The sequence below is a fragment of the Phaseolus vulgaris genome, chromosome 9 (assembly GCF_051622355.1).
Source record: "Phaseolus vulgaris cultivar YP4 chromosome 9, ASM5162235v1, whole genome shotgun sequence".
Taxonomy (NCBI): Eukaryota; Viridiplantae; Streptophyta; class Magnoliopsida; order Fabales; family Fabaceae; genus Phaseolus; species Phaseolus vulgaris.
In genome coordinates, this window is record NC_143506.1 from 23,696,570 (window position 1) to 23,767,799 (window position 71,230).

Consider the following 71,230-nt stretch of genomic DNA (forward strand, 5'->3'; position numbering starts at 1 on the left):
CTTACAAATACGGTAGCGGTGAAAGCATCTTTCACCGGGGTGGAGGACCCTAAGGCTCACCTCACGGCGTTTCACACTTAGATGATGCTCTCAGGAGGGTCAGACACGGTCTACTGCAAGGTGTTCATGAGCACTCTCAGTGGAACAGCGCTGGACTGGTTCATCAGTTTACCTATTGGCCACATTACCACGTTTCAGCAGTTTTTCGAGATGTTTGTTGAACAGTACATAGTGAACAAGGCACCGCCGTTGGTGTCTTACGATCTGTTCGACGTGAGGCAGTACCAAGGGGAGTCCCTGAAGAATTTCTTGAACAGATTCGGAGCTCAGATAGTCCGCTTGCCAGGAAAGGATGAAGAAATGTTTGTACATGCCTTCAAAAAGGGCGTGTTGCCTGGGCCTTTTAGTGAATTGCTTATCAGGAGTCACCCCGCCACGTTCGCTGAAATCCGGCGACGTGCCGTGGCTCACATTGCCACTGAGAGCGAAGTCTCCGAGAAAAGGGGAAATGTGGTCCCAGCTAAGCCACGCGCTCAGACGAGGATCCAGCCGCAGAGGGTGATGGAGGCGGCGGCGGGGAAGAGGGATCAAAGGATGCGTCATCCTTATGACCCAAAGAAGAGTAAGGGGAAGGGGCCGGGGCGGCCCAGAGAGACTAATCGCCCGTTGAGGTACGAGTTTGTGATGGGATTGGCTGACCTGATCGCCATCCCGAATATTGCCGCCAGGCTCAAAGTGCCTGAGAAGACCACAGATAAGGTGTTGGGACCAAAACCATATGCGTGGTGTGAGTTCCACAAGAGCTTTGGCCACTCTCTCAATTCGTGTCTGGCTTTGGGATACCAACTCGCCGAGTTGGTCAAGTGTGGGTTCTTGAAGGATTACTTGCTAGAGAAGCATGCGGGGCAATCATCAGGTTCCCAACCGGCGGGCAGTGAGGGACAGCAGCACGAGGTACCCATTCACGGCGAGATCCACACCATAGCTGGTGGATTCTCGGGTGGTGGGTGTACTGCATCGCAGCGAAAGAAGTATGCAAGGTCTGTGATGTCAGTGGAGGTTTTTGAGGATCACTCACCCGACGTGGACATCACGTTCACCAAAGGAGACCTTAGGGATGTTGTGCCTCATGACAATGACCCTATTGTGATCTCGCTTGTTACGGCGGGAAGGACTATCCATCGGGTGCTGGTCGATCAAGGAAGCTCGGCAGATGTGATGTTTTGGCCGACTTTTGAAAAGTTACAATTATCCCCTGACCAGCTGAGGCCAAATGGGGGCTGCTTGTACGGTTTTGCCGGTGATCAAGTGGAGGTCAGGGGGTACATTGAGTTAAGGACGACGCTCACATATGGGTCGGCCTCGCGCACAGAAAAGATCAGGTACCTCGTTGTGAACGCTCCGTCGGAATACAACATCCTGGTGGGAAGGCCAACACTCAACAGGACAGGAGTTGTGCCTTCAACGAGGCACATGAAGGTCAAATTACCATTAATGGAAGGGGTGGTTATCACCATCCGCTCTGACCAAAAGGAGGCGAAGAAGTGTTACGAAAACAGCTTCAAGAACAAGAGATCGGTATGCCATGTGACCACAACGTCGCCCCCTGGTGTGGAGCCTGAGCAGGACAACCGGCGAGTTGTGGATACAGCGTTGGAGGTGGCCGCCGAGGGCGATGTGGCAATGGAGGATGTCGAGGCGAGGTCCGAGAGCGCCGCTTGGGTGGAAGAAGAGAAAAACTGCCCGGAGACCGCCAGGGAGTCAGAGATTGCGAGAGCGCTAATCGCCAGTGAGAAGAGGCCTCAGTCGGTCGAGGAGTGGCTTGAGAAGAAGATCAACGTCAAGACGTTTAAGCTAGAGAAAACCTTAGATGGCGAGACACAAGACCAGATCGCCAAGGTAATAAGTAGACACCTGGACGCGTTTGCATGGTCTGCTTCAGACATGCCGGGGATTGACCCCGATTTTTTTGTGTCATCGTTTAGCAATGGATCCCCAGGTCAGGCCAATCCGCCAGAGAAGGAGAAAGTTCAACGAAGAAAAGAGACAGGCGATCAAGAACGAGACGCAGAAACTCCTTGCAGCAGGCCATATAAGGGAGATCCAATATCCAGAATGGCTCGCCAACGTCGTTCTGGTCAAGAAGAGCAGTGGGAAATGGCGGATGTGTGTTGACTTCACGGATCTGAATAAAGCCTGTCCAAAGGATTCTTATCCTTTGCCAAGTATAGATGCCCTGGTAGACAGTGCGTCAGGGTGTAAGTTGCTCAGCTTCTTGGATGCCTTCTCAGGATACAACCAGATTAAAATGCATCCCATGGATGAGGAAAAGATCGCTTTCATGACGGAAAGGTCGTGCTATTGCTACAAGGTGATGCCCTCCGGGTTGAAGAATGTGGGGGACACGTACCAGAGGCTAATGGACAAGGTGCTCGCCCCTATGCTCGGGAGGAATGTGCAAGCATATGTTGACGACATAGTCGTAACATCTCTGGAAAAGAGCAGGCATGTCACTGATCTGGAAGAGTTGTTTGTTACAATAGCCAAGTACAAGCTGAAACTGAATCCTGAGAAGTGTATTTTCGGAGTGGAGGCAGGAAAATTTTTGGGATTTCTCTTGTCGGAGAGGGGAATCAAGGCAAATCCCGAGAAATGTGCCGCCATGCTGGCGATGAGGAGTCCTGCCACGGTAAAGGAGGTGCAGCAGCTTATGGGCCGGATGGCCGCCCTGTCTCGATTCGTATCCGCCAGTGGAGAGAAGGGCCACCCGTACTTCCAATGCTTGAAGAGGAATAACAGGTTTGTCTGGACGAAGGAGTGTGAAGAAGCTTTTGTGAAGCTCAAAGAGTACTTGGCAAGCCTACCGGTTCTGTGCAAACCTCAAGTGGCAACGCCTCTCAGGTTATATTTTGCCATAACTGAGAGGGCGATAAGTGCGGTGCTCGTCCAGGATCAAGATCAAGTCCAGAAACCCATCTATTTTGTTAGCAAGGTGTTGCAGGGCCCAAAAGTGAGATATCAGGCCTTAGAGAAAGCGGCGCTGGCGGTTGTATTTTCGGCGAGGAGGCTGCGCCATTACTTCCAGAGGTTTACAGTGTTGGTAATGACTGACTTACCCATCCAGAAGGTTTTGAAAAAATCGGATGTGGCTGGAAGGATGGTAAAATGGGCGGTGGAGTTATCGGAATTCGACATCAAGTATGAGCCCCGAGGATCGATCAAAGGGCAAATCTTCGCTGACTTTGTGGTCGAGCTATCTTTTGAAACAGTGCAGAGCGCCGGGGATGATTTTCGTTGGGTCGTCTAACCAGCTGGGCAGCGGGGCTGAAGTCATTTTGGAGGGACCCAACGGTGTGTTGATAGAGCAATCTCTGAGGTTCGCCTTTAAAGCCAGCAACAATCAAGCGGAGTATGAGGCTTTGATCGCCGGTATTTTGTTGGCAAAGGAAATGGGAGCAAAGGTGCTGTTGGCCAAGAGTGATTCGTTGTTGGTCACTGGGCAGGTAACCGACGAGTTTCAGGCCAAAGATCCGCAGATGGCGGCCTACCTGGAGTATGTGCAAGAGTTAAAGAGGTCATTTGTTTTGTTTAAAGTGGTGCACGTGCCAAGAGAGCAGAATGCCCGAGCTGACTTGCTAGCCAAGCTCGACATCTATCCGTCTCTATCTATCTGTCTCTATCTATCCTCTCTCCTATCTCTCTTTCTCTCTCTCTCCTCTCTCTCTCTCTTTCTCTCTTCGTTCGTTCTCTCTCCTCTCTCTACTCTCTATCTCTCTTTTTCTCTCTCCTCTCTTTCTCTCTCTCACTCTCTTTTTCTCTCTATCTCTATCAAGTTGCAGGTAGCAGGTAGCAGGTAGCAGGTAGCTGGTTGTAGGTAGCAGGTTGTAGATAATAGGTAGTATGTGACAGATACAAGGATGCAGGTTGCAGGTATAAGGTTGCATATAGCAGGTAGCCAGTTGCAAGTAGTAAGTAGCAGGTTACAAGTAGTAGGTTGCATGTAGCAGGTGGCAGATAGCAGGTTGCGCGTAGCAGCTTTCAGGTAGTAGGTTGCAAATAGCAGGTTGCAAGTAGCAGGTAGTAGATAGCAGGTAGCAGGTGGCAGATAGCAGGTTGCAGGTAGCAGGTAGCAGGTTGCAGGTAGCAGGTAGTAGGTGACAGGTTGTAGGTAGCGGGTAGTAGGTAGTAGGTAGCAGGTAGCAGGTGGCAGGTGGCAGGTGGCAGGTTGCAGGTAGCAGGTAACAGGTGGCAGGTGGCAGGTTGCAGGTAGCAGATTGCTAGTAGCAGGTTGCAAATAGCAGGTTGCAAATAGCAGTTGGCAGATAGCAAGTAGCAGGTCTCAGGTAACAGGTTGAAGGTAGCAGGTTGCAGGTAGCAGGTTGCAGGTAGCAGGTTGCAGGTAGCAGGTTGCAAGTAGTACGTAGCAGGTAGCAGGTGGCAGATAACAGGTAGCAGGTAGCAGGTAGAAGGTTGCAGGTACCAGATAGCAGGTTAAAAGTAACAAGTTGCATGTAGTACCCTTTCTCTCTCCTCTCTCTCTCTCTATCTCTCTCCTCTCTTTCTCTCTCTGCTCTTTCTCTCTCCTTTCTTTCTCTTTCTCTCCTCGCTCTTACTCTCTCTCTTAACCTCTACTCTCTCTCTCTTCTCTCTCCCTCTCTTTCTCCCTGTTGTCTTTCTCTCTCCTCTCTTTCTCTCTGTTCCCGCTCTTTCTCTCCTCTCTTCCTCTGTCTCCTCTCTCTCTCTCTATATCTCTCTCTCTCTCTCTCTCTCCCTCTCTCTCTCTCTCTCTCTCTCTCTCTCTCTCTCTCTCTATATATATATATATATATATATATATATATCTCTATCTATTCGTTTCTATCTATCTTTCCGTCTCTATCTATCAATCCGTCTCTATCTAGCTTTTCGTCTCTATCTATCTATCCTCTCTCTCCTCTCTCTCTCTTTCTCTCTCTCTCTCTCTCTCTCTCTCTCTCTCTCTTTCTCTCTTCGTTCGTTCTCTCTCCTCTCTCTACTCTCTATCTCTCTCTCCTATCTCTCTCTTTCTCTCTACTCTCTTTCTCTCTGTCACTCTCTTTTTCTCTCTATCTCTATCAAGTTGCAGGTAGCAGGTAACAGGTTGCAGGTAGCAGGTAGCTGGTTCTAGGTATCAGGTTGTAGATAACAGGTAGTATGTGGCAGATACAAGGATGCAGGTTGCAGGTAGAAGGTTGCATATAGCAGGTTGCATGTAGCAGGTAGTCAGTTGCAAGTAGTAAGTAGCAGGTTACAGGAAGTAGGTTGCAGGTTGCAGGTAGCAGGTGGCAGATAGCAGGTTGCGCGTAGCAGCTTTTAGGTAGTAGGTTGCAAATAGCAGGTTGCAGGTAGCTGGTAGTAGATAGCAGGTGGCAGATAGCAGGTTGCAAGTAGCAGGTAGCAGGTTGAAGGTTGCAGGTAACAGGAAGTAGGTAGCAGGTGGCAGGTAGCAGGTTGCTGATAGTAGGTTGCAAATAGCAGTTGGTAGATAACAAGTAGCAGGTCTCAGGTAACAGGTTGAAGGTAGCAGGTTGTAGGTAGCAAGTTGCAGGTAGCAGGTTGTAGGTAGCAGGTTGCAGGTAGTACGTAGCAGGTGGCAGAGAGCAGGTTGCAGGTAGCAGGTGGAAGGTTGCATGTACCAGAAAGCAGGTTAAAAGTAGCAAGTTGCAGGTAGCAGGTTGCAGGTAGTACCATTTCTCTCTCCTCTCTATCTTTCTCCACTCTTTCTCTCTATCTCTCTCCTCTCTTTCTCTCTCTGCTCTTTCTCTTTCTCTCCTCGCTCTAACTCTCTCTCTCTCTCTCTTTCTCTCTCTCTTTCTCCCTGCTGTCTTTCTCTATGTTCCCTCTCTCTCTCTTTCTCTCCCTCTCTCCTCTCCTCTCCTTTCTTTCTCTCTCTCTCTCTTCCTCTCTCTCTCTCTCTCTCTCTCTCTATATATATATATATATATATATATAAGTTTCTCTCTATCTATCTGTCTCTATCTATTTTTCCGTCTCTATCTAGCTTTCCGTCTCTATCTATCAATCCGTCTCTATCTAGCTTTCCGTCTCTATCTATCTGTCTCTATCTATTTATCCGCCTCTATCTATCATCTCTCTCTCCTATCTCTCTTTCTCTCTCTCTCCCCCCTCTCTCTCTCTTTCTCTCTTCGTTCGTTCTCTCTCCTCTCTGTACTCTCTATCTCTCTCTTTCTCTCTCCTCTCTTTCTCTCTGTCACTCTCTTATTCTCTCTATCTCTATCAAGTTGCAGGTAGCAGGTAACAGGTTGCAGGTAGCAGGTAGCTGTTTTTAGGTAGCAGGTTGTAGATAACAGGTAGTATGTGGCAGATAAAGGATGCAGGTTGAAGGTAGAAGGTTTCATATAGCAGGTTGCAGGTAGAAGGTTGCATATAGCAGGTTGCAGGTAGCAGGTAGCCAGTTGCAAGTAGTAAGTAGCAGGTTACTGGTAGTAGGTTGCAGGTGGTAGATAGTAGGTTGCATGAAGCAGCTTTCAGGTAGTAGGTTGCAAATAACAGGTTGAAGGTAGCTGGTAGTAGATAGCAAGTAGCAGGTGGCAGATAGCAGGTTGCAGGTAGCAGGTTGCAGGTTACAGGTAGCAGGTAACAGGTAGCAGGTAAAAGGTAGCAGGTAGCAGGTGGCAGGTTGCAAGTAGCGGGTAGCAGGTAGAAGGTAGCAGGTAGCAGGTGGCAGGTTGCAGGTTGCAGGTAGCAGGTGGGAGGTGGCAGGTAGCAGGTTGCTGGTAGCAGGTTGCAAATAGCAGTTGGTAGATAGCAAGTAGCAGGTCTCAGTTAACAGGTAGCAAGTTGGTAGCTGGTAGCTGGTTGCAGGTAGCAAGTTGTAGGTTGCAGGTAGCAGGTTGCAGGTAGTAGGTTGCAGGTAGTACGTAGCAGGTACCAGTGGCAAATAGCAGGTTGCAGGTAGCAGGTAGCAGGTAGAAGGTTGCAGGTACCAGATAACAGGTTAAAAGTAGAAGGTTGCAGGTTGCTGGTAGTACCCTTTCTCTCTCCTCTCTTTCTCTCTCTGCTCTTTCTCTCTCCTTTCTTTCTCTTTCTCTCCTCGCTCTTGAGCGAGTGTAGGCGAGAAAGAGATTTAAAAAGACCTCCTCGCCTCGAGCGAGCACAAGCAAGAACAAATTAAAAGACCTCTTTGCGTGAGCAAATTGAGGCAAGATGAAAGCCCTCAGTGCATCCGGGGAGGAGGAGATGTAGTCCCTAGGCAAGTTGAGGCATCAGGGAAAGTCCTTCTCACCCTTGAGTGAGTTCAGGCAAGATGAAACTGAAAAGCCAGGGGTGTTAACGATCTCAAGTACGGGAAATGAGGATTGGAGAAAGACTCTTTCCCTTTGAGTGAGGCACCATTATTGGCCTAGTAAGAACAGTTAAGTCAGAAGTTAAAGGGTGGTAGGAGAGGTCCGCAGAGGACACCCCACCACCCAAATCATTGTTCTAAAACTCAGGGAGGTAGAGAAGGATCCGAAAGGCACCTCTACCCCCAGATGAGGGGACGGTGATGCGAGTTATTTCAGGGTAAAGACTCGGGGAAGGCAGAGGGAGATCCGAAAGGCATCTCTCCTCCCAATCGAGCAGGGATGACATCGGGAGGTGGTCCCGCAGGGAACATTCTCAGTTAAGGGGAAGGTGATGTCGCCAGAAGCCCAGTGCGCGAGAATGAAATAGAAGAGAATTGCATGACAAGGGCCGCGTCGGCAAAGTTCTAGGCGACGACGTAGAAATGCCTTTGGCCCTTGGTAGATCGGGCGAGAAAGGGTTCAGATATTAAGATCGACCTAATCCCTTTTTGCCGGGTAAGTGATGTTGTGTTAAACGTTATTGTTTCGAGTTAACCGTTTGTTTAAGTTAAGAAGGTTTGCAGAAAGTTAAGTACCAGTTGGTACAAGGCACGTTGAGTTGAGAAAAACCACACAGCTAAACAAGTTAATTGCACGACAGATAAGTTAGAAGATTATACACACACACACACACACACACACACACACACACACACATATATATATATATATATATATGCGTGCACATGAGTATCAAACAGAATGAAAATTGTTACATATAGACCAAAGTTAAGTACAAAAGTTTTCAAGGCGATAAATCGATTGGGGGGACGATCTTGCCATCCACAACCTCATTGTACACGGAAAACTCTAAAAGGTCAAGATCGGGAAATTTACAAGAAAACTGCTCCAAAGCTGGAAATGAGAACTTGGACAGCGTCGAGCTGAAGCTCATCGATCTTCGTCTTCAACCCGCGGTTCTCTTCATCGAGCTCGTCGGCTCTCTTGGCCTTCTTGAGGGGTAGTTTCTTGCGTTGGGGGGCTGGAAGAGCGGCGACTGCGGGTGGATTGGCTGGCAAAGATTGGCCTTGGTGCAGCGGCGATCTCCGCGACAGAGTTCGGAACTGTTTGGGAGCCCGCCGCCACCTAGCTATGGCACGTGGCTCAGCCATCTTATCCTTTCCCAGCATCATATCTGCATTAGTGGCCCATAATCAGTCTAGCGGTTAACAATGCATAGAAAGATAAGAAATGCAAGACAATACATAGAGAAAGCTAAAATTACACACAAGTCAGAACAACGTCGTCAAGGCAAAGGCCAGATGATACTAGTATAAGCTAAGGGAGCCCAAGGACTAACCTATATGAACGTCTAGCTGGCTTTCGAGAAACTCGAAAGAAATGATGGAGGAAGTGGGGAGAACCACGTTGGAGGAGGCGACTCTTTTCCAAAAATCGCACAAGTCCTTGTCGAGCACCCCCATTTTTTCTGGCCCCCTGGCCTTCCTGAAGCTTGACTCCTTCTTCCCTTTGTTCACCCAGTACAAGGGGAACCCGTCGAGAAGAGAAGGGTCTTGAGCGCTGCAGCACACGCGCACGAACTTCCCCTTCCAATCCTTGTAGGATTGCTGGAAGATAGAAAGAATGGACCTCCCGGCGATCGCCGGGGTTCTTCGCCTCGAACAAGTACAAGAAGACGTCCATAGAGGCCGGTAGCCTCAAGTGTGCGCAGAGAATCTGATAAGTTCGTACGAACGCCCAGCTGTTGGGATGGAGCTGGGCGGGGGCTATATCGAGCTCGGTCAGGAGCTCCCTCTCAAAGCGTGTGAAGGGAAACCGGAGTTTGACCTTCTTGAACATGGTGGTGTATATGAAGCAGAAGGGGGTGTCGTCGCTCCCCAGATCATCAGTGCAGATTGGCTCACCAGGAGGACAAGGCCGCACAACCACTTTGTCATCATGCTCTTTACTGAAAGAGAGGTTTTCCTTGTCACCTTTCTTGAGGCGAAAGATGTGAAGGTCGGAGTTGACCGATGAGGTTTCACCCAACAAGGTTGCGGAGGCCCACGGGTATAGCCGCTTGTAATCTGGGAGAGGTTTTACCACCGCGCTGGTTTGTGGTGGGTTTGGTTGCGGTTGGCTACGATGAGAGGGCGCGGGTCTCGCGACTCGGTCAGAGGGAACGTTGGGACCCCTTGGGGGGTCGCGAGAAGAAGAGGGGTTGGCCCTACGGGTTTTCGCCGGAGGGTTGCAAGGAGATGGAGGAGGGTTTGGTGTGGTTTTTGGACGAGTCATCGAGAAAGCTGCAAGAAGATGAAAAGGTATGAGTGTTCGTAAACAGAAAGACTCGACAGAAGAAGAGAAGAGGGAAGAACAAGGGGGGCTCGCAGAGAAAGGTTCAGAAACCCTAAACGCAGAAAAGAGAAAAACAAAGCAGAGAAACATCCCACAACGTATGCTCCAGACAAGTATTGGATGATGCAACCGATTAAAATGCAACAAGTATTAGTAGAAGTGATAAAAAGGTTACCTTTAGATGATCAGAAGAGTGGTCAGAAGGATGGAGATTGGGAGAATCGGAGCGTTCACTGGAGCGTTTTGAGGGTTCGAAGAGAAGTAGAAGATAATGAAACAGTGAAATGGCGCGAAGTGTTTAAGAATTTCGAAGAATGTCGAACGTTGCGGGAAGCGCAAACGACAGTGAGCAATGGCCGTTGATGAGTCCACGTGTCTAACGATCGAAGGAGTTGGTGAAATGTCAAGTCAGTGAACAGTTTTAGCGCCAATGCGCAAAGCCACGCAAGCCGCCGGATTTAAACCTCTTTAGTCTCCTCGCTGAGCAAGTCGCAGCTCGAGACTGGGGGGCTTGTGTACCGACCAGGTCGTCAGGCGTGATGACGTGTCTTGCACGTGACTATGAGGGGCGTGTTCAGCGGAGCACGTGAGCAAGGGAAAGATGGGCGGTTCAGAGGTGAATGTAGTCGCCGGTCATGGAGCTGGCGTTCTGCAATGAACATGGCCGGTTGTCGCCAGGTTTGCCTGTCATCGACGTGTTTGGCGATTGGCGATCAGGTAGCTTGATGTCGTCGCAGGAAGCACGTTGCCAGAATTCCCAACAAGCTCAGATTGAAGCTGATGAAGGCCCAGAAGTGTAAGTTTAAGTGTACAACTCCAGTGAGGCGATTGTTGCGCCAACATAGGGTGTTTGGGTTGAGGGGGCAGCTTGCCTATCAGCGACAGGATTCCCAGAGTGGACATTCGTTGAAGGCAAGGTTTCCTCAGCCAAAATATTCATGGCGCTGTGATAAGGAGGGATCACCAAGCGACAAGCGATATCACAGAGATGGTGCACTTTGCTGCACCCGATACTCGCTTGTCAGGTGGTGTTCTAGAGCATGTCGCGTGCTAGTTTACTCCTTGAGTAGAGAACTTAGCCGCGCGAGTAGTTACTACGTAGAAATGACGTTCAAGTTGCCCCAACCCAAATGACGACACGTGTAGGGTTGGATACTATCAGTTACTCCAACCCAGGTGATGACACGTGTAGGGCTTGGAGCAACCAAGAAATGACGCTTGAGTTATCCTAGCTCAGATGATGACACGTGTAGGGCTGGGCACAACCTACGACCCCAGCCCATATGGTGACACGTGCAAGGTTGGATGCGAGCCACGCGTCCAAAAGCATAACGGCCTGGAGAGAGAAGAAACCTAGCTATAAAGGTAAACTTAACAGAATTTGCAGAGGTACGTTTTCATTACGGCTCATTCTGCTAGGGTTGTGTGCTTTTAGTACGGTCCTGCAAAGCATATTTTCTCTCAGTTTCTTGGGTGTTCTTGTCACTGACTTGAGCGTCGGAGCGCCACCGGCCGCAGAGGCGCCATCTTGTGTTTTTCAGGTTCTCAGAGAGGCTATCTGTGGTGTGAACTTGAAGGGCACGTGGTGTCAGGCTGGTGAGGAAGATTGTGACGAGGCAACGCTCTTGCGCTAGGTCAACCGGCAGGATCACGAAGTTTATCGAAGTTTCCCAGTTATTAAGTTTGCATGCTGTTTGTTTTTCAAGCTTGTGGGGAGAGATTTTATTGCCCTTGTGTAGTTTTAAACAATGGTAAATCCAAATCACATGCATCCAGTAAAAAATTTTCGAAACATGATGTTTTAAACCCTCATCGCCACCCGGCGATCGGAGGTGCAAGTTTAATTTTAAGTCCTCACCGCCACCCGGCGATCGTAGGCACAAGTATTAAATTTTCTGACCGCCACCAGGCAAGAAAAAGATTTAAAAGACCTCCTCGCCTTGAGCGAGTGTAGGCGAGAAAGAGATTTAAAAGACCTCCTCGCCTTGAGCGAGTGTAGGCGAGAAAGAGATTTAAAAAGACCTCCTCGCCTCGAGCGAGTGTAGGCGAGAAAAAGATTAAAAAGACCTCCTCGCTTCGAGAGAGTGTAGGCAAGAAAGAGATAAAAAAGACCTCCTCGCTTCGAGCGAGTGTGGGCGAGAAAGAGATCAAAAAGACCTCCTCGCCTCGAGCGAGTGTAGGCGAGAAAAGATTAAAGCCTTCCTCGCCCTGAGCGAGTACAGGCAAGAGCAGATCACAAGACCTCTTTGCGTAAGCAAATTGAGGCAAGTTGAAAGCCCTCAACGCACCCAAGGGGGGAGGAGATGTAACCCCTGGGCAAGTCGAGGCATCTGAAAAAGTCCTTCTCACCCTCGAGTGAGTTCAGGCAAGATGAAGCTGAAAAGTCAGGGGTGTTAATAATCTTAAGTATGGGAAAGGAGGGTTGGAGAAAAAGTCCTTTCCCCTTGAGTGAAACACCAATATTGACCTAGTAAGACCAGCTAAATTAGAAGTTAAAGGGTGGTTGGGGGAAGTTCGTAGAGGACACCTCACCACCTAAATCATTGTTCTAAAACTCAGGGAGGTAGAGAAGGATCCGAAAGGCGGCTCTACCCCCAGATGAGGGAACAATGATTTAAGCTATCTCAGGTTAAGAACTCGGGGGAGGTAGAGGGAGATCCGGAAGGTAGCTCTCCTTCCAAATGAGCAAAGGTGGAGTCATGTGATGGCCCCGCAGGGGACATTTGCAGTTAAAGGAAAACGGCATTGCCGAAAACCCATGGCTTGGGATTGAAATAGAAAGAAAATTACGCGGCGAGAGCCAGATCAGCGAAGTTTTGAGCGATAACGTAGAAATACGCTTGTCCTTCGGCAGATCGGGCGAATGAGATTGCAGATATTAAGATCGACCCACGCCCTTATTGCCAAGTAAGTGGTTTCGCGTTAAACGTTATTGCTACAGACTAACCGTTTTGTTTAAGTTAAGTTGATTTCCAGAGAATTAAACGCCAGTTTGTGTTAAGTTAATCGGGCTGAGTAAAAGCCAGCCAGTCAAGCTAGTTGATCGCACAACAGATAAACTAGAAGACCATAGATATATATATACACATGAATATCAGACAGTTTGAGCATAACGAAAGTCATTACATAGAAATCAAAGTTAACTACAAGAGGTTTCAAGGTGATAGAATTGAAGTGGCAGATGGGGGCAATTAAGTTGGAGGCATGATTTTGCCATCCACCACTTCATTGTACACTGAAAACTCAGAGAGGTCGAGATCGGGGAATTTGCAAGCAAACTGCTCCAAAGCCGCTCCAAAGCCGGAAGTAAGAACTTGGGCAGCCTCAAGCTGAAGCTCGTCGATCTTTGTCTTGAACCCGTTGTTCTCTTCACGAACCCCGGTGATTTCAAGTTGAAGCTCGTCGATCTTTTGCGTGAACCCGCTGTTCTCCTCACGAACTCGGGCAAGCTCGGTAACTGTCTCACTCAAATCTTTGGCTGCCTTATCCCGATCTTGCTCGACCTTGCCCAAAAGAGTTTCCCGCTCGGTCGACCTTTTCTCCAGTTTGGACATTTGCTCCGCGTCGGACCTTCAGGCCTCCTCCAGCTCCGCGATTCGCTTCCTCATAGGAACGATTTTGCTCTCCAGCTCAACGGCGTCCTGAAGCTTGTCGTGCAGCTTCTTGTGCAGTTCTTTCTTGTCCTTACGTAAGCTTCGGAGCTCTTCGTTGAGAGCGTTCTCGACCCGCGAGAACTCTAGGCCTTGCATCATCATGTCACACTTGACTTTCTCGGCCTCGGCTCGTGCGGTGCTTGCCACCTCCTGATGGATGCGGCAATCGAGCTCAAGTTTCTCCAAGGAGCCCTTCAGCCCTTCGACGACGATTTGAGGGAGGCATTCGTCAGCCATGGCGTGTAGGCGCACGTTGAAAGTTCTCAAGGCTTCTTGGAGGGAAACTGGGAGGCTCGGTGTTGGAGGAGGAGGTGGGGGTTGGTGCTCACCACCACCCTCGCAAGGTTGGATGGCAAGGGGAGTCTCGAGGCGTGGTGGTGAGGCTTGAGAAGAGGCTTGCGTATCGACAAGTTGTTCAGGCACAGCTTCAGCAACTGAGGCGTTTGAAGCAAGAACGTTCCCAGCGGACTCGAACGGCGTGGAGGCACTGGGGGGGTTCTCGACGAAGTCTGGGGCGGCGCTCTCAGTTGCTGGGGTCTCGATCGCAGCTCTCCTCTTCCTCTTGCAGACTAGCCCGTCCTCGGTGCTTTCGTCTGCCTCTTCGTCCGACACCACCCTGGGGGCTTTCCTCTTAGCCTTTTTGAGTGGTAGTTTCTTACGCTGGGGGGCTGGAAGAGCAGCGACAACGGGTGGGCCGACTGGCGGAGATTGGCCTTGGGCAGCGGCGATCTCTGCAACAGAGTTCAGAACAGTTTGGGAGCCCGCCGCAAGGTTGTGTAGCTTGGCTATAGAGCGTAGCTCAGCCATCCTATCCTTCCCCAGCAACATATTTGCATAAAGAGGCCAACAGTTACCAACCAGCACAAAAATTCGGCAGTTAACAATGCACAGGAAGATAACCAGTGTAAGACAATGCATGGGGAAAGTTAAAACCATACGCAAATCAGAACAACAACATCAAAGTAAAGACAGGGCGATGCAAGTGTAAACTAGGGGAACTCAAAGACTTAAGGACAAACCTATGTGAACATCCAGCTGGCCTTCGAGAAACTCGTAGGCGATGATGGAGGAAGTAGGCAGAGTCACGTTGGAAGAGGCAACTCTTTTCCAGAAGTTGCACAAGTCCTTGTCGAGCTCCCCCATTTTTTCTGGATCCCTGGCCTTCCTGAAGCTTGACTCTTTCTTTCCCTTGTTCACCCAGTACAAGGGAAACCTGTCGAGGAGGGAGGGGTCTCGGTCGTTGCAGCGAACGCGAGCGAATTTTCCCTTCCAGTCCTTATAAGATTGCTGGAAGATGGAAAGGATAGACCTCCCGGCGACCTCGTTGAGGCTAACCCATAAGCGATCGCCCGGGTTCTTGGCCTCGAACAGATAGAGGAACACGTCCACTGAGGTCGGATGTCCCAAGTGCGCGCAAGTGATTTGGTAGGCCCGGACGAACGCCCAGCTGTTGGGATGAAGCTGAGCGGGGGCTATGTCGAGTTCAGTCAGGAGCTCCCTCTCGAAGCGGGTGAACGGGAATCGGAGCTTGACTTTCTTGAACATTGTTGCGTAGATGAAGCAGAAGGGGCCGCCGTCGCTCCCCTAGTATTCAGTGCAGATAGGCTCACCAGGAAGACAAGGATGCACAGATACCTTGTCATCATGTTTCTTGCTGAAAGAAAGGTGAGTGTGGTCACCTTTCTTGAGACGGAAGATATCGCGGTCAGAGTTGATGGATGAAGTCTCTCTCTCTCTCTCTCCCTCTCTAGTCCCTCTCCTCTCCTCATCCTTTCTCTCTCCTCTCCTCACCCTTTCTCTCTCATCTCTTTCTCTTTCTCTCTCCTCTCTATCTCTCTCTTTCTCTCTCCTTTCTTTCTCTCTCTCCTCGCTCTCTCTTTAACTCTCCTCTCTCTCTCTTTCTTTCTGCTGTCTTTCTCTCTCCTCTCTATCTCTCTCTTTTCTCTCTCCTTTCTTTCTCTCTGTCTCCTCTCTCTCTTCTCTCTCATTCTCTCTCTTTCTCTCTTTTTCTCTCTCTTTAACTCTCCTCTCTCTCTCTCTCTTTCTTTCTACTGTCTTTCTCTCTCCTATCTGTTCTCTCTCTTTCTCTCTCTCTCTCCAGTTGCAGGTAGTAGGTTGCAGGTAGAACGTAGCAGGTAGCAGGTGGCAAATTGCAGGTGGCAGGTAGAAGGTTGCAGGTACCAGATAGTAGGTTAAAAGTAGCCAGTTGCAGGTAGCAGGTTGCAGGTAGTACGCTTTCTCTCTCCTCTATCTCTCTCTATCTCTCTCCTCTCTTTCTCTCTCTGCTCATTCTCTCTCCTTTCTTTCTCTTTCTCTCCTCGCTCTTACTCTCTCTCTCTTCAACTTTACTCTCTCTCTCTTCAACTCTACTCTCTCTCTCTTTCTCTTTCTCTCGCCTATCTCTCCTCTCTTTCTCTCTCCTCTCTCTCTCTCTTTCTCTCTCTTCACCCTTTCTCTCTCCTCTCTATCTCTCTCTTTCTCTCTCCTCTCTATCTCTCCTTTCTTTCTCTTTCTCTCCTCGCTCTTACTCTCTCTCTCTCTTTCTCTCTTTTGTCTTTCTCTTTCCTCTCTCTCTTTCTCTCTCTTCACCCTTTCTCTCTCCTCTCTTTCTCTCTGTCTCCTTTGTCTCCCCTCTCTCTCTTTCTCTCTCTTTCTCTCTATCTCTATCTATTCGTTTCTATCTATTTATCTGTCTTTATCTATCTTTCCGTCTCTATGTAGCTTTCCATCTCTATCTATCAATCCGTCTCTAACTAGCTTTCCGTCTCTATCTATCTATCTGTCTCTATCTATCAATCTATCTCTATCTATCTATTAATCCGTCTCTATCTAGTTTTCCGTCACTATCTATCTATCCGTCTCTATCCATCTATCCGTCTCTATCTATCTTTCCATCTCTATTTATCTCTCTTTCTCTATCTATCAATCTGTCTCTATCTAGCTTTCCGTCTTTATCTATCCGTCTCTATCTATATATATTTCTTTATCTATCTATATGTCTCTATCTATCTAACTGTCTCTATTTATCTATTTGTCTGTATCTATCTATCTGTCTCTATATATCTCTTTATATTTCTCTATATATCTATCTATCTATCTGACTCTATCTCTTACTCTCTCCTCTCTATCTCTCTTTCTCTCCCTCTCTACTCCCTCTCTACTCCCTCTCCTCTCCTCACCCTTTATCTCTACTCCCTCTCCTCTCCTCACCCTTTATCTCTCCTCCCTCTCCTCTCCCTATCCTTTCTCTCTCCTCTCCTCACCCTTTCTCTCTCCTCTCTTTCTCTTTCTCTCTCCTCTCTTTCTCTTTCTCTCTCCTCTCTATCTCTCTCTTCGCTCTTACTCGCTCTCTCTTTAACTCTCTCTCTCTCTCTCTCTCTTTCTGCTGCCTTTCTCTCTCCCCTCTTTAACTCTCCTCTCTATCTCTCTCTCTTTCTTTCTCCTCTCTCTCTCTCTCTCTGGTTGCAGGTAGCAGATGGCAAATAGCAGGTTGTAGGTAGCAGGTAGAAGATTGCAGGTACCAGATAGTAGGTTAAAAGTAGCAAGTTCTAGGTAGCAGGTTGCAGGTAGTACCCTTTCTCTCACCTCTATCTCTCTCATCTCTTTCTCTCTCTGCTCTTTCTCTCTCCTTTTTTTCTCTTTCTCTCCTCGCTCTTACTCTCTCTCTCTTCAACTCTACTCTCTCTCTCTCTTTCTCTCTGCTGTCTTTCTCTCTCCTCTCTTTCTCTCTCCTCTCTCTCTCTTAACCCTTTCTCTCCCCTCTTTTTCTCTCTCCTCTCTTTCTCTTTGTCTCCTTTGTCTCCTCTCTCTCTCTTTCTCTCTCTTTCTCTCTATCTCTATCTATTTGTTTCTATCTATTTATCTGTCATTACCTATCTTTCCGTCTCTATGTAGCTTTCCATCTCTATCTATCAATTCGTCTCTAACTAGCTTTCCGTCTCTATCTATCTATCTGTCTTTATCTATCAATTTATCTCTATCTATCTATTAATCTGTCTCTATCTAGGTTTCCTTCACTGTCTATCTATCCGTCTCTATCCATCATTCCGTCTCTATCTATCTTTCCATCTCTATTTATCTATCTGTCTCTATCTATCAATCTTTCTCTATCTAGCTTTCCGTCTTTATCTATCCGTCTCTATCTATATATATTTCTTTATCTATCTATATGTCTCTATCTATCTAACTGTCTCTATTTATCTATTTGTCTATATCTATCTATCTGTCTCTATATATCTCTTTATATTTCTCTATATATCTATCTATCTATCTGACTCTATCTCTTACTCTCTCCTCACTATCTCTCTTTCTCTCCCTCTCTACTCCCTCTCCTCTCCTCACCCTTTATCTCTCCTCCCTCTCCTCTCTCCATCCTTTCTCTCTCCTCTCCTCACCCTTTCTCTCTCCTCTGTATCTCTCTCTCCTATCTCTCTCTTTCTCTCTCCTTTCTTTCTCTCTCTCCTTGCTCTTACTCGCTCTCTCTTTCTCTCACCTTTCTTTCTCTCTCTCACCTCGCTCTTACTCGCTCTCTCTTTAACTCTCCTTTCTCTCTCTCTTTCTTTCTGCTGTCTTTCTCTCTCCTCTCTATCTCTCTTTTTCTCTCTCCTTTCTTTCTCTCTCTCTTTCTCTCTGTCTCCTCTCTCTCTCTCTCTCTCTTTTTCTCTCTCCTCTCTCTCTTTAACTCTCCTCTCTCTTTCTTTCTTTCTGCTGTCTTTCTCTCTCCTCTCTTTCTCTCTGTTGTCTCTCTCTCTCTCTGGTTGCAGGTAGTACGTAGCAGGTAGCAGGTGGCAAATAGCAGGTTGCAGGTAACAGGTAGCAGGTAGAAGGGTACAGGTACCAGATAGTACGTTAAAACTGGCAAGTTGCAGGTAGCAGGTTGCAGGTAGTACCCGTTCTCTCTCCTTTATCTCTGTCCTCTCTTTCTCTCTCCTTTCTTTCTCTTTCTCTCCTCGCTCTTACTCTCTCCCTCTTCAACTTTACTCTCTCTCTCTTTCTCTGTGTTGTCTTTCTCTCTCCTTTCTTTCTCTCTGCTCTCTTCACCATTTCTCTCTCCTCTCTTTCTCTCTCCTCTCAATCTCTCTCTTCTATCTCTCTCTTTCTCTCTGTCTCCTTTGTCTCCTCTCTCTCTCTCTCTCTTTCTCTCTCTTTCTCTCTATCTCTATCTATTCGTTTCTATCTATTTATCTGTCTTTATCTATCTTTCCGTCTCTATGTAGCTTTCCATCTCTATCTATCAATCCATCTCTAACTAGCTTTTCGTCTCTATCTATCTATCTGTCTCTATCTATCAATCTATCTCTATCGATCTATGAATCTGTCTCTATCTAGTTTTCCGTACTATCTATCTATCCGTGTCTATCCATCTATCCGTCTCTATCTATCTTTCCATCTCTATTTATCTATCTGTCTCTATCTATCAATCTGTCTCTATCTAGCTTTCCGTCTTTATCTATCCATCTCTATCTATATATCTTTCTTTATCTCTCTATATGTCTCTATCTATCTAACTGTCTCTATTTATCTATTTGTCTGTATCTATCTATCTCTCTTTATATATCTCTTTATATTTCTCTATATATCTATCTATCTATCTGACTCTATCTCCTACTCTCTCCTCTCTCTCTCTTTCTCTCTTTTTCTCTCTCCTCTCTCTCTTTAACTCTCCTCTCTCGCTCTCTCTTTCTTTCTGCTGTCTTTCTCTCTCCTCTCCTTCTCTCTGTTCTCTCTCTCTCTCTCTGGTTGCAAGTTGTACGTAGCAGGTAGCAGGAGGCAAATAGCAGGTTGCAGGTAGCAGTTTGCAGGTAGCAGGTAGCAGGTAGAAAGTTGTAGGTACCAGATAGTAGGTTAAAAGTAGCAAGTTGCAGGTAGCAGGTTGCAGGTAGTACCCTTTCTCTCTCCTCTATCTCTCTCTATCTCTCTCCTCTCTTTTTCTCTCTGCTCTTTCTCTCTCCTTTCTTTCTCTTTCTCTCCTCGCTCTTACTCTCTCTCTTCGACTTTACTCTCTCTCTCTTCAACTCTACTCTCTCTCTCTCTCTTTCTCTCTGTAGTCATTCTCTCTCCTCTCTCTCTCTCCTCTCTTTCTCTTTCTCTCTCCTCTCTCTCTGTCTTCACCTTTTCTCTCTTCTCTCTTTCTCTCTCCTCTCTATCTCTCTCTTCTATCTCTCTCTTTCTCTCTGTCTCCTTTGTCTCCTCTCTCTCTCTTTCTCTCTCTTTCTCTATATCTATCTATTCGTTTCTATCTATTTATCTGTCTTTATCTATCTTTCCGTCTCTATTTAGCTTTCCATCCCTATCTATCAATCAGTCTCTAACTAGCTTTCTGTGTTTATCTATCTATCTGTCTCTATCTATCAATCTATCTTTATCTATCTATTAATCTGTCTCTATCTAGTTTTCCGTCACTATCTATCTATCCGTGTCTATCCATCTATCCGTCTCTATCTATCTTTCCATCTCTATTTATCTATCTGTCTCTATCTAGCTTTTCGTCTCTATCTAGCTTTTCGTCTTTATCTATCCGTCTCTATCTATATATCGTTCTTTATCTATCTATATGTGTCTATCTATCTAACTGTCTCTATTTATCTATTTGTCTGTATCTATCTATCTGTCTCTATATATCTCTTTATATTTCTCTATATATCTATCTATCTATCTAACTCTATCTCTTACTCTCTCGTCTCTCTCTTTCTCTCTCCTCTCTCTCTTTAACTCTCCTCTCTCTCTTTCTTTCTGCTGTCTTTCTATCTCCTTTCCCTCTCTCTGTTCTCTCTCTCTCTCTCTGGTTGCAAGTAGTACGTAGCAGGTAGCAGGTGCCAAATAGCAGGTTCCAGGTAGCAGTTTGCAGGTAGCAGGTAGAAGGTAGAAGGTTGCAGGTACCAGATAGTAAGTTAAAAGTAGCAAGTTGCAGGTAACAGGTTGCAGGTAGCAGGTAGCAGGTTGCAGGTAGAACCTTTTCTCTCCTCTATCTCTCTCTATCTCTCTCCTCTCTTTCTCTCTCTGCTCTTTCTCTCTCCTTTCTTTCTCTTTCTCTCCTCGCTCTTACTCTCTCTCTCTTCAACTTTACTCTCTCTCTCTTCAACTCTACTCTCTCTTTCTCTGTGTTGTCTTTGTCCCTCTTTTCTCTCTCCTCTCTTTCTCTTTCTCTCTCCTCTCTCTCTTTCTCACTCTTCTCTCTTTCTCACTCTTCTCCCTTTCTCTCTCCTCTCTTTCTCTCTCCTCTCTATCTCTCTCTTCTATCTCCCTCTTTCTCTCTCCTCTCTATCTCTCTCTTCTATCTCTCTCCTTCTCTCTCCTCTCTTTCTCTCTGTCTCCTTTGTCTCCTCTCTCTCTCTTTCTCTCTATCTCTATCTATTCGTTTCTATCTTTTTATCTGTCTTTATCTATCTTTCCGTCTCTATGTAGCTTTCCATCTCTATCTATCAATCCGTCTCTAACTAGCTTTCCGTTTCTATCAATTTATCTGTCTCTATCTATCAATCTATCTCTATCTATCTATTAATCCGTCTCTATCTAGTTTTCCGTCACTATCTATCTATCCGTCTCTATCCATCAACCCTTCTCTATCTATCTTTCCATCTCTATTTATCTATCTGTCTCTATCTATCAATTTGTCTCTATCTAGCTTTCCGTCTTTATCTATCCGTCTCTATCTATATATCTTTCTTTATCTATCTATATGTCTCTATATATCTAACTGTCTCTATTTATCTATTTGTCTGTATCTATCTATCTGTCTCTATATATCTCTTTATATTTCTCTATATATCTATCTATCTATCTGACTCTATCTCTTACTCTCTCCTCACTATCTCTCTTTCTCTGCCTCTCTACTCCCTCTCCTCTCCGAACCATTTCTCTATCCTCTCTCTCCTCTCCTCACCCTTTCTCTCTCTTTTCTTTCTCTTTCTCTCTCCTCTCTATCTCTCTCTTTCTCTCTCCTTTCTTTCTCTCTCTTTAACTCTCCTCTCTCTCTCTCTCTCTCTCTCTCTCTCTCTTTCTGCTGTCTTTCTCTCTCCTCTCTTTCTCTCACCTCACCCTTTCTCTCTCCTCTCTATCTCTCTCTTTCTCTCTCCTTTCTTTCTCTATATCTCCTGATGTGATTCCAATAGCCACATAGAACAAGATTCTTGACACTTTGAGGAATCACCTTGAGCTGGAAAATGTAGAGGCACTTTCTTAGAAGTTGGATCATAGTTCTAAGATCAAGAACTCACCAAAACAAGTACCAAATCCCAAACTCATTTGGATGAACCAAATATTGTCAAATTGAATCAACAAAGGAGAAGGAAAAGAACAAACCGAACAGAATTGAACTTCAAAACAAAAGAACCGAACAGAATTTAAAAACTAAACAGAAAATAGGTGCTGGAAAATTAAAGGAACCGAAACAAAAACAACTCAAAACTCAAGGCAATAAGAACAAATTGAAGAAGAAGAAAGGAAGGAGAAGAGAATGCTCATGAAGATGGAGGAATGGTTGGATGATCACGCCACTAGAAGAATGGATGCTCCTAGATGAGTGTGGAAGCCGCCACTTGAGGAAACCATGGTCCTTCAAGATAAGACTAGAGAAGAAGCTCAAAGCTCTCCAAATGCTCACTCCAATTTTGAGTATAGTTTCTTTAGATAAAATTCAAATCTGAATTTTACAAAGGAAGCACCTCTATTTATAGCCTAAGGTGCTGAAAAATAGGTGGGAAATTTCAAATAAACTCATTTGAAATTCCCACCAAAAACAAGTCACATGGGAGGTGTGACCTTTTTCTACTATGACACCTCCCAAAAACTACACCTACACCTATCTACTAATACACCCCCCTAAAGGTCCTATTTAAAACCTAAAAGATGCTATAACAAAAGAGGTTTCTAAGGTTTCCCTCTAAGCACCTTCAACTAAAGACACTACAAAAAGAGAAAATAAATGTCCTCTTGCTCCCAAGGCTTTGAACATGCTTCTTGTAATCCTTTGAGGTGGACTTTGACCTCCATGGGCATCCTCCATTTGTGCCTCCACCTCTTCTTGAGCTTGATGAGTGGCCTCCATGTTCTCTTGGGCTTGATCTCCATCATACTCCCCGAGTTGGAGAGAATTCGACCACGAATTCTGGAGACCTACAGAAAAAGGAGTTAGATCGCTGACATTAAAAGTATGACTACCTAAGAATGTATCAGGCATATCTAACTCATAAGCATTGTCATTAATCCTCTTGAGGACTTGGAAAGGTCCATCCCCTCGAGGCATTAGTTTGGACTTCCTTTGAGTAGGAAAACGATCCTTCCTCAAGTGAAGCCAAACCCAATCGCCCTCATCAAACAACAATGCTTTTCTCCTCTTATTGGCAAGTTCAGCATACTTGCCAACCTTCTTCTCAATTCTCTTCTTGATGTCTTTATGCAAAGTTTTCACAAAAGAAGCCTTTTCATCCCCATCTTTGCACAAGACATCGTCAAGAAGGGGAATAGGAAGAAGATCAAGAGGTGTTAGGGGATTAAACCCATAGACCACCTCAAAAGGAGAATGGGAGGTGGTAGAATTTACTACTCGGTTATATGCAAACTCAACATGGGGTAGTAAATTCTCCCACACTCTAGGATTCCCCGAAATAAAGCATCTCAATAGTTGTCCCAAAGTTCTATTTACCACCTCGGTTTGACCATCGGTTTGTGGGTGGCAAGTGGTAGAAAATAAAAGCTTAGTTCCAAGCTTGCCCCACAAGGTCTTCCAAAAGTGACTCAAGAACTTAGGATCTCTATCGGACACTATAGACCTAGGAATCCCATGCAAGCGAACCACTTCTTGGAAGAAGAGGTTTGCAATGTGGCATGCATCATCCACTTTGTGGCAAGGAATAAAGTGAGCCATTTTTGAAAAACGATCCACTACCACAAAAATGGAGTCCTTTCCCTTTGATGTCTTGGGTAAGCCTAAGATGAAATCCATAGATATATCTACCCAAGGCATTGAAGGGATAGGAAGAGGAGTATAAAGACCATGGGGATGCATTTTAGATTTAGCTTTGCGGCAAGCTATGCATTTATCACACAAACTATGAACATGTTTATGCATATGAGGCCAAAAGAAATGTTCATGCAACACATCCAAAGTTTTAGCAACCCCAAAATGTCCCATTAAGCCCCCCTCATGAGCTTCTCTAACAAGAGATAATCTAATAGAGCATTGGGGAACACAAAGACGTTTTCCTTTAAAAAGAAAGCCATCTTGAATAAAAAAATCTTTGTGTCCTCCCTTAAGACACTCTTGATAGAGGAGAGAAAAATCAAGGTCATCATGATAAAGTTCCTTAATGTGATCAAAACCAAGATATTGAGAGGTTAAAAGATTTAGCAAGGTGTATCTTCTAGAAAGAGCATCCGCCACAATATTTATTTTGCCTTGCTTGTGTTTGATCACATAAGGAAATTGCTCAATGAATTCCACCCACTTAGCATGCCTCTTGTTAAGTTTGTTTTGGCTTTTCAAATATTTAAGAGATTCATGATCACTATGTATCACAAACTCTTTGGGAAAAAGATAGTGTTGCCAAGTAAACAAAGCCCTAACAAGTGCATATAATTCCTTATCATAGGTGGAATAGTTGAGATGACTTCCCTTCAATTTCTCACTAAAATAGGCTATGGGGTGGCCCTCTTGAAGGAGAACAGCCCCAATACCTATGCTTGAAGCATCACACTCAATCTCAAATGTCTTAGTGAAATTAGGAAGGGCCAAGATGGGAGCATTAGTCAATTTTTCTTTCAAAGTATCAAAAGCATTTTGTTGTGCTTCTCCCCAATGAAAGACCACATCCTTTTTCACTATGTCATTGAGTGGTGCGGCAATGGTACCAAAGTTTGGGACAAATCTTCTATAGAAAGAAGCAAGCCCATGAAAACTTCGGACCTCATTCAAAGATTTCGGTGTAGGCCACTTTTGAATGGCCACCACCTTGGTTTTGTCCACATGGACCCCTTTACAACTCACAACAAACCCTAGGAATTCTATATGATCAAGAGCAAACATACATTTAGCAAGGTTAGCATACAAATGTTCCTTCCTAAGGGTTTCCAAAACTTGCCTAACATGCAACCTATGGTCATTCAAAGATAAGCTATAAATGAGAATGTCATCAAAGTAAACCACAACAAACTTACCAATGAAAGGTCTAAGAACATGATGCATGAGGCGCATGAAGGTACTTGGTGCATTAGTTAAACCAAAAGGCATAACTAACCACTCATATAAACCAAAGTTGGTCTTAAAAGCCGTCTTCCATTCATCACCCGGTTTGATACGGATTTGATTGTAGCCGCTTTTAAGATCAATCTTTGAAAAGATTTTTGAACCATGTAATTCATCCAACAAATCATCTAATCTAGGTATGGGATGCCTATACTTAATGGTTATGTTATTTATGGCCCTACAATCCGAACACATTCGCCATGTGCCATCCTTTTTTGGCACTAAGATGATAGGCATAGCACAAGGACTCATGTTATCTTGCACCCACCCTTTTTCAATCAAAGCCTCAACTTGTTGGCGAATTTCCTTGGTTTCACTTGGATTGGTCCTATATGCGGGACGATTTGGTAAAGAAGAGCCCGGTATCAAATCAATTTGGTGCTCAATCCCTCTCAAAGGTGGAAGGCCATTTGGAGGATCTTGAAACACATCTTTGAACTCTTCTACCAAATTTTCCAAGCAATGAGGACTATCAACAAGTGTTTCTATGCTAAGAGTTCTAGGGATGGCTAAAAAAAGAGGATGATGAGCCACTATTTCCCTTTCAATGTCACGCCTAGACACAAGGAGTGTAGGCTTAGAACTCTTATCTTTTTTATCTTTTTTATCTTTTTCACTCTCCCTCTTTTTCTTCATGATAACTTGGTCCTCATGGACTTCTCTTGGAGAGAGAGATTTTAAAGTAACCTTGTGACCATGGAATTCAAAAGATAATTTGTTGGTAAAGCCATCATGTAAAACTTTTCTATCAAATTGCCAAGGCCTTCCCAAAAGAACATGAGTGGCTTCCATGGGCACAACATCACATAATACCTCATCTTTGTATTTTCCAATGGAGAAATGGATGAGGACTTGTTTATTAACAATTATTTCTCCTACTTCACTAAGCCATTGTAATTTGTAGGGCTTTGTATGAGAGATAGTAGGCAATCCAAGCTTATCTACTACTCTTGTACTAGCCACATTTGCACAACTACCCCCATCCACTATCAAGGAACAAATGTTGTTTTGAATAAGACATCTTGTATGGAAAATATTTTCCCTTTGACTTTCATCAAAAGGTTGTGAAACTTGTCCAAGAAGTCTTCGCACAACTAACAAGTCCCCTTCAAGTGGACATTCACTCTCTTCCTCACTAGATGCATGAGAATGCAATGAATGCTTTGAAGAATCCGAATCATGCTCACTAACTACAATGCCCTCATGCATGTACATACTTCGTTTTGAAGGACAATTTGCAGCAATATGACCATAACCCATACATTTAAAGCATTTAGTGTTAGATGTTCTAGTGGGAGACTTAGGTCTAGATGTTGATGGCTTAGATTCCTTGGGTTTGAAAGAAGAATCTTTGGAAGGATGTTTTGAAAAAGAAGTTTTGTTTCTCCAAGACTTGGAGTAGTATCCATTATTGGAAGCATTTTTAAAAGAGTTTTTCTTAGCAAGTTGGGCTTCCACCTTCATTGCAAGATGAACTAAAGAGCCCAATGATGAATACTCTTGTAACTCAACAATGTCTTGGATATCCTTCCTAAGACCACTCACAAACCTAGCAACCATGGCTTCTTCACTTTCTTCTAATTCAATTTTAAGCACAAGCGTCTCAAGCTCCTTATAATATTCATCCACATTTAGCGTGCCTTGTTGAAACCGTTGGAGTCTCAACATGAGGTCTTTCCTAAAATGTGGGGGCACAAACCTAGCGCGCATATGATCCTTTAAAGAGTTCCAAGAGTCCACGGGAGGACCCTTGTGATAGATAATGTCCTTTACAATCCCATGCCACCATTTCATGGCATAATCACTAAACTCTAGGGTGGCTAGCTTGAGCTTATGCTCATCTTGGATCTCATGGATCTCAAAAATTTGTTCACACTTAGCCTCCCAATCTAAATACACATTTGGATCACTAGAACCATTAAAACAAGGTAGTTTGACCGAAGGAAGCTTGGACTTTGCATCATGGTAGAAGCCATTGCCGTAGTGAATTCTTTCCCCTTGGTGATGATGTCTTTGTCCATGGACTTGGGGTGGAGGTCTCCTTCTCCTATGCTCATCTTCACGGCCAACATCATTTGAAGAAGCTCTTGAAGATGGTCTATGAGAATGATGTCCATCATGGATAGAAGGAGATGGTCTAGTTTGTTTGACCTCCATCTTTTGCAATTTCTCTTCCAACCTTCTAATTGTTCTTTGAGCTTCATGTAATTCACCAAGAATTGAAGCTTTGGAAGGAGAATTCTGCTTGGAGGATGCATCACTTGAAGATCCAGCCATTTGTAATTAAAAAACAGCAAACACACAAAACAGCAAACAAGTTAAAAATTAGCAAAAACAGTGAGCTTTCCAATTGAAACTGCCGAAGTGAATTTAAGGCTGAAAAGATATCACTCTCAAAGAAATAATGTTCTTGCACCAATCTGATCTTGAGGCCTTGGAATCCTCAAATGAAATATGTCAAAGCAAGCACACCAATCTTAAGAGCAAACCACCACAAAACCAATGAAACAATAAAGACAAACAAGAAAAGGTATAAGCAAGGAAAGGTAATTGCAAAAGGAAAACTATGTGTAAGACAAACTCAAAGAGTAAGAATGAAAGACAATCAAGAAAATAAAGAACTCAATGAGAAAAGTAGGCACACAAAAGAATACCTAAGGAAAAGCACTAGAGTAGATGAAGAAAACAAAAAAAATTTAGCTACTGGAAATTTTTTTTTAATGCAAACTGTGTTTGATATTCACTGATTTAACTGGAACGTTGTAGAGCGAACTGGATTATGAAATTTATACCACAGAAACTTCAAGATGTTAACTCAAAAATGGCACTGGAATCAATTAAAAACAGTAAGCCAATTGAGAGAAATAAATTTTTTAAAATCACTGCCAGATTACCGTATTTTTTTCGGCAGGAATGTACACTTTTTTTATTTTATTTATCATTTTTTGTGTACTTCATATTTTTGAATGATTCTTTTTTCTATTCTTTTCTAACACTTTCAATATCTCAAATCCAGAATTTCAGAATTTTACAGTACGTAAATCAATTGCAATAAGGAAAAACAGTAAGCACTTTTTTCAGAAACAGAGGAATCCTAATAGGAATAAAAAAACAGGATGATGAACTAGCAAAGACATAATAGAAAATGATGTATTGGAACTTGTATAGGTCTAGAATACAAGTATGAACTCAATGCTAAAAAGAAAATGCTCAAAGGATCAACATCAATTCAGAAAAAATATATGACACCAAAGCAAGAAACAATCAAAACAATAAAAGTACTACTAGAAGTAATGACATATATGGAATAACATGACTAAGACAAAACTTAACAAGATTCAAAAATTAAAAGACACAACACAAATTGTAACAAGTGGAAGGAAGCTTAAGGTAAACTCTAGGAAGGATAATGCCATTCCAAAAGAGCAACCATACTCATAAGAATTATGAGTGCCATAAACCTTTCCACAAACACTTGGAGCAAAAGAAAAACAGCAAGAATACTCAATTAAAATTCTAAAACAGAAACTTAAATTGCAAGAAAAATTAAAGAGCTCTTGAAATAAAGTGCACACAACTCAACAATTAAACAAGAATGAACCTAAGACTCATGATACCACATGATGTGATTCCAATAGCCACATAGAACAAGATTCTTGACACTTTGAGGAATCACCTTGAGCTGGAAAATGTAGAGGCACTTTCTTAGAAGTTGGATCATAGTTCTAAGATCAAGAACTCACCAAAACAAGTACCAAATCCCAAACTCATTTGGATGAACCAAATATTGTCAAATTGAATCAACAAAGGAGAAGGAAAAGAACAAACCGAACAGAATTGAACTTCAAAACAAAAGAACCGAACAGAATTTAAAAACTAAACAGAAAATAGGTGCTGGAAAATTAAAGGAACCGAAACAAAAACAACTCAAAACTCAAGGCAATAAGAACAAATTGAAGAAGAAGAAAGGAAGGAGAAGAGAATGCTCATGAAGATGGAGGAATGGTTGGATGATCACGCCACTAGAAGAATGGATGCTCCTAGATGAGTGTGGAAGCCGCCACTTGAGGAAACCATGGTCCTTCAAGATAAGACTAGAGAAGAAGCTCAAAGCTCTCCAAATGCTCACTCCAATTTTGAGTATAGTTTCTTTAGATAAAATTCAAATCTGAATTTTACAAAGGAAGCACCTCTATTTATAGCCTAAGGTGCTGAAAAATAGGTGGGAAATTTCAAATAAACTCATTTGAAATTCCCACCAAAAACAAGTCACATGGGAGGTGTGACCTTTTTCTACTATGACACCTCCCAAAAACTACACCTACACCTATCTACTAATACACCCCCCTAAAGGTCCTATTTAAAACCTAAAAGATGCTATAACAAAAGAGGTTTCTAAGGTTTCCCTCTAAGCACCTTCAACTAAAGACACTACAAAAAGAGAAAATAAATGTCCTCTTGCTCCCAAGGCTTTGAACATGCTTCTTGTAATCCTTTGAGGTGGACTTTGACCTCCATGGGCATCCTCCATTTGTGCCTCCACCTCTTCTTGAGCTTGATGAGTGGCCTCCATGTTCTCTTGGGCTTGATCTCCATCATCTCCCCTCTCTCTTCTCTCTCTTTCTCTCTCCTCTCTTTCTTTCTGTCTCACTAGTACAAAATATGAAAACAACGACCCTTTATTTAGTGCGGCTTTGCGCTTAAACGCATTTGTAAAAAATGCGGTGGCATTTTTGTAATTAAATTGATTTACAAATGCGGTTCTATGGTAAGACCGCATTTGTAAATCAATTCGAATGATTTACAAATGCGGTCTTACCCTAGAATCGCATTTGGAAATCAATTTTACCCTAAAAATTGAAGCGCGCCACTAGTTTTCACTTTAACTTTCGTCTTCTCCGCTCTTCGTTTCAACGTTTCGTCTTCTGTTTCAGCTCTCCCTTTGCATTGTAAGTTCCAGCTCTCTCCGCTTCAACGTTTGTTTTCGTTTTCGTTTTTGTCATTGTCATTATTCACTTCCTTGGCATTGTCATTTCGTTTCCTAACTCGTTTTTGTCATATAGGAGGTTACTGTTCTATTGGGTTCGCCGGTTTTTTCTGCTCCGCCACTGCCACTGTCATAGTCGAAAACTTCCGCCACCGCCTGCGCCTTCGTCTTCGTCTTCGTCCTCGTCTTCGTCTTGTGCCTCTGCCACTCCGATCACCATCAACCTAAAGGTTGGTGTTGTATTTAATTTATATTTAATATTTTGAATTTATATTTAATATTTTAAATTTATATTTAATATTTTGAATTGTTATTTTTCTGTATTATAATATATATTTAATTAATAACTAATACAACTTGGAATTTATAACTAATAACTAATAATTTATATATTTGTGTGTATTTTGAATTTTTGTATTATATAATTTCTATTTTCTTAAATTTATATTATATATTTAGTTAGTTGTTAATTACATTTTAATAAAAGTTTTATGTTATGTTAGTTATTGTTACTTTTAGAATAGAAATATCGTGTTTGGATTGAGTCCGGGGGTGTTCGACCCTCGACAAATGTGTGAGATTGAATAGAATACTAATTATTAGAAAATCCTAACTATATTCCAGAATATATAATGGATCGAAGTTGGATTAATGCTGTTCGTATAAGTGATGAGTACGAAAGGGGAGTAGAGGAATTTATACAATTTGCGCAGCGTAACGCGATTATTAGTGGTCATGATGGAGCAAAGATCAGGTGTCCGTGCGTTAACTGTTTGAATGGAAGGATACTGGATGTGAATATCATGAGGGAACACCTGCTGTGTGATGGGTTTCTTCGATCTTATACAACTTGGACATGGCATGGTGAATTATTAAATTTACCACGTGTTTCCGTAACTGAGGAATATGTGGGTTCTACCATGGATGAAGCAGTACACGATGATGGAGATGATGATCGATTGGAGGACATGATTCGTGATGTGGGAGTTGAGTGTTTTGCAAAAGCGCATGGATATGAAAGTATGTCAAAAGATGCAGAAACTCCTTTGTATCCTGGATCAACTAACTTCACACGGTTGTCGGTGGTGTTAAGATTGATGAATTTGAAGGCAATAAACGGATGGACTGATAAAAGCTTCACGGAATTGCTCCAGCTGTTGAAGGATATGCTTCCAGAGGGAAATAGTCTACCTAATCGTAATTACGAGGCCAAAAAGATTCTTTGTCCAATGGGTATGGAGTACAAAAAGATACATGCATGTTCTAATGATTGTATATTATACCGGAAAGATTTTGAATTGTTGAAAAGTTGTCCTAGGTATGGGTTATCACGTTATAAGTTGAAACAAAAAGATGATGATTCTATTGATGACATGGAAAAGCATGGACCCCCAATGAAGGTTATGTGGTATCTTCCCATCATTCCAAGGATGAAGCGTTTGTTTGCAAACCCAGATGAAGCGTTTGTTTGCAAACCCAGACGATGCTAAGAATCTTAGATGGCATGCAGATGAGAGGAAATGCGATGGCATGTACCGACATCCAGCTGATTCTATTCAATGGAAGAAATTTGATGATGACTTTCCAGAATTTGGTAAAGAATCAAGAAATATCCGACTTGGTTTAGCTATAGACGGAATGAATCCGTTTGGTAATATGAGTACAAATCACAGTTCATGGCCTGTATTACTAGTTATTTACAACTTACCTCATGGATTGTGCATGAAGCGAAAATACATGATGTTGTCTATGATGATATCCGGTCCGAAACAACTAGGGAATGATATTGATGTTTATCTAAGTCCCCTAATTGAAGATTTGAAGTTAATGTGGGACCAGGGTGTCGAAGTATTTGACGGATTTGCTAATGAAACTTTCAAGCTTCATGCCATGTTATTTTGCACCATCAATGACTTTCCGACATATGGTAACTTATCAGGTTATAGTGTTAAGGGTCACAAAGCGTGTCCAATATGCGAAGAAGACACTGCTTCTCAACAATTGAAACATGGAAGGAAAACAGTATATCTTCGGCATCAGAGGTTTCTTAGAAGTCATCATCCTTACCGGAGGTTGAAAAAAGCCTTTAATGGACACCAAGAGGGTAGTGGTCCACCAACTCCATTAACCGGTGTTGAGGTTTACCAAAAGGTAAATAACATAGACCACACCTTCGGTAAGTCCAAAAAAAAGTCATCTGTGACAAATATTTGGAAGAAGAAATCAATCTTCTTTGATCTTCCGTACTGGTCGAGGTTAGAAGTCAGACATTGTATAGATGTAATGCATGTTGAGAAGAATGTGTGTGATAGCTTAATTGGTACACTTCTTAACATTAACGGGAAGACGAAGGATGGTCTAAATGCTCGTTTAGATTTGATTGAGATGAACATACGCGGCGAGTTGGCACCCATAGAAATGGGTAAGCGTACATATTTGCCCCCAGCCTGTTACACAATGTCAAAAGATGAAAAAAATTAGTTTTTGTCAATGTCTAAAGGGTGCGAAAGTGCCACAAGGACATTCCTCAAATGTGAAAAGCCTAGTGTCAATGCAAGATTTGAAGTTAATTGGGTTGAAGTCTCATGATTGTCACATCTTGATGCAACAGTTGTTGCCGGTAGCTATCCGTGGGATCTTACCAAAAAATGTTAGACACACCATAACCCGTTTGTGCTCATTCTTCTCTTCCATCTGTTGTAAAGTCATTGATCCCTCAAAACTAGATGAACTTCAAAATGAAATTGTTGTTATCTTGTGTGAATTGGAAATGTTTTTTCCTCCGTCTTTTTTTGACATCATGGTTCATCTAGTGGTGCATCTGGTAAGAGAGGTTAGATTGTGTGGACCAGTGTACTTAAGATGGATGTATCCTGTTGAGCGGTATATGAAAATTTTGAAAGGTTATGTGAAAAATCATTATCGTCCAGAGGCTTCAATGATTGAAAGGTACATAGCTGAAGAAAGTATTGAATTTTGTTCAGAGTACATGACGAAAGCAAATCCAATAGGTGTTCCAGCTAATTCATGGCACCACAGGCGTTCTACAACTAAATGTTTACGTGGTGTGAATATTGTAAGCAAATCTCGATCAGAAGTCTTGCAAGCACATTTGTACATATTGAATAACACAGATGAAGTTGTACCTTACATAGAAGCTCATAAAGCCATTGTGAAGGCAAATAACCCAAGACAAGCAGAGAAATGGGTCTTGATGGAACATAATAGAACTTTCATGCCTTGGTTTAAAGATGAGGTGTTCAAGGATTCAACGGCATCAGAGACCTTGACTTGGTTGGTTGCTGGATTGAAGTTTGATGTCATCTCATGTACAGCGTACGAAGTGAATAATTGTATATTTTACACGAAGTCCATGGATGAAAAGAGTACAGTTCAAAATTCTGGTGTTACTCTTGAAGCCGAGTCAATGCAGTTTTCGACTTCGAAAGATACAAATCCAGTACTTGGATCAATGGCATACTATGGGTTTATAGAAGAGATATGGGAGATTGACTACACTAAGTTTTCCGTTCCAGTTTTCAAGTGTAAATGGGTTGACAATAAAAGTGGGGTTAAAATTGATGAATCAGGATTCACACTAGTGGACTTTCGAAAGATAGGGTATCGAGATGAGCCATTTATAATGGTTCAACAAGCATCTCAGGTTTTCTATGTGAAAGATCCTACGTCAGAACATTGGTATGTCGTTTTACACGGGAAAAAACAAGGGGAAGCCATAGATGATATTGAATATGGCGAAACTCGTTCATTCACACCAATGATAACTAATAAAGATGACGATGTACTTGATGATGTACATGCAACCCGTAAAGACCACAGTGAAGGAATTTACATATAAACATTCAACCCATATGCAACATGTAAATAAACATTTAGAATTTTTTGTATTATTTTTATATGATTTTAATTCGATTCACATTAACTAATGTTTGTTACCTAATTTTTTTAACAGAGACATGGATGACGACCAAACTCCAAACAGACCTCGATCTGGACGAGGCAATAGAGGACCTACTAGATTGAAGCGTCTTGCATTGAGACGTGCTGCTGGTGAGAAGACACATGTTGACATTGACGTCAACATTGGAGTGGCTTTTGGTCCTAAGGCAGATGAGTTTATGAGCTATCTTGGAGTTGTTTCTCGTGAGAGGCTCTCCATTTTGATTAATTCATGGGATGAGGTTTCAGAGGTTGATCGGAACATGCTATGGGAGGATGTTCTGGTAAGCTTTACATTATTATTGTTATCATATAATGCTTTTTAATATTGATTAATTAATTTTAATTTGATTATGTTATTTTCCAGGCAAACTTTGACATTCCTGATGTGGAACCACTTCGATCAAAGATATTATCCAATATCGCACTTAAATTTCGTACCTTTAAGTCAAGACTGACTTCGAGATACATTTTTGGCGACCTTAAAGACGAAAATCCATGTTTAAAGTACCAACATATTGATGAAGAGACATGGCGTATTTTTAGAGAAAGCCGTGAAAATGAGGCTTGGATGGTAAGTGAAATAACTTTTTTGTTTATATAACATTAATAAGTTTATCTTATTTACTTCAGTTTGTTTATTTCAATTATGACAGGATCGTCGGAAGAAAGCTCAAGAGATAGCTTTGAAGAATCTTACCCCGCACGTTATGTCTCGTTCGGGGTATAGAAAACTTGAGCAAACACTGATGGTGGAAAAGGAGAAATCTCAACAGGGGACGTTGTCTGAGAATGTGGAAACAGGGGTCACTTCTCCTCCATCATCACCTTTTCGCCATGTAAAATGGAAGAGGGCCCGAATTAAGAAGTCGGGTGCACCAAGTTCTGAGCAATCCGGGGTTATAATCGAAAAAATTGTAAGTTATTTTTGTTATTTTCAATTTTTAAAAGCATTAATTATATTAATGATTGAAAATATGGTTTTTGTGTACTCTTGCAGGATTCCTTGGAATCCGACGGTAAATTTGTTGCTGAAGGTCGTCACGATATCCTGGTTGAAGCAATTGGACGACCTGAACACTCTGGTCGTGTTCGTGCCGCTGGACAAGGGGTCGGAATTAAACTTTATTTTGGAGTTTCAGAACGACAACCATCCTCCTCCTCCAAGAAGGAAACTCAAATGAAGAGTAAGTTACGTGAAGAAATAATGGAGGAGATGAGAAAGGAGACTGATTTGATGTGGCTGGAGATGAAAAAGGAGAATGATCGAATGCGACAAGAGTTTCTATCGCAACAAGTTTGTGCTGAGCCGATTGAACCCCTTGTTAGTCCCACTCCCAAGAGCACAAAGGGGAGTTGTGCGGCTCCTCCAACATCAGGGGATGATATCAATGGGCAGACAGAGGATTGTGAGCTACTGGTAGTGGGCGGCAAACTTCCTCGGGTGGTGGCACTTGGAAAAGTCTATACAAACGCCACCACCTTACATAACGTTCCTCTCTCCCCTGATGTGGCGAAGGTAACAGTTGAAAAAGTACGATTTCCTGATGCTTGTGTTCCACTACCTTCAGATGAGGTAACCACTGTGGCCGATGCATTTCAGACATTCGTTGCCTGGCCCAGAGAGCTCATTCGATATATGCCCGAACCTCATGTAATAATTTCGTTTCATTATATTATTTTTTATTTATATTTATATATTACATATAATTTAATATATTACAAATGTTGTTTATCTTGTAGAAACCTTTTCAGCCACCAAGTCCGGAAAAGAAGCGTGAGGTTCCAGTTGACGATCCTATAGCTTCCCTACGTGTCATTGCTAGTCAGATTGGCAATGATCCTTTTCCAGTTCCGTGGGATAATACATTTTTTCAAATCAACACTGAACTGCCACTGATGATTTACAACACAGATTTATCAGAATTTATATCTGGGAAACAGGAGCTCAATATAAGTATAATTCAATTTTTTATGATGTAAGTATCTTTACCTATTATTCAATTTACTTTATGTTAAATTATTATTGATTATGCTTTAACTAAAAACTTGTAGGTTTTTGCATAGAGTCTGTATCACTGAGGGGAAGGAAAATATGTATGGATTCTTAGATCCTGCATATACTAATCCCGTTGGACCAAACTCAACTGAGACTCAAGCATACATCACTAACATCCTGGAAAAAGAGGGAAAACAAATTTATTTATGCCCTTATATTAATGAGTAAGTTTAATTATATGTCATCAATTATTATTTTTTCATGTTTTAAATATTTACTAACTCTTTTCAATGATCATATAGGCATCATTGGCAGTTACTTGTCTTATCAATGGTTGATAAGACTGCTGTGTGGTTCTGTTCCCTACACAAGAAGATGCCCACAAAATTTAAGGATATCATTGATACGTAAGTATAGTATAAACTTAACTTTGTATGTTACTAATTAACCATCTACTAACGAGGTTTTTTGTATTAACCAGTTCATGGCGTGGATATAACATCCTAAAAGGTCGATCCAGTTCAAATAATTTGAACTACATAAGAGTAAAGGTTTGTAATTTTTTTCTTTCTCTATTATCATTGTTTATCAATATACTAGCATATTACTTTTTATTGAATTATAGTGTAATAAACAACCAGGAAGCTATGAGTGTGGCTATTACATTATGCAATGGATGATTACCATTATAAGACTAGGTGTTAAAACTGGTTGGAAAGAGGTATATGTTAAATCATTTTTATAATTCTTGAACATATATATATCTAGAAACTAATTTATGTCAACTTTGCAATGCAGTTATTCACAGAAGAAACACCAATGAGTGAGGAAGGCATTTCATATGTTAGAGATTCTTGGTCCACATATTTCATTAATTTTTATAACTCTAGCATAGGTAAACAATAGTGGTTTTATTATATGTAATTTGATCACTTGTAAATGTACATTTTGATGATTTCAATTGATCACTACATTTCTGTATTTGTCTGGCTGGGTTTGATCATTATGCAGGTTATTTAAATATATGGTTTCTGCACAAAACAGAGTGTATTTTAAAAAAAAAATCACTATTTACAAATGCGATCATTTACCAAGACCGCATTTGTAAATAGTGAATTCGCATTTACAAATGCGGTCTTGGTAAATGACTGCATTTGTAAATAGTGAATTCGCTATTTACAAATGCGGTCTTGGTAAATGACCGCATTTGTAAATAGTGATTTATGAATGCGGTCTTTACCAAGACCGCATTCAGAAATCCTAAACCCCAAACCCACTCCCTAATTCAAAATAATATACAAATGCGGTTACCTAAAATGACCGCATTTGTAAATGTGATTTATGAATGCGGTCATAGGACCGCATTTGTAAATTCCAGATTTACGAATGCGAGCTGATCAAATGCGGTTCTATGACCGCATTTGTAAATTGAAAATAGCCACATTTGTTTTACATATCTGCACTAGTGTCTCCTCTCTCTCTCTCTCTATTTCTCTCTTTTTCTCTCTCCTCTCTCTTTAACTCTCCTCTCTCTCTCTTTCTTTCTGCTGTCTTTCTCTCTCCTCTCTTTCTCTCTGTTCTCTCTCTCTCTATGGTTGCAGGTAGTACGTAGAAGGTAGCAGGTGGCAAATAGCAGGTTGCAGGTAGCAGTTTGCAGGTAGCAGGTAGCAGATAGAAGGTTGCAGGTACCAGATAGTAGGTTAAAAGTAGCAAGTTGCAGGTAGCAGGTTGCAGGTAGTACCCTTTCTCTCTCCTCTATCTCTCTCCTTTCTTTCTCTCTCTGCTCTTTCTCTCTCCTTTCTTTCTCTTACTCTCCTCGCTCTTACTCTCTCTCTCTCTTCAACTTTACTCTCTCTCTCTTCAACTCTACTCTCTCTCTCTTTCTCTCTGTTTTCTTTCTCTCTCGTCTCTTTCTCTCTCCTCTCTCTCTCTTTCTCTCTCTCTCTTTCTCTCTCTTCACCCTTTCTCTCTCCTCTCTTTCTCTCTGTCTCCTTTGTCTCCTCTCTCTCTCTTTCTCTCTCTTTCTCTCTATCTCTATCTATTCGTTTCTATCTATTTATCTATCTTTATCTATTTTTCTGTCTCTATGTAGCTTTCCATATCTATCTATCAATCCGTGTCTAACTAGTTTTCCGTCTCTATCTATCTATCTGTCTCGATCTATCAATCTATCTCTATCTATCTATTAATCCGTGTCTATCTAGTTTTCCGTCACTAACTATCTATTAATCCGTCTCTATCTAGTTTTCCGTCACTATCTATCTATCCGTCTCTATTGATCTATCCGTCTCTATCTCTCTCCTCTCTATCTCTCTCTTTCTCTCTCCTCTCTTTCGCTCTCCTTTCTTTCTTTCTCTTTAACTCTCATCTCTCTCTCTCTTTCTCTCTCTCCTCTCTCTCTTTCTTTCTGCTGTCTTTCTCTCTCCTCTCTTTCTCTCTATTCTCTCTCTCTCTGGTTGCAGGTAGTAGGTTGCAGGTAGTACGTAGGAGGTATTACGTGGCAAATAGCAGGTTGCAGGTAGCAGTTTGCAGGTAGCAGGTAGCAGGTAGAAGGTTGCAGGTACCAGATAGTAGGTTAAAAGTAGCAAGTTGCAGGTAGCAGGTTGCAGGTAGTACCCTTTCTCTCTCCTCCATCTCTCTCCTCTCTCTGCTCTTTCTCTCTCCTTTCTTTCTCTTTCTCTCCTCGCTCTTACTCTCTCTCTCTTCAACTCTACTCTCTCTCTCTTTCTCTCTTTTGTCTTTCTCTCTCCTCTTTCTCTCTCCTCTCTCTCTCTCCTCTCTTTCTCTCTCTTCACCCTTTCTCTCTCCTCTCTATCTCTTTCTTTCTCTCTCCTCTCTTTCTCTCTGTCTCCTTTGTCTCCTCTCTCTCTTTCTCTCTATCTCTATCTATTCGTTTCTATCTATTTATCTGTCTTTATCTATCTTTCTGTCTCTATGTAGCTTTCCATCTCTATCTATCAATCCGTCTCTAACTAGTTTTCCGTCTCTATCTATCTATCTGTCTCTATCTATCAATCTATCTCTATCCATCTATTAATCTGTGTCTATCTAGTTTTTCGTCACTAACTATCTATTAATCCGTCTCTATCTAGTTTTCCGTCACTATCTATCTATCCGTCTCTATCTATCTCTCCATCTCTATTTATCTATCTGTCTCTATCTATCAATCTGTCTCTATCTAGCTTTCCGTCTTTATCTATCCGTCTCTATCTATATATCTTTCTTTAGTTATCTATATGTCTCTATCTATCTAACTGTCTTTATATATCCATTTGTCTGTATCTATCTGTCTCTATATATCTCTTTATATTTCTCTATATATCTATCTATCTATCTGACTCTATCTCTTACTCTCTCCTCTCTATCTCTCTTTCTCTCCCTCTCTACTCCCTCTCCTCTCCAAACCCTTTCTCTCTCCTCTCTTTCTCTCTCCTCTCTATCTCTCTCTCCTATCTCTCTCTTTCTCTCTCCTCACTTTCGCTTTCCTTTCTTCCTCTCTCTTTAACTCTCCTCTCTCTCTCTCTCTCTCTTTCTCTCTCTTTCTGCTGTCTTTCTCTCTCCTCTCTTTCTCTCACCTCACCCTTTCTCTCTCCTCTCTATCTCTCTTTCCTTTCTTTCTTTATATCTCCTCTCTCTCTTCTCTCTCTTTCTCTCTCCTCTCTTTGTTTTTGTCTCCTCTCTCTCTTCTCTCTCTTTAACTCTCCTCTCTCTCTCCCTTTCTTTCTGCTGTCTTTCTCTCTCCTCTCTTTCTCTCTGTTCTCTCTCTCTCTCTGGTTGCAGGTAGTAGGTTGCAGGTAGTACGTAGGAGGTATTAGGTGGCAAATAGCAGGTTGCAAGTAGCTATTTGCAGGTAGCAGGTAGCAGGTAGAAGAATGCCGATACTAGATAGTAGGTTAAAAGTAGCAAGTTGCAGGTAGCAGGTTGCAGGTGGTAACCTTTCTCTCTCCTCTATCTCTCTCCTCTCTTTCTCTCTCTGCTATTTCTCTCTCCTTTCTTTCTCTTTCTCTCCTCGCTCTTACTCTCTCTCTCGTCAACTTTACTCTCTCTCTCTCCAACTCTACTCTCTCTCTCTTTAACTCTCCTCTCTCTCTCCCTTTCTTTCTGCTGTCTTTCTCTCTCCTCTCTTTCTCTCTGTTCTCTCTCTCTCTCTGGTTGCAGGTAGTAGGTTGCAGGTAGTACGTAGGAGGTATTAGGTGGCAAATAGCAGGTTGCAAGTAGCTATTTGCAGGTAGCAGGTAGCAGGTAGAAGAATGCCGGTACTAGATAGTAGGTTAAAAGTAGCAAGTTGCAGGTAGCAGGTTGCAGGTGGTAACCTTTCTCTCTCCTCTATCTCTCTCCTCTCTTTCTCTCTCTGCTATTTCTCTCTCCTTTCTTTCTCTTTCTCTCCTCGCTCTTACTCTCTCTCTCGTCAACTTTACTCTCTCTCTCTCCAACTCTACTCTCTCTCTCTTTCTCAATGTTGTCTTTCTCTCTCCTCTCTTTCTCTCTCTTTCTCTATCTTCACCCTTTCTCTCTCCTCTCTATCTCTCTCTTTCTCTCTCCTCACTTTCTCTCTGTCTCCTTTGTCTCCTCTCTCTCTCGCTTTCTCTCTATCTCTATCTATTCATTCCTATCTATTTATCTGTCTTTATCTATCTTTCCGCCTCTATGTAGCTTTCCATCTCTATCTATCAATCCGTCTCTAACTAGTTTTCCATCTCTATCTATCTATCTGTCTCTATCTATCAATCTATCTCTATCTATCTATTAATCCGTGTCTATCTAGTTTTCTGTCACTAACTATCTATTAATCTGTCTCTATCTAGGTTTCCGTCACTATCTATCTATCCGTCTCTATCTATCTTTCCATCTCTATTTATCTATCTGTCTCTATCTATCAATCTGTCTCTATCTAGCTTTCCGTCTTTATCTATATATCTTTCTTTATCTATCTATATGTCTCTATCTATCTAACTGTCTCTATTTATCTATTAGTCTGTATCTATCTATCTGTCTCTATATATCTCTTTATATTTCTCTATATATCTATCTATCTATCTGACTCTATCTCTTACTCTCTCCTCTCTATCTCTCTTTCTCTCCCTCTCTACTCCCTCTCCTCTCCTCACCCTTTCTCTCTCCTCTCTTTCTCTTTCTCTCTCCTGTCTATCTCTCTTTCTCTCTCCTCTCTTTTGCTCTCCTTTCTTTCTCTCTCTTAAACTCTCCTCTCTCTCTCTTTCTTTCTGCTGTCTTTCTCTCTCCTCTCTTTCTCTCACCTCACCCTTTCTCTCTCCTCTCTATCTCTCTCTTTATCTCTTCTTTCTTTCTCTATATCTCCTCTCTCTCTTCTCTCTCTTTCTCTCTCCTCTCTTTCTTTCTGTCTCCTCTCTCTCCCTCTCTTTCTCTCTCTCCTCTCTCTCTTTAACACTTTCTGCTGTCTTTCTCTCTCCTCTCTTTCTCTCTGTTCTCTCTCTCTGGTTGCAGGTAGGAGGTATTAGGTGGCAAATAGCAGGTTGCAGGTAGCAGTTAGCAGGTAGCAGGTAGCAGGTAGAAGGTTGCAGGTACCAGATAGTAGGTTAAAAGTAGCAAGTTGCAGGTAGCAGGTTGCAGGTAGTACCCTTTCTCTCTCCTCTATCTCTCTCCTCTCTTTCTCTCTCTGCTCTTTCTCTCTCCTTTCTTTCTCTTTCTCTTCTCGCTCTTACTCTCTCTCTCTTCAACCTTACTCTCTCTCTCTTCAACTCTACGCCCTCTCTCTCTTTCTCTCTGTTGTCTTTCTCTCTCCTCTCTTTCTCTCTCCTCTTTCTCTTTCCTTTCTCTCTCCTCTCTTTCTCTCTCCTCGCTATCTCTCTCTTTCTCTCTCCTCTCTTTCTCTCTGTCTCCTTTGTCTCCTCTCTCTCTCTATCTATTCGTTTCTATCTATTTATCTGTCTTTATCTATCTTTCCGTCTCTATGTAGCTTTCCATCTCTATCTATCAATCCGTCTCTAACCTGTTTTCCGTCTTTATCTATCTATCACTCTCTATCTATCAATCTATCTCTATCTATCTATTAATCTGTGTCTATCTAGTTTTCCGTCACTAACTATCTATTAATCCGTCTCTATCTAGTTTTCCGTCACTATCTATCTATCCGTCTCTATCTATCTTTCCATCTTTATTTATCTATCTGTCTCTATCTATCAATGTGTCTCTATCTAGCTTTCCGTCTTTATCTATATATCTTTCTTTATCAATCTATATGTCTCTATCTATCTAACTGTCTCTATTTATCTCAATCTATCTATTAATCCGTCTCTCTCTAGTTTTCCGTCACTATCTATCTATCCGTCTCTATCCATCTATCCGTCTCTATCTATCTTTCCATCTCTATTTATCTATCTTTCCATCTCTATTTATCTATCTGTCTCTGTCTATCAATCTGTCTCTATCTAGCTTTCCGTCTTTATCTATCCGTCTCTATCTATATATCTTTCTTTATCTATCTATATGTTTCTATCTATCTAATTGTCTATATTTATCTATTTGTCTGTATCTATCTATCTGTCTCTATATATCTCTTTATATTTCTCTATATATCTATCTATCTATCTTACTCTATCTCTCTTTCTCTCCCTCTCTACTCCCTCTCCTCTCCTCACCCTTTCTCTCTCCTCTCTTTCTCTTTCTCCCTCCTCTCTATTTCTCTCTCTCTCTCTCCTTTCTTTCTCTCTCTCCTCAAACTTACTCGCTCTCTCTTTCACTCTCCTCTCTCTCTCTCTCTCTTTCTTTCTGCTGTCCTTCTCTCTCCTCTCTTTTTCTCTGCTCTCTCTTTCTCTCTCTGGTTGCAGGTAGTAGGTTGCAGGTAGTACGTAGCAGGTAGCAGGTGGCAAATAGCAGGTTGCAGGTAGCAGTTTGCAAGTAGCAGGTAGTAGGTAGAAGGTTGCAGGTACCAGATAGTAGGTTAAAAGTAGCAAGTTGCAGGTAGCAGGTTGCAGGAGTACCCTTTCTCTCTCCTCTATCTCTCTCTATCTCTCTCCTCTCTTTCTCTCTCTGCTCTTTCTCTCTCCTTTCTTTCTCTTTTTCTCCTCGCTCTTACTCTCTCTCTTCAACTCTACCCTCTCTCTCTCTCTTTCTCTTTGTTGTCTTTCTCTCTGCTTTCTTTCTCTTTCCTCTCTCCTCTTTTAATCTCTCCTCTCTTTCTCTTTCTCTTTGCTCTCTCTCTTTCTCTCTCTTCACCCTTTCTCTCTCCTCTCTTTCTCTCTGTCTCCTTTGTCTCCTCTCTCTCTTTCTCTCTATCTCTATCTATTCGTTTCTATCTATTTATCCGTCTTTATCTATCTTTCCGTCTCTATGTTGCTTTCCATCTCTATCTATCAATCCGTCTCTAACTAGCTTTCCGTCACTATCTATCTATCCGTCTCTATCCATCTATCCGTCTCTATCTATCTTTCCATCTCTATTTATCTATCTTTCCATTTTTATTTATCTATCTTTCCATCTCTATTTATCTATCTGCCTTTGTCTATCAATCTGTCTCTATCTAGCTTTCCTTCTTTATCCATCCGTCTCTATCTATATGTCTTTCTTTATCTATCTATATGTCTCTATCTATCTAACTGTCTATATTTATCTATTTCTCTGTATCTATCTATCTGTCTCTATATATCTCTTTATATTTCTCTATATATCTATCTATCTATCTAACTCTATCTCTTACTCTCTCGTCTCTCTCTTTCTCTCTTTCTCTCTCTGCTCTTTCTCTCTATCTAGTTTTTCGTCACTATCTATCTATCCGTCTCTATCTATCTTTCCATCTCTATTTATCTATCTGTCTCTATCTATCAATCTGTCTCTATCTAGCTTTCCGTCTTTATCTATCCGTCTCTATCTATATATCTTTCTTTATCTATCTATATGTCTCTATCTATCTAACTGTCTTTATTTATCTATTAGTGTGTATCTATCTATCTGTCTCTATATATCTCTTGATATTTCTCTATATATCTATCTATCTATCTGACTCTATCTCTTACTCTCTCCTCTCTATCTCTCTTTCTCTCCCTCTCTACTCACTCTCCTCCCCTCACCCTTTCTCTCTCCTCTCTTTCTCTCTGTCTCCTCTGTGTCTTCTCTCTCCTCTCTTTCTCTTTGTCTCCTCTCTCTCTCTTTCTCTCTCTCCTCTCTCTCTCTCTCCTCTCTTTCTCTCTGTCTCCGCTCTCTCTCTCTCCTCTCTTTCTCTCTGTCTCCTCTCTCTCTCTCCTCTCTTTCTCTCTGTCTCCTCTTTCTCTCTCTCTCCTCTCTTTCACTCTCTCTCCTCTCTCTCTCCTCTCTTTCTCTCTGTCTCCTCTCTCTCTCTCTCTCTTTCTCTCTCCTCTCTCTCTTTAACTCTCCTATCTCTCCCTTTCTTTCTGCTGTCTTTCTTTCTCCTCTCTTTCTCTCTTCTCTCTCTCTCTCTCTGGTTGCAGGTAGTAGGTTGCAGGTAGAACGTAGCAGGTGGCAAATAGCAGGTTGCAGGTAGCAGTTTGCAGGTAGCAGGTAGTAGGTAGAAGGTTGCAGGTACTAGATAGTAGGTTAAAAGTAGCAAGTTGCAGGTAGCAGGTTGCAGGAGTACCCTTTCTCTCTCCTCTATCTCTCTCTATCTCTCTACTCTCTTTTTCTCTCTGCTCTTTCTCTCTCCTTTCTTTCTCTTTCTCTCCTCGCTCTTACTCTCTCTCTCTTCAACTATACTCTCTCTCTCTCTTTCTCTTTGTTGTCTTTCTCTCTCCTCTCTTTCTCTTTCTCTTTCCTCTCTCTCTCTTTCTCTCTCCTCACCCTTTCTCTCTCCTTTCTTTCTCTCTGTCTCCTTTGTCTCTTCTCTCTCTTTCTCTCACTTTCTCTCTATCTCTATCTATTCGTTTCTATCTATTTATCCGTCTTTATCTATCTTTCCGTCTCTATGTAGCTTTCCATCTTTATCTATCAATCCGTCTCTAACTAGCTTTCCGTCTCTATCTATCTATCTATCTGTCACTATCTATCTATCCGTCTCTACCCATCTTTCCGTCACTAACTATCTATTAATCCGTCACTAACTATCTATTAATCCGTCTCTATCTAGTTTTCCGTCACTATCTATCTATCCGTCTCTATCCATCTATCCGTCTCTATCTATCTTTCCATCTCTATTTATCTATCTGTCTCTTTCTATCAATCTGTCTCTATCTAGCTTTCCGTCTTTATCTATCCGTCTCTATCTATATATCTTTCTTTATCTATATATATGTCTCTATCTATCTAACTGTCTATATTTATCTATTTGTCTGTATCTATCTATCTGTCTCTATATATCTCTTTATATTTCTCTATATATCTATCTATCTATCTGACTCTATCTCTTACTCTCTCCTCTCTATCTCTCTTTCTCTCCCTCTCTACTCCCTCTCCTCTCCGAACCCTTTCTCTCTCCTCTCTATCTCTCTCTTTCTCTCTGTCTCCTTTGTCTCCTCTCTCTCTTTCTCTCTATCTCTATCTATTCGTTTCTATCTATTTATCTGTCTTTATCTATCTTTCCGTCTCTATGTAGCTTTCCATCTCTATCTATCAATCCGTCTTTAACTAGTTTTCCGTCTCTATCTATCTATCTGTCTCTATCTATCAATCTATCTCTATCTATCTATTAATCCGTGTCTAACTAGTTTTCCGTCACTAACTATCTATTAATCCGTCTCTATCAAGTTTTTCGTCACTATCTATCTATCCGTCTCTATCTATCTTTCCATCTCTATTTATCAATCTGTCTCTATCTATCAATTTGTCTCTATCTAGCTTTCCGTCTTTATCTATCCGTCTCTATCTATATATCTTTCTTTATCTATCTATATGTCTCTATCTATCTAACTGTCTCTATTTATCTATTTGTCTGTATCTATCTATCTGTCTCTATATATCTCTTTATATTTCTCTATATATCTATCTATCTATCTGACTCTATCTCTTACTCTCTCCTCTCTATCTCTCTTTCTCTCCCTCTCTACTCTCTCTCCTCTCCGAACCCTTTCTCTCTCCTCTCTCTCCTCTCCTCACCCTTTCTTTCTCCTCTCTTGCTCTTTCTCTCTCCTCTCTTTCTTTCTCCTCTCTTTCGCTCTCTTGTCTTTCTCTCTCCTCTCTTTCTCTCACCTCACTCTTTCTCTCTCCTCTCTATCTCTCTCTTTCTCTCTCCTCTCTTTCTCTCTGTCTCCTTTGTCTCCTCTTTCTCTCTTTCTCTCCGAAGTCTATAGAAAGTGAAGTAAAATCTTTGAAAACTCTTTTGAAAGAAGTATCACAAGCGGTCCAATTAATTTCTTTTTGACAATTGGAGAATGAGAACAAAATCAATGAGTTGGCTAAAGCTCAAGAAGAGAAATCACAAAAAAAAAAAAAAAAACTCATGCATCCCATTCTAAAAGTAATGAGACTCTAGGGGAGGGAAGCCTTAGAATTAATGACTATTACCAACCACCCCCTAGAAGAACTAGACAAAGGGAGCAAGAGAGCCCAAAGGAAGTAAGGGTAGACCTACCCCATTTCTATGGTAAGGAAGATGTAGAGGCCTACCTAGATTGGGAGATGAAAGTAGAGCAACTCTTTGCTTGCCATAGGGTGCGTGAAGAGAGGAAGGTACCCTTAGCAACCCCTAGTTTCCAAAGCAATGCCATGTATTGGTGGACCTCTCTAGAGAGAGACCGACGTCTTCATAGGGAGCCTTCCATAGAATATTGGAATGACCTTAAGGGAGCCCTAAGACGTCGCCACATACCTTCCTACTACCATAGGGAGTTGATGGACAAGCTCCAAAGACTCCAACAAAAGAACTTAAGTGTGGAAGAGTATAGGCAGAAAATGGAGCTCTACATGATGAGAGCATCCATTAGAGAGGAAGAAACCACCACCATATCTAGGTTTCTAAGTGGGCTCAATCTTGAGATAAGGGATAGAGTAGAACTATTACCCTACCAAGACTTGAATGATTTGGTTCAACTTTGCATTAAAGTTGAACAACAAAATTTGCGCAAAACTTCAAGTCAAAGGGTGGGTTCTTACTCCAACTCTTATCCCAAGAAAGACTTTAAAAGGGAGGGTAGTACACCTAGAGACGAATCCAAAGAAACTACCAAACCCTTAGTGAAAGATGCCTCCACCCCATACATCCGTGCTAGGGACACCAAGTGCTTTAAATGTTTTGGAAGAGGGCATGTGCAAGCGCAATGTCCAAACCAAAGGGTTTTGTTTTTAAAAGGAAAAGATGAGTACACAAGTGGTGAGGATGAACCTAGTACTCAAGAAAAAGGGGAAGGAGAAAGGATAAATCCTTTGGAGGGGGACTTATTGATGATTCAAAGAATCCTCCACAATCAACCTAGTGCATCCAACGAGACACAACGAGAGAACATTTTTCATACTAGATGCAATGTTTTAGAAAATATATGCTCTCTTATTGTGGATGGTGGGTCATGCTGCAATTGCTGTAGCACTAGATTGATTGAAAAATTAAAACTACAAGTAGTTCCTCATCCAAAACCGTACAATTTACAATGGATCAATGAGGATGGAGAACTACGTGTAGACAAACAAGTGGAAATCGAGTTTTCTATAGGTAACTACAAAGACAATGTTTTATGTGATGTAGTACCTATGGAAGCTTGCCACATCTTATTAGGTAGACCATGGCAATTTGATAAGAAAACCTCCCATAATGGTCTAACTAACGAGATTTCTTTCATCCACAAGCACAAAAGATTTGTACTTAGCCCTTTACCACATTCCCAAGTGGTAAAAGACCAAATACAAATGAAACACAAAAGGGATGACGAAAAAATAGAAAAAGAGAAAAATTTTGGGAAACAAAAGGCGTGGGAGAATAGTGTTCCTTCCCACAAGGTCATTCAACAAGTCAAACACATTGACAATACCTTTACAAACATGCTTCTTGTTGAAAAACCTAGCCTTTCCTTTTGTAAAGGAACACTCGCAAGCATAAGCACAAAAGAAAAGTCTTTAAAAGAAGCTTGCATAGATCAAGACTATTTCTCAAATGTGTTAAGATACCCCCAAAGGAATGACAAGTTATCTATAAGCACCTACCAATTTTTGTATGAAGTAGTGCCTAGAACAACTTGTCATGTCTTATTGAGACAACCATTGCAAAATGTACAAATTTTCATAAACCATGGTTGTACCAACGAGACTCTCTTTGCACATAAGACAAAAAGTCTACAAGAAGGAGAACTCATGGGACAAATGAGAGTTGATAAAACTCTAGAGCTTTTAAGGGGAAAACTTTTGTCACCCATGAGAAAAGAGGTTCAAAGACATTACTTTAGGTACAACTTCTGTTTTCAAACTACACCTAAAGCGAAGTCTCAAGAACTCTATCCTCCTTCACCTTTTGTCAAAAATACTTGGGAAGACACACATTTCATATTAGAGCTTCCTAGGACAACAAAAGGTCTTGATTCTTTCTCCATGGAAGTGGATAAACTCTTCTTAAGAAAAGTGACAAGCCTCCATGATTTATTTTCAAAAATAAGGGATAGAGCTCCAAAATTTGAAAACATAGCTCTTCCTTCTATGCTTCACGAAATCATGAGGGACATTCACAATTCTTGGGATAAGAATCCTTTTCCTTTTATACATGCATACAATGGAGTAGTCCACAAGATTACTCATACCTCTCCATTTGAAGTTGTATGTGAACATAGTCCTCTTACCTTTTTAAAGTTGTCACCATTTCCTAAAGGGATTATGCCTAAGGAAAAAGTAACTACTTTTGGAAATTTTAGAAAACATAAGAGGATTAGAAGGCACCTACAACCCTCAAAAGGGAGATATTGCGAGAAGTTGGCCAACATAAGAGAAAAACAAGAATGGCAACTTCACACAATTATCTGTTTTCCAAAGGCTCACCCTAACTCCTTCGCTTTGTTTCAGGATTCACATAGATTGACATTAGATCCGGGAGGATACATCTTGACGAAGCAAGAGGCTGCTATCCGAGATCAAGAATGCACATCTGAGGATAGATCTTCTCATGAAGGAGGAGATGATGGACACCATCCAGCCACCACCATCCCCCAAGCAAAAGCCTTGGATTTGAGGACAAATCCTTTTCAAGAGGGAGGGGATGATGGAGGAGGGCCCAAGCTCACCACACTATGAAAGCCAAGCTTCCAAGGCTAAGACCGTCTAGCTTATGAAGAGGAGCGTCTAGACTCAAAGAGGAGCGTCTAGCCTAAGATATGGAGCGTCTAGACCATGATAAGGAGTGGCTACATAAGGAGCATCTAGAAGGACCGTCTAGCTTCACATACACATGGGTCAAAGCTACGGTTTTGGGAAGAGAAGACCTTTGTAATTGTTACATAAAGGCCCATTAGGGGTACTTAGTAGATAGGATAGTGTAGAAAGCACTTTTGATGGAAACATTCTAGAATCTAGGGTTGTGTGGCCGGTCATTGCACATGGCACATGGCTTAGAATTTAGATTTAATTTGGTTTTCTTTTCCTTAGAATTCAGCTTAACATTTACGTCCAAGATAGCCTATAAATAGGAAGGCTATCTCATTGTATTTTTCAAGTTTAATTGAGTAAGGTTATGCTGCCATTTTTGTGCACAAGCTTTACTTCTCCTAGAAATCTAGGCTCTAAACTTCAATCCTTTCACCTTCTCCCTTGAGCTGGCCGAACCACTCAAACACCATACTCATCATGCACCTACAAGGCCAACACAACTCCTAGGAGGGTCTTGATCATCTCACCCATTGCTTCCGCACCTTTTTTTCTACTTTGATTCAAGAAGAACACATGAAAATGCCATCAATCTTTCTCTATCTATCAATCTATCTTTATATATCTATTAATCCGTGTCTATCTAGTTTTCCGTCACTAACTATCTATTAATCCGTCTCTATCTAGTTTTCTGTCACTATCTATCTATCCGTCTCTATCCATCTATCCGTCTCTATCTATCTTTCCATCTCTATTTATCTATCTGTCTCTATCTATCAATCTATCTCTATCTAGCTTTCCGTCTTTATCTATCCGTCTCTATCTATATATCTTTCTTTATCTATCTATATGTCTCTATCTATTTAACTGTCTCTATTTATCTATTTGTTTGTATCTATCTATCTGTCTCCATATATCTCTTTATATTTCTCTATATATCTATCTATCTATCTGACTTTATCTCTTACTCTCTCCTCTCTATCTCTCTTTCTCTCCCTCTCCTCTCCAAACCCTTTCTCTCTCCTCTCTCTCCTCTCCTCACCCTTTCTCTCTCCTATCTCTCTCTTTCTCTCTCTTCTCTTTCGCTCTCCTTTCTTTCTCTCTCTTTAACTCTCCTCTCTCTCTCTCTCTCTTTCTTTCTGCTGTCTTTCTCTCACCTCACCCTTTCTTTCTCCTCTCTTTCTCTTTCTCTCTCCTCTCTATCTCTCTCTCCTATCTCTCTCTTTCTCTCTCCTCTCTTTCGCTCTCCTTTCTTTCTCTCTCTTTAACTCTCCTCTCTCTCTCTCTTTAACTCTCCTCTCTCTCTCTCTCTTTCTTTCTGCTGTCTTTCTCTCTCCTCTCTTTCTCTCTGTTCTCTCTCTCTCTCTGGTTGCAGGTAGTAGGTTGCAGGTACTACGTAGGAGGTATTAGGTGGCAAATAGCAGGTTGCAGGTAGCAGGTAGCAGGTAGAAGGTTGTAGGTACCAGATAGTAGGTTAAAAGTAGCAAGTTCTAGGTAGCATGTTGCAGGTAGTAACTTTTCTCTCTCCTCTCTTTCTCTCTCTGCTCTTTCTCTCTCCTTTTTTTCTCTTTCTCTCCTCGCTCTTACTCTTTCTCTCTTCAACTTTACTCTCTCTCTCTCTTCAACTCTACTCTCTCTCTCCTCTCTTTCTCTCTCTTCACCCTTTCTCTCTCCTCTCTCTCTTTCTCTCTCTTCACCCTTTCTCTCTCCTCTCTATCTCTCTCTTTCTCTCTGTCTCCTTTGTCTCCTCTCTCTCTTTCTCTCTATCTCTATCTATTCGTTTCTATCTATTTATCTGTCTTTATCTATCTTTCCGTCTCTATGTAGCTTTCCATCTCTATCTATCTATCTGTCTCTATCTATCAATCTATCTCTATCTATCTATTAATCCGTGTCTAACTAGTTTTCCGTCACTAACTATCTATTAATCCGTCTCTATCTAGTTTTCCGTCACTATCTATCTATCCGTCTCTATCTATCTTTCCATCTCTATTTATCTATCTGTCTCTATCTATCAATCTGTCTCTATCTAGCTTTCCGTCTTTATCTATCTGTCTCTATCTATATATCTTTCTTTATCTATCTATATGTCTCTATATATCTAACTGTCTCTATTTATCTATTTGTCTGTGATCCTGCCTGTTGACCAAAACGTTGGAACTTGCCTCGTCAATGGATCGACGTGTGCACCGCTTCTACCTCCGTCCTTCGTCGCGATCCACTTCAAGAACCTGCAAAAGAACAGAGCGGCGCCGCTGCGGCCGATCGCACTCCAACTTCCAAGTCAGTGACTGAACCACCAAATTTTAAGAGCATTAACACTCAAGAACTCTCAAGGAACCGTGCAATGTTGTCTCTCACAGTATGCTCAAGAACTCGCAAGCGTCAAGAGTATAATCTGAACGTGCGTACCTCGAAAGTTCGTTGGGAACCCCTTAAATACCTGGTCACTTTCTCTCTCCTGGCAGTTACGCAGCTGGACACGTGGCACGCATCCAGTCGTACACGTGCCATCATCTGGAGCATCCTTGACTTGGGCGCTGCTTCTGACTCTCCTTTGGCTAAGTTACTTATGCATGGTGCTGTCCAGTGCATAACTAACTTGGGAGCGCGATCTCTACTAGAACTGGCGAGTTAGGGTGCTTTCGTACACCTTCCCTGTGGTCTCGCCGGCCGCCTTCATAATCTGCACCACCTTCATCTTCGGCGATGTGCTTGCTCCGGCGATCTGCAATCACTTGGTCGCCTTCATCTTTAACCCGGTGATCACCGGTTCTGGTATGCTGGAGATCGGAGCACGCCAACTTAATAACTGGCGACTACACGAGTCCCCCGACTTCCTTCCCTTCTGCCAACCTGGCGTCTTGTCAACACGCCTATACTGTAGCTGGATGCCACGTCATCACTTCCGACTACCAGGGCGGTACACAAGCCCCCAGTCTTAAGCGAAGACTTGTCCAGCGAAAAGACTAAAGGAGTCACGTCATCTACGTGGCACTGGCGCAGAATTCCAAGCGGTTGCACTTTCTGCTCCTCTGACGCTCCACCAAACATTCCCCATCGTTCGACACGTGGCTTCATCAACGGTTACCTTCAGTTAACGTTTGCGCTTCCCAAACCCATTTCGAAAAACCCTTAAACCCATTTCGCTCCACTGTTCCATCACTTTCTTCGTATTCTAAGACGCTCCAACTCTCTTCTGCAAAAAAGCTCTCAACGTTCTTCAACTTCCCGAATCACCAACTTCCTTCATCACTCTTCCGATCATAAAAAGGTACTTCCTTTCCTTCTTCTGCTGGTTTTTCCTGCATTTTGACCGATTCGCATCATCCTTTAACTGTCTGGTGCATACGTTGTGGGTTGTTTTCTCCATTTCTCCTTTCTCGTAACTTAGGGCTCCGTCAGCGTCACAACGAACCTATGTTCGTTCGTTTATCAGCCTTTTCTCATGATCGAGTCAGCCTCTGCGAACCCTGATCATTTTTCCTTTTCTTTTTCCTCTGCAGCTTTCGCAATGACTCGCTCAAAGATCACCCCAAATCCTCCTCCTTCATCACGAAACCCCTCTTCACAAGCACACGACCCACCGCGAGTACGTGGCGCTTCATCTTCTCAGGCTGAGAGGCCTGCACCCTCTCGTCCCAACTTAGCTCAGGCCACTCCACCCGTTGCCGGAGGTGCGTCTGTTCCCTCCCCAGACTTCAAAAAACTGTACCCCTGGGCCACCTCGACTTTGTTGAGGGAAACGTCTTCTGTAAATTCTGCGGGGGCAGTTCTGCGACTAAAGAAAGGGGATGAGCCTCACCAATCATTCCATAAGGAGCACGACGAAAAGATGACAGTGCTGCCTTGCCCCCCCGACCTGCCAGTTTGCGCCGACGACAAGGCGAACAACGGTGGACCCTTCTGCTTCGTTTACACAACCTTATTCAAGAAGGTGAAACTCAGGTTTCCCTTCACCCGCTTTGAGAGGGAGCTTCTTACCGAACTCAACATCGTCGCCGCCCAGCTCCATCCCAACAGCTGGGCGTTCGTGCGGGCGTTCCAAGTCATGTGCGACCATCTGGGGTTGCCAGCATCAGTGGATGTCTTCTTATTTCTGTTCGAAGTCAAGCACCCAGGAGATCGCCTGTGGGTAAGCTTGAACGGGATTGCTGGGAGGTCGATCCTCTCTATCTTCCAGCAATCCTACAAAGACTGGAAAGGTAAATTCGTCCAGGTGCGCCCCAACGAGAAGGACGCCTCTCTGCTCGATGGTTTCCCCTTGTATTGGGTAAACAAGGGGAACAAAGAGTCCAAGAGCAGCTTCAGGAGGCCAAGAAGCCCTGATAGCATGGGTGCCTTGGACAGGGACCTCTGCTTTTTCTGGAAGAGCGTGGCAGATGCCAACATCACCTTCCTCACCACCACGCTCATCTGCTTCGAATTCTTTGAGGACCAACTCGAAATTCGCATAGGTTAGAACGTCTAAGTTATTTCCTTGACATTATCTCTGTTAACTGTTTCTGGGCGTCTTGTGCGTTGCGCGCAAGACTTTGGTTTTGTTTTCTGCACCATTTATCTGCTTTGCTGCATACTGCCTTATGCATTTATTTTCTCTCCGAGCTAACCATGCATTTTCGCTCTATGCAGATAATATGTTGGGCTAGGGCAAGCTCACTGAACTGAGGAAGCTCGCTCGAACCCACGGGTTGGCATCGGGTTCCCAAACCGTGCCAAACTCTGTGGTGGAGATCGCCGCTGCTCAGGGCAGATCGCCACCAAAAGGCCCAACTCCTCCCGATGTCCAACCCGCCAACCAACGCCAAAAGCTTGTCCTCTGGAGACCCAAGAGGAAAGCCCCCCAAGTAGTCCACGAGGAGGAAGAGGAAGACGACGAGGCTACTGAAGATGGCCTTGTCACGAAGAGGAAGAGGGTGACACCTTCTTCACCACCTGCTCCACCCCCTCTTCCAACATCAACACCGCCATCCACGCCTGCTCCACCTCCAACATTGCCTCCTCCGCCAGCTCCTGCCTCACCAGTCCAAGCAATTCCATTGGCGTCTGCGCCACCTGCGGTTGAGGCCCCTGAGCCAAACTTCATGGAGGACCCTCCGAGCGCCTCCACGCCGTATGTATCAGCTGGAGGGGGTCCTCCTTCAAATGCCTCAGCCGCAGACGTTGCTCCAGTCGGGGATGAGGTTGCCCCTAACTCTCCCATTCTGATTACTGAATCCCCGACGTCGCCACCACGCCAAGAAGCACCTGCTGAACAACCAATTCAAGAAGGTGGTGGCGAGAGCCAACAACAAACCCACCCGGTGCCTCCACCAGCAAGCCTCTCTCTCGAGGTCACGAGGATGTGGGAGCCTTTCTCAGCCAAGCTGAAGATGATGGCAGAGGACTTCCCCACCATTATATCTAGAGCTGTGGAGAGCTCCACCAGGAAGCTCCAGGATGACCTCTTCAACCTTCGAACTGAGAATAGCACTATGAGGGTTGAGGTGGAGAAGCTGTCCTTCAATCTGACACTCGCGGAGATTGAACACTCCTGAGTAGAAGATGCGATGGGCACCGAGCTCCGGTTGGCGCGCAAGGAGGCCACTGATCTACGCCATAAGGTGCAGCTTCTGGCTCAAGAGAAGATTGAGCTGGAGAGCAAGATTGTACCTTATCGCGTCAAAGTGGCTGACCTGGAGGCCTTAATAAAAACTGACGCCGCCAAGGTGAAGAAACTGGAGCAAAGGTCAGCCGATCGGGAGATCTTCCTGGGAAAGGTGGAAAAAGAAAGGGACGACACCATGGCGAAACTTGCTGAAGCCAACACAGAGAAGGGGAAAATCGCTGCTGAATTGGGCCAGGTGCAAGCAGAATCCAAGAAGGTTGCTGAAGACCTTCTCCAAGCTCAAGAAACCATCGAAAAACTCAAGAAACAAGCTGAAGAGCTGGAGCAGCAGAACAAGGGGCTGAAGGAACAAACTGAAGAACTCAAGAAGCAGATTGAAGAACTTAATCTGAGTTTTGCCCAAATTCTGGCTGCTGGATTCGAGGCTGCACGGGAACAGTTCGCCTGCTTGTTCCCCGATCTAGACCTTAGCATGGTGTCCCTTAAGAACGAGGTGGTGGATGGGAAGGTGGTTCCCGCTGAAGACTGATCAATTTCCTCCATCCACTACCTTTATGCTTTCTCTTTGTATTTTGTAATGAACTTTTTTCTTTTTCTGTTTATGTACCCCGAACTGATATTTACTTAATGTCAAGACCTTTGCATTTTTTCTTGTAACTTCTTTAGCTGCTTTAACTTTCCTTGCACAATTTGCTTCAAGAAATTAACTATCATATACTTAACTGCTTCGAACCACTTCAACTTCAAACAACAACCACTTTAACAACTTGTAATCTCAATGCCAAGAACTTCAGCGTAAAATCATTCTTCAAACGACGAACTTTAACTTCAACTACTGGCTTAAAACATCGCTTCACCCGATCCGCTTCATCAAAAACGGGTCTTTAACTTTCTCGCCCCTGCTTGAACTTTTCCTGGTGGCCAAAGACTTACTTGGCGACGTCAGCTTCTTTCTGGCTTCCTGCCTTGGCCATTATTATTTAATCTGGGGGTAGAGGCGCCTTTCGGATCCTTCTCTACCTCCTTGAGCTTCAGAACAAGAGACCGGGTGGCTAGGCGCTCTCTTCGAACCTACCCTAGCCACCTTCCAAACTTCTTCCGCCCTCTACACCATACCTGAACTCGTTCGAGACGAGAAGGATTTTATCTTGCCTGAACTCGCTCATAGGCGAGAAGGTCTTTAACTCGCCTGAACTCGCTCATAGGCGAGAAGGTCTTTAACTTGCCTGAACTCGCTCATAGGCGAGAAGGTCTTTAACTTGCCTCTACATTGCCCCGGGGGTTACATCTTCTCGCCCCCAGAAACACTGAGGACTTTTCACTGGTGCCTCTACATTGCCCCAGGGGTTACATCTTCTCGCCCCCAGAAACACTGAGGACTTTTCACTGGTGCCTCTACATTGCCCCAGGGGTTACATCTTCTCGCCCCCAGAAACACTGAGGACTTTTCGCTCTTCCTCGCCTGCACTCGCTCGACGGCGAGGAGGTCTTTATCTCGCCTCAGAACGCGCGAGGGCGTTGAGGTCTTTTAACTGGTGCCTCCGATCGCCGAAAGACGATGAGGACTTTAACTTTTGACTAGTGCCTCCGATCGCTGAAGGACGATGAGGACTTAAACTTTAACTGGTGCCTCCGACCGCTGAAAGACAATGAGGACTTGAAACCTTTTAGAAAGCATGCAATATATCTTTAACTTGCCTTAAGTCACGTATAAGCGACAAGGTCTTTCTTCAAAACTTTCTGAAAACAACATGCATGCAATCTGAAACAACTTGAACTTTTGAAAACTTCTCTTTATTGGGTGGCCTCGTTAAAAACCCTCCTTAGGGAAAAAAGAGCGCCCCCTTCAAACTGTTTTAACAGAGACATTGTAATGTAACTTCGTGTTTATCTTTACTTACAAAGTTCTCAACTGTAATATACCTTGAGGTGCGTGGCGTTCCAAGTGCGAGGAATCGCCCCTCCTTCCAATGTCTCTAAGCGGTAGGCGTCGTTCTCGAGCGCCTCGGTTATTCTGAACGGTCCCGTCCACTTGGGCAACAGTTTATTCTCCATCTCGTACTGGTGGGCTTTCCTCATCACCAAGTCGCCTTCTCTGAACTGTCTCGGCATCACCTTCGAGTTATATCTTCGTTCAACCCTTCTCTTCACCGCTTCAGCCTTCAATCTCGCCTCTTCCCTGACTTCATCCAGCAGATCCAGGTTCAGCCTTCTCTCCTCATTCGAGTCTTCCTCTACGAAGTTCTAGAATCTCGGCGAGCTCTCCTGGATCTCCACTGGAATCATTGCGTCGCATCCATAGACCAAGCTGAACGGGGTCTCATGGGTTCCTGACTGCTCAGTGGTGTGGTACGCCCAGACTATACGGGGTACCTCCTCAGCCCAGCTTCCTTTGGCTTTCTCTAGCCTTCTCTTCAACCCTCTCAGCAACACCCGATTAGCTGACTCTACTTGGCCATTTGTCTGAGGGTGCTCGACGGATGCAAACACTTGTTGAATTCCCACCCCTTCGCACAGCTTCTTCAACAGGTGGCTTGCAAACTGAGTCCCATTGTCCGACACCAGGCGCTTGGGCACACCAAACCGACACACAATGTTCTTCCACACGAAACCTTCGATCTTGTGTGCGGTGATCTGGGCCACTGGTTCTGCTTCGATCCACTTGGTGAAATACTCAATCGCCACCACCAAGTACTTCATCTGCCTGATCGCCAGCGGGAATGGTCTCAGAATGTCGATTCCCCAAGTATGAAATGGCCAAGGGCTGTAAATTGATTTCAACTCCTCGGGAGGCGCCTTGTGCCAATCGGCGTTCTGCTGGCATTGCTTGCAACATTGTGCATATCTCTTACAATCTTCTCTCATCGTTGGCCAGTAGTAACCTGCACGGAGAGTCCTCGCGGCTAGAGCTCGACCCCCGACGTGGCTTCCGCATATTCCTTCGTGGAGCTCTGCCATGATTCTCGTGCACTTCTCGCCATGTACACATTCCAGGAGTGGGTGAGTGAACCCAAACCTGTACAGATCGCCATCAATCAATGTGTACTTGCTAGAATTTTTCTTTACCTTCCTAGCCTCTGTCGGATCCAGCGGGAGAAGGCCATCTGCCAGGCACCGCTTGTACTGTGTTATCCAGGTGTCTGGCTCATGAGTAGCGCAGACCTGCGTCATGTTCACCCTCTCTCCCTGACACGCTCTAATTCTCGGCGATCTCAACGTTTCTTGCGTCAAAGACCTGTGACTTCTTGCCGCTTTTTCCGTCGACCTGCTTATCTGAAGAACCAGGTGATCTGCTACAAATGCCCTCGGCGTCTTCAGAGTTTCTAGAATCACCGTCCTCTGCCTACCCCCCTTGCCTGAACTGGCGAGCTTGGCTAGCAAGTCAGCTCGGGCATTCTGCTCTCTGGGCACATGCACCACTTCAAAGGAGGCAATGGAACTCTTCAACTCCCGCACATACTCCAAGTAAGCTGCCATTTGTGGATCTTTGGCCTGGAACTCGCTTGTTACTTGCCCTGTGACTAGCAGCGAGTCACTCTTAGCCATTAACACCCTCGCCCCCATCTCTTTTGCCAGCAAAATCCCGGCGATCAGCGCCTCATATTCTGCTTGATTGTTGCTGGCTTTGAAGGCAAACCTCAAAGATTGTTCGATCAGCACGCCGTTGGGTCCTTCCAAAATGACTCCAGCACCGCTGCCCTGCTGGTTCGACGATCCATCCACCGAGAGCACCCAACGGAAATCGTCCCCTTCAACTCGTGTCGCCTCAGATGAGAGCTCGACCACGAAATCTGCAAAGATTTGCCCCTTAATCGGACCTCGGGGCTCATACTTAATATCGAACTCTGACAGCTCTACTGCCCACTTCACCATCCTTCCCGCAACGTCAGGCTTCTTCAACACCTTCTGGATGGGCAAGTCAGTCATCACCAGAATTGTGAAGCTATGGAAATAGTGGCGCAACCTCCTCGCCGAAAACACCACAGCCAGCGCAGCCTTCTCCAGGGCCTGATATCTCGTTTCTGGGCCCTGCAACACCTTACTAACAAAATAAATAGGCTTTTGAGCCTGATCTTGATCCTGGACGAGCACCGCACTCACCGCCCTCTCAGTTACAGCAAAATACAACCTGAGAGGGGTTCCCACCAGCGGTTTGCACAAAACCGGCGGGCTAGCCAGATATTCCTTCAGCTTGACGAAGGCTTCCTCGCACTCCTTCGTCCAAGCAAACTTGTTATTGCGCCTTAAGCACTGGAAGTAGGGATGTCCCTTCTCTCCGCTAGCTGACACGAAGCGAGACAGGGCTGCCATCCGACCTGTTAACTGTTGTACCTCTTTCACAGTGGTCGGGCTTCTCATCCCCAAGATAGCGGCACACTTGTCCAGGTTGGCCTCTATTCCTCTCTCAGTTAAGAGGAAACCCAGGAATTTTCCAGCCTCCACGCCAAAGATGCATTTCTCTGGATTCAGCTTCAGCTTGAACTTGGCAATCGTCGTGAACAATTCCTCCAAGTCTGCAACGTGCTTGTTTTTCTCTGGCGAGGTCACGACCATGTCATCGACGTACGCTTGCATGTTCCTTCCCAGCATCGGTGCAAGTACTCGATCCATCAACCTCTGGTACGTGGCCCCCGCGTTCTTCAGCCCAAACGGCATCACCTTGTAGCAATAGCACGATCTCTCAGTCATGAATGCAGTCTTCTCTTCATCCAGGGGATGCATCTTGATCTGATTATACCCCGAGAAGGCATCCAGGAAGCTCAATAACTTACACCCTGCAGCACTATCCACCAGGGCGTCTATGCTTGGTAAAGGATAGGAATCCTTTGGGCAAGCCTTGTTCAGATCAGTGAAATCGACGCACATGCGCCATTTCCCATTACTCTTCTTCACCAGCACGACATTTGCCAACCATTCAGGGTACTGGACTTCCCTGATGTGGCCTGCAGCGAGGAGTTTCTGCGTTTCGTCCCTGATCACCTGCCTCCTCTCCTCGTTGAACTTTCTTCTTCTTTGTCGCACCGGTCTCACCAAGTTGTCCATCGCCAGATGATGGCACAAGAAGTCGGGATCGATCCCGGGCATGTCCGAAGCGGACCATGCAAACGCATCCAGATGTCGTTCTATCACCTTGGCAATCTGGTCCTGGAGCTCGACCTCCAGAGATCTTCCCAGCTTGAAGATCTTTCCCCCGATCTCTCTCTCGAGCCACTGCTCGATGGGTTTTGGTCTGGTCTCTCTGGTGATCACCGCCCTGGCGATTTCCAGTTCTCTCGCTTCCTCAGGGCGGTTCCTTGCCTCTTCTTCCTCCAGACCAGCGTTCCCCTCTCCCAGATCAGCATCCACCATCTCCACGTCTCTTCCGGCGGTCTCCTCTATCACCGTCGATCTGGGCTTCACACCGGGAGGCGGGGTGGTTGTTACGTAACTCACCGATCTTTTGTTTTTCAGGCTATTCTCATAGCACTTCTTTGCTTCTTTCTGATCGGATTTGATGGTGATCACCACCCCCTCCATAGACGGCAACTTCACCTTCATGTGCCGAGTCGACGGTATGGCGCCTATCCTGTTGAGCGTGGGTCTTCCCAACAGGATGTTGTATGCTGAAGGAGCGTTTACAACAAGGTATTTGATTTTCTCCATTCTCGAACCCGCCTCATCTGTAAACGTAGTCCTTAACTCTATGTACCCCCTGACCTCCACTTGGTCACCAGCGAAACCATACAAACACCCTTCATAGGGCCTCAGCTGGTCAAGGGGCAACTCCAGCTGCGTGAAAGTCGGCCAGAACATCACGTCTGCCGAGCTTCCTTGGTCCACCAGCACCCTGTGGACCTTTCTTCCCGCTGTGATCAACGAGATTACTATGGGATCGTTGTCATGAGGCACAACGTCCCGAAGATCTTGCTTGGTGAAGGTAATGTCCACTTCCGACGAGTGGTCTTCAAACATATCTACCATCATCACAGACCTCGCGTACCTCTTCCTCTGTGATGCGGTGCATCCACCACCTGAGAAACCTCCCGCAATGGTGTGGATTTCCCCGTGCGTAGGCATCTCGTGCTGCTGGGCTTCTCCACCTGCTGGTTGGGAGCTCGACGCGCCCCCCGTCCTTCTATCCAGCAAATAGTCATTTAGGAACCCGCTCTTTACCAGATCGTCGAGCTAGTATCCTAAAGCTAAACACGAATCCACGGTGTGGCCAAAGCCTTGGTGAAACTCACACCAGGCATCTGGCTTTGGTCCCAGCACCTTGTCGCCCACCTTCTTTGGCGCTTTCAACCTAGCAGATATATTGGGAATGGCGATCAGGTCCGCCAATCCCATGACAAACTTGTGCTTAGGCGGGCGATTGTATTCCCGGCGTGCTGGTTGCTGGCGCCCTTGGCTTCTGCCCTTGTTCTTCCTTGGATCATAAGGATGGCGAGTCCTCTAATCCCTTCTGGCCGCCGCTGTCTCCAGCACCTTCTGTGGCTGGATCCTGGTCTGGGCGCGTGGCCTGGCGGGAGCCACGCTTCCTCTCTCCTCGGCGACTTCGCTCTCATCAGCGATGTGGGCCACCGCAAGTCGCCTAACCTCTGCAAACGTGGCGGGGTGAGCCCTGATCAATGCCTCGCAGAATGGTCCTGGCAGCACGCCCTTCTTAAATGCATAGACCAGCATTTCCTCATCTTTAGCCGGCGATCTGACCTCTGCGCCTCAAAGCGATTCAGGTAGTCCCTCAGGGACTCTCCCTGATACTGCCTTATATCAAACAAATCGTAAGACACCCTGGGCGGTGCCTTATTCACAATGTACTGCTCGACGAAAATCTTGGAAAACTGTTGGAAATTGGTTATGTGACCGTTAGGCAGGCTCACAAACCACTCCAACGCCGTTCCCTGGAGTGTGCTCACGAACATCTTGCAGTATACGGCGTCTGATCCTCCTGACAGCATCATCTGCGTATGGAACGTGGTGAGATGAGCTTCAGGATCCTCCACGCCGGTAAAAACAGCCTTAACAGGAACCACACTCGTAGGAATAGGCGTGTCAGTAATCGCCTGAGCGAAGGGCATAGGAAAAACACGAGGTGGCGACGACGGCGCGACCTCTTCAGCAATAGGATGCCCTTGCTGCTCTTGAAGAGCTTGACGCAGCTCCTCAGTCACCTTGCTAAGCTCGTCATTCCTGGCCCGAGAGGCGGCCAGGTTCTCATGCATTCTCGCCTGTTCTATGCGCGAGGCTTCTACAGTTGCCTGCAACGAGCGCATAATCTCTGCCATCTGCGCCATGGTCATGGCGGCGGCACCTTCAGCAGCGACGGGCGCAACCGGACTTGAACGATTGCTTCTCATTTTTCTCATGAAACTTGACGAATCACAGAATGCAGCGAACAACACTTACTTCAGCTACGATCGATTCAGCGATCAATCGGTAAAAACTGCGCCAAACTCCGCAAGAAAACTCAAGAACACCGAAAACCTCCAAAGAAACCTGCAACTCCACCAGAAACCACCGCTTCTCCCACGAAAAACCAAACGAACCAAAGAACTCAAACTTCACCGAACAAATCTCGCGTAAACAGCAGGAAATCTCTCTTCATCGAACAAAAACCCAAGCGAACGGTGGAAAACGCGAAATCACCGAACAAATCTCAAACGAACAGCGAACAGTGGTTGCACCAGCACACAACCACGCAGAAAACTACGAAAACCTCCAAGAACTCACGCTGCGGATGGGAACAGGTTTTACACGGCCCCGCGGTGGGCGCCTGATGATCCTGCCTGTTGACCAAAACGTTGGAACTTGCCTCGTCAATGGATCGACGTGTGCACCGCTTCTACCTCCGTCCTTCGTCGCGATCCACTTCAAGAACCTGCAAAAGAACAGAGCGGCGCCGCTGCGGCCGATCGCACTCCAACGCCCAAGTCAGTGACTGAACCACCAAATTCTAAGAGCAATAACACTCAAGAACTCTCAAGAAACCGTGCAATGTTCTCTCTCACAGTATGCTCAAGAACTCGCAAGCGTCAAGAGTATAATCTGAACGTGCGTACCTCGAAAGTTCGTTGGGAACCCCTTAAATACCTGGTCACTTTCTCTCTCCTGGCAGTTACGCAGCTGGACACGTGGCATGCATCCAGTCGTACACGTGCCATCATCTGGAGCCTCCTTGACTTGGGCGCTGCTTCTGACTCTCCTTTGGCTAAGTTACTTATGCATGGTGCTGCCCAGTGCATAACTAACTTGGGAGCGCGATCTCTACTATAACTGGCGAGTTAGGGAGCCTTCGTACACCTTCCCTGTGGTCTCGCCGGCCGCCTTCATAATCTGCACCACCTTCATCTTCGGCGATGTGCTTGCTCCGGCGATCTGCAATCACTTGGTCGCCTTCATCTTTAACCCGGTGATCACCGGTTCTGGTATGCTGGAGATCGGAGCACGCCAACTTAATAACTGGCGACTACACGAGTCCCCCGACTTCCTTCCCTTCTGCCAACCTGGCGTCTTGTCAACACGCCTATACTGTAGCTGGATGCCACGTCATCACTTCCGACTACCAGGGCGGTACACAAGCCCCCAGTCTTAAGCGAAGACTTGTCCAGCGAAAAGACTAAAGGAGTCACGTCATCTACGTGGCACTGGCGCAGAATTCCAAGCGGTTGCACTTTCTGCTCCTCTGACGCTCCACCAAACATTCCCCATCGTTCGACACGTGGCTTCATCAACGGTTACCTTCAGTTAACGTTTGCGCTTCCCAAACCCATTTCGAAAAACCCTTAAACCCATTTCGCTCCACTGTTCCATCACTTTCTTCGTATTCTAAGACGCTCCAACTCTCTTCTGCAAAAAAGCTCTCAACGTTCTTCAACTTCCCGAATCACCAACTTCCTTCATCACTCTTCCGATCATAAAAAGGTACTTCCTTTCCTTCTTCTGCTGGTTTTTCCTGCATTTTGACCGATTCGCATCATCCTTTAACTGTCTGGTGCATACGTTGTGGGTTGTTTTCTCCATTTCTCCTTTCTCGTAACTTAGGGCTCCGTCAGCGTCACAACGAACCTACGTTCGTTCGTTTTTCAGCCTTTTCTCATGATCGAGTCAGCCTCTGCGAACCCTGATCATTTTTCCTTTTCTTTTTCCTCTGCAGCTTTCGCAATGACTCGCTCAAAGATCACCCCAAATCCTCCTCCTTCATCACGAAACCCCTCTTCACAAGCACACGACCCACCGCGAGTACGTGGCGCTTCATCTTCTCAGGCTGAGAGGCCTGCACCCTCTCGTCCCAACTTAGCTCAGGCCACTCCACCCGTTGCCGGAGGTGCCTCTGTTCCCACCCCAGACTTCAAAAAACTGTACCCTTGGGCCACCTCGACTTTGGATCAATCTATCTCTATCTATCTATTAATCCGTGTCTAACTAGTTTTCCGTCACTAACTATCTATTAATCCGTCTCTATCAAGTTTTCCGTCACTATCTATCTATCCGTCTCTATCTATCTTTCCATCTCTATTTATCTATCTGTCTCTATCTATCAATCTGTCTCTATCTAGCTTTCCGTCTTTATCTATCCGTCTCTATCTATATATCTTTCTTTATCTATCTATATGTCTCTATATATCTAACTGTCTCTATTTATCTATTTGTCTGTATCTATCTATCTGTCTCTATATATCTCTTTATATTTCTCTATATATCTATCTATCTCTCTGACTCTCTCTTTCTCTCTCTCCTCTCTCTCTTTGACTCTCCTCTCTCTCTCTCTTTCTTTCTGTTGTCTTTCTCTCTCCTCTCTTTCTCTCTGTTCGCTCTCTCTCAATCTCTGGTTGCAGGTAGTAGGTTGCAGGTAGTACGTAGAAGGTAGCAGGTAGCAGGTACCAGATAGTAGGTGAAAAGTAGCAAGTTGCAGGTAGCAGGTTGCAGGTAGTACCCTTCCTCTCTCCTCTATCTCTCTCCTCTCTTTGCTCTTTCTCTCTCCATTCTTTCTCTTTCTCTCCTCGCTCTTACTCTCTCTCTCTTCAACTTTACTCTCTCTCTTTTCAACTCTAATCTCTCTCTCTCTTTCTCTCTGTGGTATTTCTCTCTCCTCTCTTTCTCTCTATTCTCTCTCCTCTCTTTCTCTCTCCTCTCTTTCTCTCTCCCCTCTATCTCTCCCTTTCTCTCTCCTCTCTTTCTCTCTGTCTCCTTTGTCTCCTCTCTCTCTCTTTCTCTCTCTTTCTCTCTATCTCTATCTATTCGTTTCTATCTATTTATCTGTCTTTATCTATCTTTCTGTCTCTATGTACCTTTCCATCTCTATCTATCAATCCGTCTCTATCTAGTTTTCCGTCTCTATCTATCTATCTGTCTCTATCTTTCTATTAATCCGTGTCTATCTAGTTTTCCGTCACTAACTATCTATTAATCCGTCTCTATCTAGTTTTCCGTCACTATCTATTTATCCGTCTCTATCCATCTATCCGTCTCTATCTATCTTTCCATCTCTATTTATCTATCTGTGTCTATCTATCAATCTGTCTCTATCTAGCTTTCCGTCTTTATCTATCCGTCTCTATCTATATATCTTTCTTTATCTATCTATATGTCTCTATATATCTAACTGTCTCTATTTATCTATTTGTCTGTATCTATCTATCTGTCTCTCTATATCTCTTTATATTTCTCTATATATCTATCTATCTATCTGACTCTTTCTCTTACTCTCTCCTCTCTATCTCTCTTTCTCTCCCTCTCTACTCCCTCTCCTCTCCGAACCCTTTCTCTCTCCTCTCTCTCTTTAACTCTCCTCTTTCTCTTTCTTTCTTTCTGCTGTCTTTCTCTCTCCTCTCTTTCTCTATGCTCTCTCTCTCTCTGGTTGCAGGTAGTAGGTTGCAGGTAGTACGTAGGAGGTATTAGGTGGCAAATAGCAGGTTGCAGGTAGCAGTTTGCAGGTAGCAGGTAGCAGGTGGAAGGTTGCAGGTACCAGATAGTAGGTGAAAAGTAGCAAGTTGCAGGTAGTACCCTTCCTCTCTCCTCTATCTCTCTCCTCTCTCTGCTCTTTCTCTCTCCATTCTTTCTCTTTCTCTCCTCGCTCTTATTCTCTCTCTCTTCAACTTTACTCTCTCTCTTTTCAACTCTAATCTCTCTCTCTCTTTCTCTCTGTGGTATTTCTCTCTCCTCTCTTTCTCTCTGTCTCCTTTGTCTCCTCTCTCTCTCTCTTTCTCTCTCTTTCTCTCTATCTCTATCTATTCATTTCTATCTATTTATCTGTCTTTATCTATCTTTTTGTCTCTATGAACCTTTCCATCTCTATCTATCAATCCGTCTCTAACTAGTTTTCCGTCTCTATCTATCTATCTGTCTCTTTCTATCAATCTATCTCTATCTATCTATTAATTTGTGTCTATCTAGTTTTCCGTCACTAACTATCTATTAATCCGTCTCTATCTAGTTTTCCGTCCCTATCTATCTATCCGTCTCTATCTATCTTTCCATCTCTATTTATCTATCTGTCTCTATCTATCAATCTGTCTCTATCTAGCTTTCCATCTTTATCTATCCGTCTCTATCTATATATCTTTCTTTATCTATCTATATGTCTCTATCTATCTAACTGTCTCTATTTATCTATTTGTCTGTATCTATCTATCTGTCTCTATATATATCTTTATATTTCTCTATATATCTATCTATCTATCTTACTTTATCTCTTACTCTCTCCTCTCTATCTCTCTTTCTCTCCCTCTCTACTCCCTCTCCTCTCCGAACCCTTTCTCTCTCCTCTATTTCTCTTTCTCTCTCCTCTCTATCCCTCTCTCCTATCTCTCTCTTTCTCTCTCCTCTCTTTCGCTCTCCTTTCTTTCTCTCTCTCTTTAACTCTCCTCTCTCTCTCTCTCTCTCTCTCTTTCTTTCTGCTCTCTTTCTCTCTCCTCTCTTTCTCTCACCTCACCCTTTCTCTCTCCTCTCTATCTCTTTCTTTCTCTCCCTTTTCTTTCTCTTTATCTCCTCTCTCTCTTTCTCTGTCCTCTTTTTCTTTTTGTCTCCTCTCTCTCTCTCTTTCTCTCTCTCCTCTCTCTCTCTCTTTCTGTTGTCTTTCTCTCTCCTCTCTTCCTCTCTGTTCTCTCTCTCTCTCTCTCTTTCTCTCTCTCCTCTCTCTCTTTAACTCTCCTCTCTCTCTTTAATTCTCCTCTCTCTCTCTTTCTTTCTGCTGTCTTTCTCTCTCCTCTCTTTCTCTCTGTTCTCTCTCTCTCTCTCTGGTTGCATATAGTACGTAGGAGGTATTAGGTGGCAAATAGCAGGTTGCAGGTACCAGGTACCAGGTAGAAGGTTGCAGGTACGAGATAGTAGGTTAAAAGTAGCAAGTTGCAGGTAGCAGGTTGCAGGTAGTACCCTTTCTCTCTCCTTTCTTTCTCTTTCTCTCCTCGCTCTTACTCTTTCTCTCTTCAACTTTACTCTCTCTCTCTTCAACTCTACTCTCTCTCTCTCTTTCTCTATCCTCTTTCTCTCTCCTCTCTCTCTTTCCTCTCTTTCTCTCTCTCTCTCTTTCTCTCTCCCCTTTATCTCTCTCTTTCTCTCTGTCTCCTTTGTCTCCTCTTTCTCTCTTTCTCTCTCTTTCTCTTTATCTCTATCTATTCGTTTCTATCTATTTATCTGTCTTTATCTATCTTTCCGTCTCTATGTAGCTTTCCAACTCTATCTATCAATCTGTCTCTAACAAGATTTCCGTCTCTATCTATCTATCTGTCTTTATCTATCAATCTATCTCTATCTATCTATTAATCCGTGTCTATTTAGTTTTCCGTCACTAACTATCTATTAATCTGTCTCTGTCTAGTTTTCCGTCACTATCTATCTATCCGTCTCTATCCATCTATCCGTCTCTATCTATCTTTCCATCTCTATTTATCTATCTGTCTCTATCTATCAATCTGTCTCTATCTAGCCTTCCGTCTTTATCTATCCGTCTCTATGTATATATCTTTCTTTATCTATCTACATGTCTCTATCTATCTAATTGTCTCTATTTATCTATTTGTTTGTATCTATCTATCTGTCTCTATATATCTCTTTATATTTCTCTATATATCTATCTATCTATCTGACTCTATCTCTTACTCTCTCCTCTCTATCTCTCTTTCTCTCCCTCTCTACTCCCTCTCCTCTCCGAACCCTTTCTCTCTCCTCTCTCTCCTCACCCTTTCTCTCTCCTCTCTTTCTCTTTCTCTCTCCTCTCTATCTCTCTCTCCTATCTCTCTCTTTCTCTCTCCTATCTTTCGCTCTCCTTTCTTTCTCTCTCTCTTTAACTCTCCTCTCTCTCTTTAACTCTCCTCTCTCTCTTTAACTCTCCCCTCTCTCTCTCTCTTTCTTTCTGCTGTCCTTCTCTCACCTCACCCTTTCTCTCTCCTCTCTATCTCTTTCTTTCTCTCTCCTTTCTTTCTCTATATCTCCTCTCTCTCTTCTCTCTCTTTATCTCTCCTCTCTTTCTTTCTGTCTCCTCTCTCTCTCTCTCTTTTTCTCTGTCCTCTCCCTCTTTAACTCTCCTCTCTCTCTCTCTCTCTTTCTATCTGCTGTCTTTCTCTGTCATCTCTTCCTCTCTGTTCTCTCTCTCTTTGGTTGCAGGTAGTAGGTTGCAGGTAGTACGTAAGAGGTATTAGGTGGCAAATAGTAGGTTGCAGATAGCAGTTTCCAGGTAGCAGGTAGCAGGTAGAAGGTTGCAGGTACTAGATAGTAGGTTAAAAGTACCAAGTTGCATGTAGCAGGTTGGAGGTAGTACCCTTTCTCTCTCCTCTATCTCTCTCCTCTCGTTCTCTGTCTGCGTTTTCTCTCTCCTTTCTTTCTCTTTCTCTCCTCGCTCTTACTCGCTCTCTCTCTTGAACTCTACTCTCTCTCTCTCTTTCTCTCTGTTGTCTTTCTCTCTCCTCTCTCTCTTTCTCTCTCTCTCTTTCTCTCTCCTCTCTTTCTCTCTCCCCTTTATCTCTCTCTTTCTCTCTGTCTCCTTTGTCTCCTCTCTCTCTCTTTCTCTCTTTTTCTCTCTATCTCTATCTATTCGTTTCTATCTATTTATCTGTCTTTATCTATCTTTCCGTCTCTATGTAGCTTTTCATCTCTATCTATCAATCCGTCTTTAACTAGTTTTCCGTCTCTATCTATCTATCTATCTATCTATCTATCTGTCTCTATCTATCAATCTATCTCTATCTATCTATTAATCCGTGTCTATCTAGTTTTCCGTCACTAACTATCTATTAATCCGTCTCTCTCTAGTTTTCCGTCACTATCTATCTATCCGTCTCTATCTATCTTTCCATCTCTATTTATCTATCTGTCTCTATCTATCAATCTGTCTCTATCTAGCTTTCCGTCTTTATCTATCCGTCTCTATCTATATATCTTTCTTTATCTATCTATATGTCTCTATCTATCTAACTGTCTCTATTTATCTATTTGTCTGTATCTATCTATCTGTCTCTATATATATCTTTATATTTCTCTATATCTCTATCTATCTATCTTACTCTATCTCTTACTCTCTCCTCTCTATCTCTCTTTCTCTCCCTCTCTACTCCCTCTCCTCTCCGAACCCTTTCTCTCTCCTCTCTTTCTCTTTCTCTCTCCTCTCTATCTCTCTCTCCTATCTCTCTCTTTCTCTCTCCTCTCTTTCGCTCTCATTTCTTTCTCTCTCTCTTTAACTCTCCTCTCTCTCTCTCTCTCTTTCTTTCTGCTCTCTTTCTCTCACCTCACCCTTTCTCTCTCCTCTCTATCTCTTTCTTTCTCTCCCTTTTCTTTCTCTTTACTTTCTCTCTCTCTTTCTCTGTCCTCTTTTTCTTTTTGTCTCCTCTCTCTCTCTCTCTCTTTCTGTTGTCTTTCTCTCTCCTCTCTTTCTCTCTGTTCTCTCTCTCTCTCTTTCTCTCTCTCCTCTCTCTCTTTAACTCTCCTCTCTCTCTTTAATTCTCCTCTCTCTCTCTTTCTTTCTGCTGTCTTTCTCTCTCCTCTCTTTCTCTCTGTTCTCTCTCTCTCTCTCTGGTTGCATATAGTACGTAGGAGGTATTAGGTGGCAAATAGCAGGTTGCAGGTACCAGGTACCAGGTAGAAGGTTGCAGGTACGAGATAGTAGGTTAAAAGTTGCAAGTTGCAGGTAGCAGGTTGCAGGTAGTACCCTTTCTCTCTCCTTTCTTTCTCTTTCTCTCCTCGCTCTTACTCTTTCTCTCTTCAACTTTACTCTCTCTCTCTTCAACTCTACTCTCTCTCTCTCTTTCTCTATCCTCTTTCTCTCTCTTTCCTCTCTTTCTCTCTCTCTCTCTCTTTCTCTCTCCCCTTTATCTCTCTCTTTCTCTCTGTCTCCTTTGTCTCCTCTTTCTCTCTTTCTCTCTCTTTCTCTTTATCTCTATCTATTCGTTTCTATCTATTTATCTGTCTTTATCTATCTTTCCGTCTCTATGTAGCTTTCCAACTCTATCTATCAATCTGTCTCTAACAAGATTTCCGTCTCTATCTATCTATCTGTCTTTATCTATCAATCTATCTCTATCTATCTATTAATCCGTGTCTATTTAGTTTTCCGTCACTAACTATCTATTAATCTGTCTCTGTCTAGTTTTCCGTCACTATCTATCTATCCGTCTCTATCCATCTATCCGTCTCTATCTATCTTTCCATCTCTATTTATCTATCTGTCTCTATCTATCAATCTGTCTCTATCTAGCCTTCCGTCTTTATCTATCCGTCTCTATGTATATATCTTTCTTTATCTATCTACATGTCTCTATCTATCTAATTGTCTCTATTTATCTATTTGTTTGTATCTATCTATCTGTCTCTATATATCTCTTTATATTTCTCTATATATCTATCTATCTATCTGACTCTATCTCTTACTCTCTCCTCTCTATCTCTCTTTCTCTCCCTCTCTACTCCCTCTCCTCTCCGAACCCTTTCTCTCTCCTCTCTCTCCTCACCCTTTCTCTCTCCTCTCTTTCTCTTTCTCTCTCCTCTCTATCTCTCTCTCCTATCTCTCTCTTTCTCTCTCCTATCTTTCGCTCTCCTTTCTTTCTCTCTCTCTTTAACTCTCCTCTCTCTCTTTAACTCTCCCCTCTCTCTCTCTCTTTCTTTCTGTTGTCCTTCTCTCACCTCACCCTTTCTCTCTCCTCTCTATCTCTTTCTTTCTCTCTCCTTTCTTTCTCTATATCTCCTCTCTCTCTTCTCTCTCTTTATCTCTCCTCTCTTTCTTTCTGTCTCCTCTCTCTCTCTCTCTCTCTTTTTCTCTGTCCTCTCCCTCTTTAACACTCCTCTCTCTCTCTCTCTCTTTCTATCTGCTGTCTTTCTCTCTCATCTCTTCCTCTCTGTTCTCTCTCTCTTTGGTTGCAGGTAGTAGGTTGCAGGTAGTACGTAAGAGGTATTAGGTGGCAAATAGTAGGTTGCAGATAGCAGTTTCCAGGTAGCAGGTAGCAGGTAGAAGGTTGCAGGTACCAGATAGTAGGTTAAAAGTACCAAGTTGCATGTAGCAGGTTGGAGGTAGTACCCTTTCTCTCTCCTCTATCTCTCTCCTCTCGTTCTCTGTCTGCTTTTTCTCTCTCCTTTCTTTCTCTTTCTCTCCTCGCTCTTACTCGCTCTCTCTCTTGAACTCTACTCTCTCTCTCTCTTTCTCTCTGTTGTCTTTCTGTCTCCTCTTTCTCTCTCCTCTCTCTCTTTCTCTCTCTCTCTTTCTCTCTCCTCTCTTTCTCTCTCCCCTTTATCTCTCTCTTTCTCTCTGTCTCCTTTGTCTCCTCTCTCTCTCTTTCTCTCTTTTTCTCTCTATCTCTATCTATTCGTTTCTATCTATTTATCTGTCTTTATCTATCTTTCCGTCTCTATGTAGCTTTTCATCTCTATCTATCAATCCGTCTTTAACTAGTTTTCCGTCTCTATCTATCTATCTATCTATCTATCTATCTATCTGTCTGTCTCTATCTATCAATCTATCT

The 71,230-nt window shown here is 43.5% G+C and overlaps 1 protein-coding gene across 1 annotated transcript; it reads left to right on the top strand.

Moving 5' to 3' along the window:
* Positions 1-14,767: 14,767 nt before the first annotated feature.
* On the top strand, positions 14,768-36,439 carry LOC137836441 (uncharacterized). Its single transcript, XM_090295671.1, has 9 exons — positions 14,768-14,977; positions 34,278-34,418; positions 34,502-35,077; positions 35,245-35,480; positions 35,557-35,724; positions 35,803-35,907; positions 35,982-36,051; positions 36,126-36,221; positions 36,299-36,439. Exons 1-9 carry the CDS (start codon positions 14,768-14,770, stop codon positions 36,404-36,406), a joined length of 1,710 nt encoding a protein of 569 aa, XP_090151797.1. The 3' UTR covers positions 36,407-36,439.
* The last annotated feature ends 34,791 nt before the right edge of the window (positions 36,440-71,230 follow it).

Bases quoted from the DNA above. Each gene is read 5' to 3' on its own strand.
- LOC137836441 (XM_090295671.1), top strand. From the start codon at position 14,768: ATGAAGCTGAGCGGGGGCTATGTCGAGTTCAGTCAGGAGCTCCCTCTC. The intron at 14,978-34,277 runs GTGAGTGTGGTC...AAATCTCAACAG, and splicing joins TGTTTCTTGCTGAAAGAAAG to GGGACGTTGTCTGAGAATGT. The intron at 36,052-36,125 runs GTTTGTAATTTT...ATTGAATTATAG, and splicing joins TGAACTACATAAGAGTAAAG to TGTAATAAACAACCAGGAAG.